Source organism: Amblyomma maculatum, chromosome 10 (genome assembly GCF_055883805.1).
Source record: "Amblyomma maculatum isolate TAMU_Amacu chromosome 10, ASM5588380v1, whole genome shotgun sequence".
Lineage (NCBI taxonomy): Eukaryota > Metazoa > Arthropoda > Arachnida > Ixodida > Ixodidae > Amblyomma > Amblyomma maculatum.
The window spans coordinates 28,719,885-28,791,973 of record NC_139353.1 but is presented as its reverse complement, the minus strand read 5'-3'; the positions used below and the strand labels follow the sequence as shown (position 1 = coordinate 28,791,973).

Sequence of the window (72,089 nt, the reverse complement as noted above, 5' to 3'; positions counted from 1 at the left end):
TGCTTTTATTTCTCTTCTCCTACTCCTTAAAAAACATGCCTTCTATTCGCGTTCTTGAGCATACCGACGACATAACCATGTGGTTCTGCCATGCGGAACAGTTTTTACAATAGTCTGCGCTCCAGCACGCGCTGGATAATGTAACACCTCTAATCCGCCTTTTAGTCTGACCCTATCGCGTAATAAATCCTGTTTCATTCGCATCACCTCTGCGCTGAATGCGGGCAGCCCTACTTGAGCTTGCCACACGAGTACCGAGTTTGACCGATCGTGGCGAAATTGGGCAACCTGTGCGGGGCTCCTTTAGGCACGTGTTGGAAATCCCGAAAGGGGCCCGTGTGGGCTACCGTCATGGGCCCAGTGCGAGCCCCCACATTATAGACCCCTTAGTGCTACTTGGGTCAGTTTATCGGGATCATCTTCCATTGTGCGAGAGAACAGGTAATACTCCTTCTAACTGTCTCCTACTTAACCCTCCCTTTTTCGCTGGGCCTGATGGCGAATGTCTGGAATAAAAAAAATGAAATAAAAATGAAACAGTCATGCAATGGAAAGGCGGTGTAAAAGGCGCCATCGCCTCTCCTCTTAAAGCGATGGTTTAACTTCTTTCTGTTTTTTATTTGTTTTGTAGTGTCACACCAACGCTCGGTGATTGTCGACGATGACAAAGACGACGAGCGTACGTCGAAAGGCGCGTGCTAAAGAAAGAAGACGGCAGACAAAAGACGAAGACGCAAGAGACTGACGCGCTAGGTAAACGGTCGACCTGAACACCGACCTGAGCTTCAACGCACCCTTACATTTGGTGGAGGCTGCTCTTCGTTCCCTCCTCTCAAGCTGGAGCTTCGCAGCCGCACACTCGCTCGGCCATCCGCTATGCCTGAGGCAACAAGCCAGACCGCCACTCCACACTCGACTGATCCCACCGGTTCCCCTACCATCCTGTGCTCCGGTGGGCTTCGCCAGCGTGACCCCAGCTTTTTCAGTGGCGCCGACGACCAAGATGTAGACGACTGGCTATCCTCCTACGAACGTGTAAGCGCCTACAACAAGTGGGACGACACCACGAAGTTAGCCAACGTCCTCTTTTACCTGACCGATGTAGCAAATTTATGGTTCCGCAACCACGAACCCGACCTACCCACCTGGTCGGCCTTCAAAACGAGCTTTTCCGAGGTGTTCGGCCGCCCCGCTGTGCGCAAACTGCGCGCCGAACAACGCCTCGAAGCCCGCGCCCAGAATCCCGATGAATCGTTCACCAGCTACATAGAGGACATTGTGGATCTTTGTAGACGTGTTGATCCTTGCATGTCCGAAGCTGACAAGATCACCAAAATCGTGAAGGGAATCTCCGACGATGCATTTCACATGTTGACGGCCAGAAACCCCCAAACCGTCGTCGAGGTAGTTCAGCTCTGTCAGAGTTACGACGTCCTCAAAAGGCAACGAGCTTCTACCCGGCGTTCTCTCGTGAACGATCGGTTATTCGTACCTCCGACAGCATGCAGTCTCACTTCTGAACCACCTTCCCTCCTTCCTGAGATCAAGGCCTTTATACGGGAGGAAGTGGCTCGTCAACTATCGCTCCTCCCTGCTTCTGCCGCAACCACCCCATCGATAGATTCTGCACTTCGACGCACCATCCAGGAGCAAGTTGCAGAAGTTTTACCGCCAAGTTCTCAAATTGCGCCTGTGACAGCCCCGTTAACGTACGCCGCTGTCGCCGCCAGACCACCACCCTGCCCTGTCGCGTATGCTGCGCCGTTACCACCGCCACCACCTCCGCCCCGCCCTTATCTGCCTCCTCGACGTCCGGTCAACAATCCATGGCGGACCTCCGACAACCGCCCAATCTGTTATTCATGTGGCGTTCCTGGCCACGTCGCCCGGCTTTGTCGCCAGCGCACGCAGTCATACCGCAATGGCCCCCGCCTGTACAGTTACAACTACAGTTCAAACTTTGAACCTTCCCCTCCCCCTGTTCCTGCTGGCACTTCTACGGACTCATCTTATCCTGACCGCTCCTCCCACTCCTCCCGTCGATCGCCGTCTCCCCGCCGTCGTTCCCTCTCGCCGCTGCGCCGTCGCTCTCCTGCTGGCCCGGAGGAAAACTAACAGCCGCAGTTCCGGAGGCAAGAACTGCGTTTTCCTCTACTTGTGAAAGTCCTCCGTCTTCCCCGACCAACGTTATCGAAGTGTTTGTTGATGGCGTCGCAGTTCTCGCTCTTGTGGACACTGGCGCCGCTGTGTCTGTTATAAGTGCCAACCTTTGCCGCCGACTTCGTAAAGTTACGACGACTGTTTCGAAATTTTTTCTCCGAACTGCCAGCTCACATCGCATTCAACCGCTTGCGGCGTGCACAGCTCGAATTGTCATTCAGGGTGTTTTGTACGTCGCCGAATTTTTTGTGCTGCCTCACTGCTCCCACGAACTGATTCTGGGTTGCGACTTTCTCACTAGTCATCATGCCATTATTGATTGTGCCCGAGCCAGCATCGAATTGTCTCCGCTTTCACCGGCCGCCTCGTCTGATACACCGCTCTACATCGATAAGATAACTGTGGCCGAAGATACTGACATCCCCGCCTGCTCTACCGTCCTCGTGCCCGTTTCCTGCGCCGGCTTTTCTGATTCGACAGTTCTGTTCACTCCGACTCACGCAGCTAATCGTCGCCATTGCTTAGTCCTGCCTTTCGCCCTTCTGACTTTCTGTGGTGGCTACAGCGCCATATACGTCTCTAACCCGTCGCCTTGTCCGTCAACGCTTCTTCGGGGAGAACGTCTTGGTCATGTCGAGTCCTTTGATGACGCTATGACATCTGCCGTCTCAGAAGACCCAACCCTACTGCAACTCGATACTATTGACTTGCCCGCTTCTGTACCGAACGACGACTCCACTGCAGCTTTTTCTGGCTGTCTGGATGCCAGCCTTTCAGCAGATCAACGCGACCAGCTCGTCAGCTTGCTGCAGCGCTTCCGTTCCTCATTCGACCTTCCTCGGACATCTTTGGGGCGCACATCCGTAGTCACTCACTGCATCGACACCGGTACGCACGCCCCGTACGCCAGCGCCCTTATCGGGTATCGGCTGCTGAACGTCAAGTCATCACCGAGCACGTTAATGACATGCTTCAGCGTGGCGTCATCCAGCCTTCGCACAGCCCTTGGGCTTCTCCAGTTGTTCTCGTGAGGAAAAAGGATGGCTCTATACGGTTCTGTGTTGATTACAGGCGTTTGAACAAGATAACGCGAAAAGACGTATACCCCCTTCCACGTATTGATGACGCTCTGGATTGCCTTCAAGGTGCCGAATTCTTTTCATCTCTGGATCTTCGCTCGGGCTACTGGCAGGTACCCATGGCAGCTGACGATCGACCAAAAACCGCCTTTGTGACACCTGATGGTCTCTATGAATTTAACGTCATGCCGTTTGGATTGTGCAACGCGCCGGCCACCTTCGAGCGCATGATGGACACAATCCTGTGCGGACTCAAGTGGCATGACTGTCTTTGTTACCTAGACGATGTTGTCGTGTTTTCAAGAGATTTTACGTCACATTTGGACCGTCTCGAGCGTGTGCTAAAGTGTTTGACTGATGCCGGCCTGCAACTAAATTTGAAAAAGTGCTGCTTCGGGGCTCGCCAGCTTCCTATATTGGGACACGTTGTTTCGAAAGACGGTGTTCTTCCAGATCCTGCGAAACTCCGTGCAGTAGCTGAGTTTCCACGCCCAACTTCCCTAAAGGAGCTGCGTAGTTTTATCGGGCTGTGCTCGTATTTTCGTCGCTTCGTCCACAATTTCGCTTCGATCATCTCGCCGCTGACTGATCTCCTTGCCGGTGACGCCATTCTTTCGTCTTGGACATCCGACTGTGATGAGGCCTTTTCGACACTTCGGCGCCTTCTAGTGTCGCCTCCGATTCTCCGCCATTTTGACCCTACGGCGCCTACCGAAATTCACACTGATGCCAGCGGTGCAGGTCTCGGCGCTGTCCTTGCACAACGAAAGCCCGGCAACCCAGAGTACGTTGTTGCTTATGCCAGCCGTACCTTAACAAAGGCCGAAAAGAATTATTCTGTAACCGAAAAGGAGTGCTTGGCCATCATTTGGGCCATTGGGAAGTTCCGCCCATATCTCTACGGTCGTCCCTTTTCTGTTGTTACGGACCATCACGCACTCTGCTGGTTGTCCACCCTTAAAGACCCATCTGGCCGTCTTGCTCGTTGGGCCCTCCGCTTACAAGAGTACGACATTCAGGTTACCTACCGGTCAGGCCGTAAGCATTCTGATGCCGACGCCCTGTCTAGGTCACCTCTTCAATGTAGCTCTGACTCGACAGCTATCACCATAAGTGACTCATTTTCGCTAGAAATTGCCGACATGCCCAATGAACAAAGGCAAGACCCTTGGATCGCTTCTCTTCTCACGTTTTTATCTACACCTTCTCTGCGCCCAGCTTCACGAACGCTTCACCGCCAAGCTCGTCACTTTTCCATCCGCGACGGCATGCTTTACCGCCGAAACTACCTTTCCGACGGACGCAAGTGGCTCCTTGTCATTCCTCGGCATCTCCGTTCGGAAATATGCGCCGCTTTTCACGCCGATCCTCAGTGTGCCCACGCCGGAGTGTTGAAAACTTACACTCGTCTTCGCCTCCGCTATTACTGGCAGGGTATGTACCGCTTCGTGCGTCATTACGTTCGCGCATGCCAGGAATGCCAACGCCGCAAAAACCCTCCACACCACTCCACCGTTCCGATGCAGCCCTTGCCCTGCCCCAGCCGACCATTCGATCGTGTTGGTATTGATCTTTACGGGCCACTACCAGTCACTCCAGCTGGTAACCGTTGGGTCATCGTGGCTGTTGACCACCTTACCCGCTACGCAGAAACATCTTCCTTACCTTCTGCGTCGGCGCCAGACGTTGCGTCTTTCGTCCTGCACCATCTCGTCCTGCGCCATGGTTCACCTAAAGAATTGCTCAGTGACCGTGGCCGTGTTTTTCTTTCTGAGACCATTGAAGCCCTTCTTCAGCAGTGCCGCATTGTCCACCGTTCTACCTCGGCCTACCATCCGCAGACAAATGGCATGACAGAACGTTTTAACCGCACCTTAAGTGACATGCTGGCCATGTATGTCGCGTCCGACCACTCAAACTGGGACCGGCTTCTCCCATTCGTCACGTACGCTTATAATACTGCCATACAAAGCACGACCGGCTTCTCCCCCTTTTTTCTTCTATACGGCCGTGAACCCACCTCAACTATGGACACGATACTTCCTTATCGCCCTGACACCTCCGAAGCGACCACCGTCTCTCAAGCAGCAGCATATGCAGAAGAATGTCGCCAGTTGGCCCGCTCATTTACAACCCAGAACCAAGGTCACCAGCAGTTCCTTCGCGCACCGTCTTGTCCAGCTCCTTCATACACCGCAGACTCCCTCGTGTGGCTTTGGGTTCCTGCCACCCCTTCCGGCCTCTCTACCAAACTTGCTTCCAAATACCATGGCCCATATCGGATTATTTGCCAGACCTCTCCGGTGAACTACGTTATAGAACCGCTTGTACCGACACCGGATATGCGTCGCCGCGGGCGTGAAACAGTGCACGTTGACCGCCTCAAGCCCTGTTACGACCCGCCTGTTGTGTCCACACCATGAGTCGGCAGGATGCCTCTTTTTTCTCCCGGGGATAATTGTAGTGTCACACCAACGCTCGGTGATTGTCGACGATGACAAAGACGACGAGCGTACGTCGAAAGGCGCGTGCTAAAGAAAGAAGACGGCAGACAAAAGACGAAGACGCAAGAAACTGACGCGCTAGGTAAACGGTCGACCTGAACACCGACCTGAGCTTCAACGCACCCTTACAGTTTTTTTTTTCTTTTTTGGAAGCAGATGTTAGTTGGCGCTATACAAAGCTTCCAAAATCAAATTTATGCATGTTTGACTGAACTGATACATTGTTGAAATAAGTTATTTTTCATTGTATTTGCTACTTGTAATTTATGGTTCTGCGGTAGAGAACAGACAATAAGCCTATGATATGAAGCAATACTCTACTCAACGCATTTCTTGTTCTGGTACGTCAACACTGCCCCTTGCTTCTGAAGCATTTGAAAGAGAAGAGAGTGCGCATTCGCTTTGGTGCATGTTAATGAGTCTCTTCTGCAACAGTCAGCTGTCAGAGCAGTCAGGGAAATAGTATAAAGAGAGACGCTACTCGAAACCAAATTGAGGCTTCCTGTGAAAGAGAACAGGTATCATGTCACGGAAGATAGTTCTCGGGTGGTTGTTCGTTTCGCTGTTTGCAATAACAAATTCTGCGGACGCAAGAGGAAAGAAGACACCTGACCTCAAAGCGGTAATGTTTGTTTTCACTGCTGGGACGCCGGGAAAGAAAGGCTGTGATTTTCTAAACACAATTTTACTGCGCAACTTTATTGAATTTGGATGGTCTCCGTTTTTTAATCGAGCTGTGCGAAATTCAAAGGCTTCAAAATGTACTACAACTATTTTGAAAAGTTTTCTGACTGATTGCTTCTTTGAATGACAATCCTTGTGCTATAACGTTTTATTTATTTATTTTTTGTTTTTTTTTTAACCGAGAGTGTAAGATAGCGTGTGAGGCTTGTACAATTGAACATCAAATGTGAGTCTTGCAATTGAAGCCATACATACAAGACTTCTTTTTGCTACGCATTTGTGTCTCATTGTTAATGCCTTCAGGCTTCGCTCGTACTTGTAAACTGCCTTAAAAGTGCACGACCATTTCAAGTGCTTCGCGCAGCGCCTTTATTCTTTATACTCAGACTGGATTATATCTGTTGCGGCAGAAGATATTTCATCCGCCCTTTTCTTGTCAACCCAGGGAATGTATCTCTAACTCATTTTCTTCTAGCGCATATCCCTGCGGTAGCACCACTAAAATACTCGGCGATACGGTTTGGACATTTGCTCGAAGATTTATAAGCATCTAAATAGTTGCCCTCGACATAATGAATCTGTCCGTTGTTTGTGCGAATCTTTTTTCGATTGAACTTACTTGGCTGCAGCTCCTTCTCGGTCCTCTCTCATTAACTTCCTTGATTCAGTACGCTCCAATATATATATATATATATATATATATATATATATATATATATATATATATATATATATATATATATATATATATATATATATATATATATATATATATATATATATATATATATATATATAAATATATATATATATATATATGAAGCAAAGAAGCCAACAGTCGGCGAGGCCAAGGAAAGCGTTGGGGTAATTACCATCCCCAACGCTTTCCTTGGCCTCGCCGACTGTTGGCTTCTTTGCTTCATGTATTATAACGAGCACCCTCATTTCCCCTTGATTGATCTGCTTGTAGCTTACGGGGGTCTCGGTTCTGGCAGTCTTGAAGCCATAGGTAGCGTAAGAGGGTTCTAGCACAGCTTTCGCCTTCGCTCTTTATCACGTTCTACGTGACGCAGGCGGTAACAAAGGACGTCCCACGTCCGCCGCTATGGCTGAGGGTGGCGCTGGTGAACACTCTCAAGGTTCGTATACAGACAACATAAATACCCAAGAAAGTAGCAGGGGGGACAGCGGCCGATGTAGCTCAGTTGGAAGAGCACCGGACGCGTTATTCGGAGGTCGTGGGTTCGGATCCCACCATCGGCACGTTGTTTTTTCTTCTACTTTGTGTCTAATTATCTTTCCCCTTAACAGATTACATTACTAATTTCTGTGATTATCCAAGTAAACATAAAAAAAGAAGACATAATTACCATCCCCAACGCTTTCCTTGGCCTCGCCGACTGTTGGCTTCTTTGCTTCATGCATTATAACGAGCACCCTCATTTCCCCTTGATATATATATATATATATATATATATATATATATATATATATATATATATATATATATATATATATATATATATATATATATATATATATATATATATATATATATATATATATCTGGTAAATACTATGGCCTTCAAGACTATTTGGGAAGAAGATACACAAAAGCAGCAATTTACTTAAATTTTATTCACAAAGAAGCCGTAGTGCTGAGGGAAGTCCAGATGTTTCTTCAACAACAAGGAGCTCAGCGTCGATTTGTACAACATGGAATATAGAGTTAAGCATATACCTTAAGAACGAACATTGAACCTTGAGCAGAAAACTCCAGTATTCAGGTGATTGTTGAAAATATTGTTACGTGAAGACTAGTTATATTTACAGTATATTTCCAACACTGTTATAACTGGCATAGCAGCGAGCAGCACCACGGAACTAGTCCCACTTCGTCGTCTTCTGCTTTCTGCGAGGCAAGGGCACGAAACACTTTGCCCTCGTCTTCTTGTAACATGAACCCCGGCGGTGTAAGCGTCTTCCCTGGGTTAAACTGGCAAAGAAGACCTGAGTTCGGATGGATTCAGGCAGGAAACATGTATATTGTCAGTAGTGGAGCGAGAGGAGGAGGACGCGGGCACAAGAGGGGCAAGTTCATACGTTACATCGATGACTTGGCGCACTACACGACAAGGGCCACTGTCAGTGGACAAATTTTCTCCTAAAGGCCAATGCGGCGTGCAGGCGACCATAGAAGCACCAAGCACCCATAGTCACAGGATATGTGACGATGTCGCTTATCGTAAGCCGACTTCTGGGAAATTTGAGAGGCGAGAAGCCGACTACGGGCTACTTGTCGCGCTTCAGTAGCTTGAGCAATGGCGTCACGTGCGTAGGTGCTTATTGGGATGGCCAGCAGGTGGTACCAGCATGTCCAAACGTAAAGCGCGATTCCTGCCAAAGAGCAGAAAAAAATGGTGAATAACCCGTCGCATCGTGCTTCGAAGAATTGTAGGCAAATGTACATTTGGCAGCACGAAGTCCCAGTCGTGGTGTTCCGGTGATACATACATAGATAACATGTCCGTTAATATGCGGTTGAAGCGCTCGGTAAGGAAATTGGTTTGGAGATGGTACGCGGTAGTGAGCTTATACTTCGTACAACATGAACGCAGTATGTCTTTGATAACTCGGAACAAAAAATAACGACCTCGGTCGGCGATTAAATGGCGAGAAGGACCGTGATGCAGAATGACGCTGTGTAAACGGAAGTGAGCGACATCCGTAGCGCTGCTCGTGCGTAAAGCTTGTGTGGTGGCGTAGCGTGTCACATAATCGGCTGCCACTGCGATCCATTTGTGAGCTTACTGTGACGTCGGGAACGGGCGAAGAAGGTCGAGCCCAACACGATAGAACGGTTCCACGGGATCGTACATAAGTTGGAGAAGGCCAGCCAGGGAAATGCAGTGAAGGCGTTTGACATTCCTAGAACACTCAGGGCTGAGCTGCAGAGTGCGAACTTTAGGTGGGCTTTTGTATCATAACATCCTCGTTGTGAGTCTGGGGACACTTGCGAAACTGATTTCTTATTCGCTTTAATTTACCTCTTCTTTATTCCCCTTTCTTTATGTAGAATAGAGAGTAGGGTGTTGCCCAGCTTACCTCCCTACCATTTTGTCCTATTACCTCTTCCTTTAGAAGCATGTATGTACAGCACCAAGAACAAGGACGTGTAACTCTGAGAGTTTTACATAGTTTGGGTAAGATTTTTTAAAGTTATGTGCATTTTCAGATATCGGATGCATTGTCTACCCCTCCTATACAGCGAGGCCAAGACTTTGGTTATAAAAATAAAGACCTGAGAATTACCGAAAATTTTTTTGCTTTATAACCAGACTTTTCAGGGACGACTACAATTTTGCCTTTACCTCACACCTTTACAACTGCACCGGTACAATGTCTGAGTATATCTAACACAGCATGTGCGTTTTCAAGATTATTTTGTTTTGAAAAGTGCCCTTTAAATGTCTGCGCTACTTCCCTGTGCATCGCACAAAAATAAATACATGAAGATCCATCCCGTCTACTTGAGGAAAAAGTGCCAATTTATTGTTCAGCTTTATGTGCGTCTTTAAAAGTAATGATTTATTGCTGAAAAAAAAAACGTTGTACATGTAGCGGTGACACCTCTTTATTGTTGGCTGGCTGACGCGGTACGTTAGAGGTTTTCGAGGTTCCGACAAATGATAAAGCCTCTTCTTTCTTTTTTCACTCTATTTCAGTTTCTGACCAAAAACAATAAAATATGGGTGTATGAAGCCAGTGATACCTCCAATCTGCAATGTATCGTGGACGTTCAGAATTCGCTCTCGGAGGAAGAGGTCATATTTAAAAGACATTACCGGAGATTGTCTGCGTAAGCTTTTGCAGTTTATGGAGAGGATATGATATTTTATATTAACTGAATACCTTATCCACAGCTACTATTATTATGACTTAAAAGGAAAGCTTGTCACGTCGACCGTTGATCAAACTGAGCCAAACAAGAAGACATATAACAAGATGGAGGTATCCTTGGTTCAAAGTGAGTATTCTCAATTCAAGCTCAAGTGCCGTTTTCGTAAATTAGACAATGCTCGAAGACGCATCTGCGTATAAAAATAAATACACGGAAGGGTAGTTGCTGCAGATGACCTTACTACAACCTGAGACAAATCTATACATAAAATTTAGGCGAGAATTTTCTCTCAGGAAAGCAGCATAGCAAAACAATGCAATGAAAGCTTAGGCCATAGTAGTGTGTGACGTTTTTGAAGCTTTTAATCAGTCATTTTACCCGAAAACAGGTGCATTCTTTGGTAAAACTTTGAAACAAATAACTTTAGTCAATCTTTTCTGAGATAAGACACCCACAATAAAAGGAGAATACGTTTGTTGCAGTATAGTGCGCACGTTGACAGCCGGTTACTGCAAAGGCTCCTCAGTTCAGGAGTGCTCTGGCTATGACCTCACGCCCGGCCCGGTCCAGCACGTTTATCCGCTCATCTTACCAAATTACCAGGACAGCGCTTTACCAGGAGGTGCAGGGAGGAGAAAGCATGAAAAGCACGAGAGAGAAATGGACTCTCATGATATGTTTTTCTATTCTGTGAGGTAACCCAACACCAAATACAGAGGAGAAGTCCAATCTCTTAAGGAATGAAAATAAACACTAGACAAGGCACTTTCTCCGCTTCTCAAGAGGGCACTTGAATATATATTTTTAAATTATCGTCACCATCGTGCTTCTCATGACACTGATCTATCATTTTTCATGCTAATGACGTATTTGAAGAAAATATCTTGAACTATCCAAATATTCCGCTTGACTTCCGAGTACCAAGTTGCTGCTAGTAACGGCATCAGTTTCATTGGTATAGGTGACAGGAGAAATAGCCCTGATGCTTAGCATTAATTTGTGGGGTTATAGCTCCTTGCTTTCTCTAATATTTTCGAAGTATTTTAACTCAATTTACGACTGATGGCGAACGTTATGTGCCAATTCCGACTGAAGAATCATTTTGAGCCAGTCTGATGGCTGTCGAAGACACACTTCGCTTTTTAGTAAATCATCGGCTGCCCATCTGCGAGCAGACAATTGACTGACAACAAACGAACTGCTGGTAACAGCACCTTACTTCCTTCTCTACTCCCCTCCTAGAGAATACTTCGCTACCGCTGTCTAACTTCTACTACCTTTCACTATTCAATGTGTTTCTCGTTCGCTCCGCCATGCCAGCTGCATCGCCGACGACGCAGCAAAACTCACAAATGCTCACTTTCGCTCAATTCTAAAAATCTGCAGTGCGCTCAAGCTCCGGAATTTAAATATAATTGAAAACATGTAAATCAATAAAGAAGCACATGGAATGATAGATATTATATCGTTTATAATCCTCTCGCACAAGCGTCTGATCTAGCTTAGTCGTACCAAACATACAGGGAATAATGAACGACACTGCGGGTTTTTTGTTTCACTCATGCAACTGCCCGACAAAGAAAATCGAAAAATACAGACTGATACCGCGCCGCACCATCACCACTGAGATGGCAGCGCCCACTAAAGCGTCACTAGCCAACCCGGCTGGGTCGTTTATTTTTCACCCGCTTGCTTCGTTCGCAGCACGACAGGAAATAGTGGAGAGGCAGAGGAGCCACATTATACGGCTGGGGCGAGCTAGAAGCGCGCGTTGTTCGTTGTGAGCTCACAAACTAATTCTAGAACTCTGCTGTTTGACGTCACTTACGTGAGACATTGTAACGGGCGACAACTCAGGCGAACGTTGGGCACCGTGGATCTCAGCGAAGCATGAAAGCCCAAATTCCTAAAAAAAAAAAAAGGAATAGAAACATGCCAGTTAGCTTTTGCGGGCTTGTAATCCGCATGCATGCTCAGTGACATTTTTTTCTACATATTGTTTTCATCTGATCACCAAATTCTTAGCCCCCATTACGGGACAATTTGTGTATGAGGCATGAACGGTAATGGTTTTCATCGGCTTTTCCCCTTGCCAGTCTCATCTCGCGCGCATGCGCTTTGCTATTCGCCTCGCCATTATTCCATTGTGTTTCCTCTACCTTCGCATTATTCTATTACGATACCGTCTCAGGCTAGAAATTCATGAAAGTCTACCTCGCCTAAAAATAAAGCTTCTCTTAACTTAGCCATAAATACGTACAGTACGTGCCTGCGTTGCCTTGACGAAGCATATCTTACTCGAGGTATAAGGTTTTCAATGGGCTTGATTTCTCTCATCACATGTCAAAGCAGAAACCCGAATTCCCAGCTCCTACAATGAGTGCCATATGCGTGTTCTAATCATGTAAAATACCCGAAACGACCAACCAGTGCCCGTAATGTAACCTTCCAACAAACACCTGGCTTAATACATGCCCGTGATTTTCCGCTCACAGTTAAAGCCAGTAACGCCAAAGCCAGATTTTTCGGACAACTGGCCTCTATGCTACAGCTTTAAAAAACAGCGCGGCTGCTTCCCAAGATAGATAACGCTAGTGCAAAATGCACCTTTCTAGTTCAAAGACGACTAGAAAACCATTCCGCAAAGCGATCGACGCCTTGTATAGAGTGCGTATATATATACCGATAGTGTTGGTTGTTTCTTTAGGCAGTGGTTGTTTGATTGATTGACTTATATAGTTGTGCTAGTGACTAGTAATGAGTGAATATGGCAGCATGGTGTACTCGAATGCTCTCATGATTTGTCCGCTGAATTTGAACACGTGTAATAGATCCTCTGGCTGGTACTGTAGTGCGGAAACGTCGTCTAGCAATATACCAGATGCATTTGATAGAGTGAAAGCTTCGTCTCCGGTTGTGTAATCTCGTGATGTTAGTGCCCGACTACCAAAGAGACTTCTTAAGATCGATACCTAGAAGGATGTAAAGAACGCTTGGTATGACGCACCTAGGCGGTTGAAGCAAAGGCGGCACACCGAGCGGCGAGCATTAGAAGTGGGCTAGTTAATGCACACAATAACACGTCTGCATTTATAATTAGGTCATAAATTAAGCGCCCACCAGCTAAAGATGCTACGACTGTTTCATTAGCAAAATATGGCTAACATCATCTGGCGCAACAAAAAAAAAAATATATATATATAAATATTCTTCAATTGCAGCCACGTTATCAGTGTTCTCAGGTCTCTCAGCACACTTTATGATATTGCTTCCATTCTTCACTGTCACTTGTGGCTATTTTGTTGTTGACACAGATCCAACCCGCACTTTTGATGTAAATGTTTATAGAGTTTCACGAGCTGTCTGCTGTCTACGGATACTCAGGATCCTCACATCGCGGAACCTGGTATTAAGTTGATTCAAGCCGTGAAGTACTCGACAGGTCACTCACTCTCTTTATTTCTTATAACCTAGCATGGTTTCCAAAGTTGATCATTGACACCATGTTGTGTTAACAACTGAATTAGCGCTTCTGTCGAAACGAAATGTCTTTCACTCTGACTCTAAGGCCATTTCTTGAATTTTGTGCCACATTGTGCATTTGTGCGCAAAAGTGGAAATACCGCGCGATCCGCTTTGATTGCTATTTTTCTGTGTAAAACGAGTGCCTGAGGAAGTACACGCGCAACTAAGCGAGTATATTACGTAGGCTATCCCAGCAGACCTTGAAAAAAGCCGCTGTGCCGTCAGAAAACGCTGCCATGCAACTTTGTCTATGCACCTGGTCTCTTCGGTTTTGCGCAGCTAGTACTTTTGCGCATATGCAGGGCTTGGAAAGCGCATTATATGACGACTGCTATCACCTCATTAAATAAGTGTGAGTAAGCGCCCAAACTGACTCATTGTAGAAACGTACCTTAGTTGCCCGATTATGAATCACTGAACGCCCTCAAACGGCTATTTTCTTAAGGGTTGTTTAGTAACAATGCTTTTTTGTTTTGTTTCTTTTCAGCCCCGCCTCGTGACTTCAGCGAAGAGACGTTGTTGTACTTAAGTGATGACAACATATGCGGAGTATTTCTTGTAGTGGATCGTACTGAGGGTAAGTAAACACTGATCTTCCTTCTATCCGAGTACGTCTATAGAGGTAAAGTAGGAAAGAGCACTGAACAAGTGTTGAGGGATAGCCTCAGTTTTCAAGCCGAGCCAACATTTAGACAAGTGGACTTGTCTTTGCGGTCCAGACGAAGACGATTTCACTTGTCGAAACGTTGGCTCGGCTTGCTAACTGAGGCTAACCCTCAACCCTTGCTCAGTGGTCTTTCGTACTGTGTACCCATCCTCAGTTCCTCGTTTTAGTGTATATGTAAAAAAAGACGAAACAGGAGCTTTTTGTGGGGCACAAAAGTACGCTGAGCCAAAACTGATTTGGCATATTCTTGCGGCCACATTTAGTGGGCATGATACAGATTTTTATTATTACTGCATTATTCTTTGGATCTTGTCACATTGGAGCAGATTTAAGCACCAAGACCTCTTCAATATACTCATATCAACTTTTGGGTTGACAAGGGGTGCTGAAATGTGCCGTAAAAAACTTTCGAAGGTAGGCGTAGCAAATTCATCGCGCAAAGGAGGAGACACTTGGGCGGAAAATGTTATTTGAAAGTAAATGAAAAATTAATTTTTTTTTTAATGTTTAGAAAAGAGGTTGACTCATTTTCATAACGTTGACTGTTTTGCTATTTAATTCAACACCCCTCTATTTTCGTATTTAGGTGTATCTTTTAACCCACAGCAGTAACGAGTACTATCAGTGATTTTTTTTATTAATTGACTTTGCTAAAGCTATATAATTGGATGTGTTGATTCATTTTCAAAACCAGACTGCATAATTGGGTATTTCTTCCTGGTCAAAGTGTAACACCACTGACGTCTCGCCGAAAGACCCACTAGAGCATTTCCAGGTTGTAATAGAAGACATTTGAGTGCATGCTTAATCTCGGCATTTCGCTATTCGTGCGCCTTCTTTTAATGGTTACTGTCGGCGGCTCCTGCTTCCCGTGCATGCACTGTGCCGCTAACCTAATAATTCATCCCCAAATTTGTGCCTTTGTTGTCTCAAAGTCACTCGCATAGAGTCGTATGCGGTACATTATACTCACAAAACTACTCAACTTCCCAGCTTTATTCACATCATTTTAACAAGCCTTCATAGCCTAGGAGTAGGGTGTGCACATCTGGATCCAAGAGTTCCGAGTTTGATTCCCACTTCTCATAGACAACCAAGCTGGCAGCTCCTGCGAATTCGGCACTGTCGTGAGGCCTAAGGACGTAATGCAACCCGTTGATTTAAGCGTACAAACTTTTATAGTGCGCTTGAACTAAGCTACCAAGTCTTCTATTTCCCCCGTCCTTTGCGTGAAGCTTTATTTTTGAATCCTATCTTTGAAGAAAAAGTGAAATTTAACGTAACAAACTTTGGCGCATATTTGCGTGTCGTCAATGTAAAAAAAAAATAGTGAAATTGGTCTCCTCTTTTAAAGCTTATAGCAGTATCTCTGGCCGATAGCAGCAGGTTAATTTCGGAGACTAGTGGCAGTTTAAGGCATCATGGCATAGCCCTGCACACCAGTACACATTTTTTTAGCACAGCAAAACAAGTTACACTGGCCGCAATTTTATTCTATTTTTCTGATTAATCAGATGATGCTTGCACAGAAATAGCTAAAAGTAATTAGAAAGGCACACTTTATCCCGTCCCTCTGTGTTCACCACTGGGAGAAGACAGAAGGATAACAGCATTTTCATGCTTCACACTCAAACCGAAGATGAGAATTTGGCAGAGAAGGTTTCCACCTGTGGCGCTAGTTGCGATTACATACATATTATTCTAATACAAAAACGGCCATGAATGCAGCACTCCATGTTAACCTGGGTCGTCCCTTCTGTTGACTTCCTCCGTTTATCGAACCACTTGACTCATAGTGTCTTCTTTTATGCGGTAAAGAATAATTTTAGTCCTAGAGGGATAATTGGCACTACGGCTCTTAAACTAACTTTCGTTTCCTCAGCTTTACCCACTATTTCTTAGTATGACACTTCAAAGAACCGGGATTTTTCTGCAACGAAAACTACTATAATATCTCGTATACCTTACCAGCTGCAGTTGGTTTATGGAGAATAGACACAGAAGTAACTTCCACTTCCAATCAGATCATGCGCAGAATGGGTCGGTGGCTCGATAATCGCAAAAGAATAGATTATGGAGTCCAGCATTGGTATTCAAAAAGGGGTGCATGATCGGTAGAAAATGTGGTGGCACTTTCAAACAAATGGGTCATGGCTTTTCTGACGACGTCATACAACTGCAAAACTGACCTGCAGCCTGCTAAGAGCCCACCGGCCATGCAACATTTTTGCCACGTGTTAACTGTTCTTTCTCCATGTCTACCAATCATATTGACTTGGATCCTGTACAAGGCAATACACCTCTTCTATGTGCAGTCGAAATCTTGTAAGGCATTGGTTGTGCATGACACTTGAGCATAACGGTTCAATATAGACGCCAAACAACATTGGTGAAGTAGGAGGGCACCCTTGACGTGCACAGAGTTAGAACCGAATTGTTCTCTCAACCTTTCTGTTCACGATAAGGCGGGTTGTGCATCCACTATAAGCCATTTTCTCTCTGTTCTGAATTATATTTCCCACATTGACGTGCTCTAGCAGGTACCGAAGAATATTGTGAGGAACGCAGTCAAATGCTTTCTCGAAGCCCACTTACATCATTGCAACACGTGCCTGCGTAGTATCACGTGCTTCTAGAACGCCGCGGCCCTACTGTATGCTTGTAACAATATTGCGTCCTTTAATAGCGCAGGTCTGATGACTGCCCGCAATATCTCTCATAACACTTTGAAGCCTTCATATTAAGCCTTCCATCAACTTATTTAGTCACCATCCGTTAGACGTCGCCCGCTATCGGAAATAAGGATAAGAATTCAGCTTATAAGTAGGACATGGCTTTATAGGCTTATTATTAAATAGCCCGCAGTAATACCAGTGAAAAGCATCCTCAATAGCGATAGCATTAGTCAGTGTGAATGATCATATTACATTGCGATTTTCCTTATTCAAGGCATAGACCACTCTTATCAGTGTCTCGTCAGCTGCTTTTTGCGCTCTACATCATATCAGTGCACCTAAGTATTTTCCCTCATCTAGAACTTCGAACATTTGTTTCACAAATCAGATGCCATCTTTGCACTTTCAAGGCTCTGCAGTCTCCACTCCATGAGCGTTTCTAGGTTCACCTTAAGGATGCTTTCTTGTATGCCATTTTCGTGCAGTATAGCAATGGATCACTTTAGGGCCCGCATCGTAGGGTGCTGTTTAAAGCGCTCCCATCGGACACCCATTTGCAATCGTTCTATTATACTGAACGCTTGATCCTCACCTAGAAGTTTTCTGGTCAGTTTCCGTAAGAACCATCTGAAAACAATTCTACTTTCTTTTTTGGAGCATAATGTAAAGAATACATGATGATTATTACTAAACGAAACTTATGTCGCGTTGAAATCCTTTGCAGCCGTATGGCTGCGCTTGGGTGGATGCAATGAGTAATTACTCCCTTATTACAAATCTACTCCACCTTGGCGGATTCCCCTAAATATTTGACCAACACCATTCCCACTTCGAGTTATAGATCAATTCGCGCTCGCCCTACCATCTGATCTGCTGACCGTCCTGGTTAGCTCAGTCGGTAGAGCGACTGCCCCGGAAAGGCGGTGGTGCCGGGTTCGATTCCCGGATCAGGACTAATTTTTCTTTAACTACGAACTTTCTGAGAAAGCTGTATAGCTTTCCTTTGTAGCCGTATGGCTGCGCTTGGGTGGATGCAATGAGTAATTACTCCCTTATTACAAATCTACTCCACCTTGGGGGATTCCCCTAAATATTTGACCAACAAATTGCTGAATATTCTGATAAAATGTATTTTCTATCTAAACAATCATGACTTGAGTCTTGGAAGTGAGTGTATACATTTTGACTTCTCTTAACGGAATTCACAATGTCTTCTAGGTCAAATTCACTATCAGTTTTGTCACTACAGTAGTACTAGCATCAATGAATGCTGTATTGCTCGATTTCTCGAGAGCCGCACAAATACAGTTAAAGTATCTTTGTACGATGGCAGAGCGTTCGCCGGTACAGTAGTTCTTTAGTCTTTCAGTGAAGTCGCGCCGTTCTTCAGTATCCACTGATGCGTAGACGCATATCACACGCCATTGTGTAGAGGGCAATGAGAAGTCACAGAATATTGCCAACCCTAAATAGCTGCCGTGCCACTTAGCAATCATACATACATATTTACGAACAAACAACACATCCCGCTGAGGTAATATTGCAGGGCTTACATTTGCGTCATACCACGTCATGAAACGCTGCAACATGCTCACGTTCCGGTCACGTCCCATGCACCACTATACCATCAAGGTCCCGATTCATGAAGAGTCGGCACATGAACATCCGCTTTTTCCCAGAGGCAAACCCTCTCACATTAATCGTTCATGCCCGCAAAAATCTCTCAAGCGATGCCGTTGCTCAGCGAAAACCCACCGAAGGCATAGTACCCCACGTAAGCAACATATTTTTATTCTCCTTGTCGAGCATACCTGTCATCTCTATGGCTAAGTAGGGTGCGCGACGACAGCTTAACTCCCGTGGGGAGCATGGCCAGCCGCAGACGCGCGTCAAATAAGGCCCCTGAAAGTCTGAATAGTTTTAGCGTCGAGCACCGCCGCATGCCATCGTCCGGCAGATTTGGAGACCAAGCGGTGCAACGACAGCGCGCTATCGAGGCTGAGGGAAGCTGCTGACCTCGAACCCGGCACCAAAGAAGCCGCCCTTGTTCCCTGTATCATCGGCGGGGTTTTTGCAAATAAACACTACAGTATAACTAGACCGAAAGGTTTTCGCCTTATCGCTCTTAAGGAGTCTTAGGTGCCTCCTAAATATTTTGCGCTAAGTTGATAATCCTACACATGCTATTTTTCTCCCCTCCTTGGTACTGATTTTGTGAGAGACACCTACGTGTGAAGAAAAGAGGAAGAAGCAGACGCACAGCTGTTTTGGTCTACACCCGTTATATCGACAGCTTTGTGGACATATGTTTCGAAGTCGATTTTGTTTATTTTCTTTCGAGGTGCTATTAGTCGAAGTGCTGCAGATTACATTTTCAGCTGCTCTTTCTTGCCTTCTTCTTTATTATGTTTTTCGGGAGACCAAATGATTTTTCTCATGTAGCCAGTGTAGAAATGAAGCCATTTTGTTTCGTGTAGACAATGAATCATCCAGTGGTGCTTATAGCTTCTGTTGTGAATAAGAGTGCAATCGTCTGTGCAAGCTCTTAAGTAGTTTCCCCAGCACTTGGTATAGCTCACAAACTACATGTTCTGCGCACTCGTACCTAGGTGACAAAATGCAATACCTAAAGCCTATATGCTATAAATGATAATATTAGCGGCTTTCAAGCTATGGTTGTGGCAGATAAGATGAAGAAACTGCGCTGGAGAATGCCACCCCAGGCGTCGCTGAAGAGACATGTTGGCTTTTTCACAGAATATAGCTTCGTCGCCATGGAAAATAACTGCAGAAAGTGTTGGAATAGTCACTACAACCATCTTGACGTGTAATGATGCTCTTTCAGTGAATAGTAGCAAGAGCCAAACTTCACAGTCAAGAACCCCCGGAGAGACCAGCACACAAACCAATACAAACGATCAGGCTACACTGTCGTTGTAGTTCAACACACCATCCAAAACATCCTCGCCTCTCAATTGCGCCCAGTAGCGCTACAAACAAGCATAATCTCGGTGCGCTGTGACCCGGCTAGCGGGAACTGTGCAGTTAAGATGAGCGATGTGGATAACTGGACGGGTGGTGCAGTAAAATCTCGCTTTCAGCACAGTAGCGTGATTTTTTGGACGCTTTGCTTAGTTGCCGCAAGACCCACAAGGCGAGTTGAGAGCCAAAAGGTCTGAGAAAGCCAGGAGAATTATGAGCATCTCAATGGCGATAATTGTAACGGCGTTTTGAGGCAATTTCAGAAGCACTGAGTCGACTTCGGGAAATATTGCGGGTGGCATTGACACGAAAGTTGACAGGTTCTTCATGATGCAGAAAACAGCGGAAGGGCAACCAAGGGTCATTGCACAAAAAGCAGATAAACAGAAACCGACCACTCTAATTTCGGCTGAACGAGTTTTACTCAAGTCACATGAAAGGAGAATTTATGCTAAAGTATCAATTGTGGTCGGAGACGTACATGGACAGCATGTCCTTCAGTCTAAGCTTAAAGCATGCATTAGGGCTATTTGTTTGGGAATATAGGCCATCGTGAATTGGTGAAGGTAGAGCTTTACCGGAGAAGTTAGGGAACCACTTCAGGAATAAAGTAATGGTCTCGATCCTTAAGCAGTTGTAACCAAAAGGACGTCGCGGAGAACAAAATTGGCTAAGCGGGGGCACAGCTGATTATGCCAATCTTCTACGATACCATCCATTCGTTAACGAAAGTTGATGTAGGAAAAGATGCAAGCAGGTAAAAATCAACGCGGACAAATTAGCCGGCATTTCGATTGGTTGCACATACTGCGGCCGCTTAAGTGTGGCCACCAGCATGAAGAGAAGTCACAGATAATAACAAGCAAGCCAATTATTACAGCAGCCTTCGTCGCCATCATTTTGGCTGAAATGACTCCGTGTTATGAGCTGGAAATCTAGCGTCCGCCTTATAGCCTTCTTTCTAGAAGTCCTCCTCCCACTTGTCGCCATCATACTGAGCCTAGCTGCACGGCTACAAAGGGACAATACGCAAAGTTGTCAAAACGGTTTCTGTAAGTCTTTTTGCTTAGAACCTTCGCTAAGAAAGCGCTAGTTCATAGAATGACATGCCGTGTTCTGTCGATCTGTGCTGTTTTGGTCTTGCAAAACGGGCCGTTATGTCACTTTACGTAAGGCCCATACTGGTGTATGTTTTTCGGGTGTTACAGGGTCACCTACTGCAGACTATTTGGCTATATTTAAAAAAAAAGCTTTTTCATTTTCAGATACCCCAAAAAGCTGGTACGATATACGACTTAGCGACACCCGCATTGCCAGTGGACCAGACCAGAAATGCTTGAATTTCTATGATGAGAAACGTCAAGGAACAACATCGAGGAAAATATATTATGCGGACTGTAAGAAAAATCCAGAGAGCAGCAGCTAATATCTTATAGTTAAACAAAAATGTTTTTTTTTTTTCATGCGGTAGTATGATGAGATATTCTTCCGGATATGTTACTCAGCAATATTCTCCTCTTATCTAGTTCTACGGTTAACTCTGCCCACCCTTATACCCAGTCACCAATAAATGTCATTTGTTTGTTTTTAAATAGATGTATTACTTCTTTCATTGCTCATGTGTCAGGAAATGCTGCTTCGAAACAAAATATTCGTTCTTCACACTTCCAAGAGTGCGCCGCCTAAAGAGGCTCCGATTTTCAACTGCCCTCACAGAAAGCATCCCGTATTCGGAAAAGAGGCCAAACTTACTACTTTCGCTTTCTTTCTGATCACCAAACTGCAAAGTATATCACCGTTTTGTCCTGAATAGGCTTCACAGCCTAGTTTTAGGAACTATCTGTCAGAGTGCGTAGACAACGAAGGCCATTTCTCGACGCATAGAAAGTTCGAATTCGATTTTCATACCTGAAAAGAACGTGAGCATATTCGGTGTCTTCGGCTGCGAGGTAGAGCTGAAGAAAAACCGTCAAGAAAAAAAGACGCGCAGAATTCCATTTCTTCATTTTAACAATCAAATTAGAAACCTCCTAGCAGGTGTAGTGTGCTAAGTTATGGTTGAGAACTTTGCTATTTCAAGATTGCTGGCTACTACGGAATTATCATATAGAGCAGACAAGGGTACAGTTAGCTTCATTTTTGTTTTCCTGCTAAGTTTTGTAAAACCCGCTTCCTCGGATCATCATCCTCGCTTTTCGAAACTAAAGTACCAGCTAAGTTTGACCAACAGTAAAGCTGATTATTAACATTAACGCCAATACATGCATATGCGCAAAAATTACAGCGCAAAATGTTCTATGACATCACCTAAATATGGGACCAGTATTTACGTGTATAAGCTTTAAAGGGACTATGAAACGCCTAAAGTGATGTAAACACAGGCGGTCGAGAGGTAGATACTCCATTACTAGTTACTTCATTGTAAGGCTTTGTGAGCTTGTGGAGGTGGCCGGGAATGAGCGACCGCGTCCGCATTTATTGCAGAATTTGAAAAGCGGTGGCCTTGGGTGCGGACGAGGCGACGTCCAGGGCATGCTGTAGCGCTAGAGCCGGCGCTACCTCCTCTTCTTTGGAAGGTGGGTGGTGCTATAGCACGCGCATCGCTACAGCCCTCCCTCCCCCTAGACCGTAAAAGAGAAAAAAAGGCGAGGAATAAGAAGAGAGTATAAGAAGTAAGAGGGAGTAGAGTACGTATAAGTCACCACAGGGGAGTTCAGGCGTTGAGGCCAGATGTGCAAGAAGAGCCGTCAAGTGGAGGGCACCAGCTCAGACGGAGAAGACGACCGTGAACATGGAAGTGATAGGCATTAAGTGTAACTGGAGAATCGCAGGCGGGCTGTTCCTGGCGCTCTCAAGAGGGTAGTTGGTGGGGCCGGTAGTGAGATTGAATGTCGCAGCCAGCTATGAAATTACAGGACGATATGCGAGGTGCGCTGTCCTATATATATAATTGCAAGTTTCGTGTACGGCTGCAGTGGGCAGAGAAGCGGATGCGATGCCTGGAACGCTGGCCACTGTCTGTAATGTACTGGAGGTTCATAGATAAAATAGTTGAAGCCGGAGTGGGCAAACGTTGGTTGTCTGCTGCGTTGCGTTCGCTTATGGTGGCTGGGGCACTGGACGCACGTTGGGGACGTGAGAGTCAGCGTCAGAGGGATGCGACTGTGCTAAGGCCGTAGACTGTGATAGCTTTGCCGTCGGTTCGTCATTTTTGGCGATGGTCTGGCTCGAGGCGCTGGTTAGGGGGGCACGTTTACGGCGCTGAGCAGGGTGGTGCAAAAAGCGTCCACCACTGCCTTTGATGACTTGGCCCACGGTAGTAAGTCAGGCACCTCACTAAGCTCGTCAGGGTATGAGAGCGGGCCTTGACCATGAAGCCATCGCACAGTGTTGCTGGCGTGTCCCAGCTAGGATTATGTGCTGTCGGAAGCGATGAGACAGCCTCTGGCGGGGTTGTTGTTTAAGTAGCCGAGATTGAGACGCTTGACAGGGGTAGCAGGGAACTGGCAAAAGATTGATAGCTGCGGCGTGCTGTGCACCGAGGAACCCAGAGACGAGTGTAAAGTTAACGCGGGCGTCGGTACTGGCGGCGGCGCGTCATAAACCACAGCTGGCAGTGTGATGCGTCGTAGTAAGCCAGAACGGCAGTGCGCAGCTCATCGTACGACCAGCATCCTGAACCAAGGCAGGTTAGCCAGCAGAAGAGGTAGGACGGCAGGATGTCGCTGAGGACTGCGTGGTGAAGGAACAGAGCAAGGTACGGAACACAGTGACACAAGAAAGCGCAAACACAAGGCGCCTTGTGTTTGTGCTTCCTCATGCCACTGTGTCCCATACCTTGCGCTGTTCTTTCACCATGCAAAACCAACTAGCCCGCCAATTCGTTCGCTGAGGACTGCGTGTTTGAACACGGGGATGTTTATGCCGTTCAAGTACATCGCAGCCTCCAGATGGAGGAACCACTCATCAAAGCTGGAACCGACTCACAGACGCTTCAGGCTGGAATGCCGGAACGGGTGGTCGAAAGCCGGGTTTTGCCAACCTTCCATCATGGGAAGCGCTGGGGTAGAAGGCGCGGCTCACCGGGTCACCCCTTGTGTAGATAGCCGGGAAGGTGTGACCACGTGCGCCTTTATGGCAGAGTTGAAGGAGCGGTGGTCAAGCGTCCAGCCGGGGCGAAGTTGAGAGCGATCTGTAGCGCTCGAGGCGGCAGTGCCTCCACTTTGGCGCGTAGCCGGTGCTGGCACGCGCGTTGCCACAAGCTAGCTTCATTAACACTACAATGTACTCGAATATAAGTGCCACTCCCTTTCGCCCCCCTCCCTCAATTCAATATGCGAGACACCAGAGTAAAAGCTAAGAAATAAACTCGGGGGCTCTACCCCACCTATGAAACCGTCATCAGGTTACGTTCGGTTTGTAGACTTCCGGTTGTCGCGCCCATTCACGAGCGTAGCCTCTCTCCCTCCCACACAGCCGACACATTCATCGGCCTCTGCATTCCCCTTCTCTTCTGCGATTGCATAGCTTTCGGCCTTGTCTCGTGTCTCCCTCGGCCACCGGCATCTTCATATCCTTGACCTTTCGGAATTGTGTGAAACATCAGTTCAAACGGGTTGTTCACGAGAGCATGCAAGCAGGTGGGCAGACTTTTCTCGGCACTGCCGGCCACCGCGGAAAAGCACTTCTTTTAACATCATTGAGCGTAAATTAGCGTGCACTCCTAACGACCGTGGCATTCGAAAAAATCATTTATTCTCTTTCGCTGCTCGTCAGTTTCCTATATCAGTAGTTTGGTACCGTATTATATGGTGTAGAGTAAATGACTCTGCTAAGACCGAACGCATGCATTAATATCCTGGCCTTGGCAGGTGTATGGCGTATTTACCTAGATTGAATGACGGAGCGGAGGTGATGGAACTTCGTGAAGACAAAAATGTTCTATACAAAGCGCGGCGAGATTCGCAGTAGCAGCTTGATGAAAACAACAATCTTAATAGTGACACGTGCATTAGAGGTAGAGGAAAAAGGAGCGCAATCAGTCGAAGTAGGCAACGTTGAAGTGTGGGCCGTTCCTGGTGCCCTCGTTCGCATCGTTTATAGAAGGATCTATAAATGTTGCTCGTTCGCTGGTTCAGCTGTCGCGGTGCCCTCGCTCAGCAGCCACAGTAGTCTTTGCGTGTGACAACTGTTACACATCTGTTGGAGTCGTGCTGAACATCCGCTTCCCGACCTGCCTGCTCCTACGAGATAAGAACACAGAGCTCACACCGGTTCATCAGCGCCCTAGCCGCCGCCTCCACGGCCAGTCACCTGAATTCGGTCCTCTTGCCACCCCGACCAGGACGACGCATCCTCCTCCGACGATACCACCGGAAACGGCCACAGATAGTAGGTCCCCGGCGCCCATTCTCTACCACACGCCGTGAACACCGCCATCTTTTTATGGCGATGTATACGAAGATGCGGAGGACTGGCTGGACACATTTCAGCGGGTCACCGGCTACAACGTCTGGAGCGACGACTGTAAGCTTTATAACGTGTGTTTTCCGCTTGAAGGCTCCGCTAGGACATGGTTCGAGAACCACGAGAACAATCTGTCCACCTGGGAGACATTTCGCCAAAATCTCCTATCTACATTCCCCAATGCAGGCCGCCGGGAGAAAGCGGAAGCTGCGCTTCACTCCCGCAACCAGCGGACTAACGAAAGCGTCCGTATGTATGTGGAGGACATGACGCGCCTCTTCAAGCGAGCTGACCTGTTTGTTATATTGTAGCAGTTGTTACAATAGTATGTCGCGAGAATATGTTGCCCTTCGGCGCGAGGCGCCATCGGCTGCAGCGATAGCAGAGCCCTTGGTGGGCATGCCTATTCAATTCCGCTATTGAGAAACATCCCAATCTCAATATGGAACAGAGGGAGGTCATTCTGTATACCGAGGACTCAGACCAGTGACGTAGACTGGTTCGCAGGACCCACGCTACGGAGCAAACGCCTGGCCTGCCTGACTAGGCGGAGCACCGAAGGCTCCTAGAATTTCTCTGAATTAATAAATGTTTCAATGAATCTCTGTTGTCTGGGCACGATAATGAAAACGACGAAGTTTACTGCACAGCACGTGATGATGACGACGATGTTTTCTGCACACTGCTAAATGAAACACACTGCGCGCAAGTATATGGCATCAGCAGAACCCCTGAGGTACGGCGGTTTCAATAACGCGACACTCACAAATTAATGCAGTAGAGCTACCGATATAAAATAAACAGTACTTGTGAAGTTATCTGACTAGTGTCTTATGCGATCATGAAGACTTCTCTGAGTATTATTTCTTTTCCACATGTATCACTCATTGCGAACAAGAAATATTGCTAAGCCAGCCTAGCAGAAGCTATTAGCAGTTGTGTCGCTACAAGAGAGCTTCAACTATGATGGGGCCAATTGAGCTTCATATCTTGATAACAATGGTAAAAAGAGGGTAGTTTGTCGATAATTTTCGTAGCGAGAGTTACACTACCCTAACCAGCTGAGCATTTTGCCGCGTGTAAAACAGGCCACTAGTCCACATACGCGGAAATCGGAGAGGAGCAACAGGTGCGCTGTGCATAACGTCAGAGCTCGCGGCCGCGTGCCAACTCCACTGCCGACGCAGCAGATACGCCCAATATGCATGTAACCTCGCTCGCACCTATTGGCTAACAAGGTGCGAATCTCTCAAAGGTTGCCTAGACACCAAGGCTACGTGGAACCTTCTCCGATGCCTAATTGATTATCTGCCATGAAAGAGTGAACAGCATAAAAATTTGCATCGAGCCTTACACAGCTTTCGATAACGAACTCGTGGATGAACTAACGTGCGCTATATCTCCACTACGAGAGACCCAGAACCTCAAATCCAGAATATTAGGGGGAACCGAACGAAGACCTAGATGAAGACTTCACTTTACAAAACATCATGGCAGCACTAGCAGATATGCGCCGAGGTACAGCCCCGGGACAAGACAAAATTACAGCCGGGCATCTAACAAACTTTGGCACGGAGGCACAGCAGCAACGTAAACGAATGCTAACGCACCGGCACCTTTCCACAAGCATGAAAAACAGGCAATGTACACTTTATCCTCAAACCCGGTAAGAAAATAAGCATTGAAAACCTGCGTCCCATATCCCTCGCGCAGGCAAACTGATGAAAAAGGCAGGCCACGCTCGCCTCTCTAAATATCTAATGAACAACAAGCTACTGCCACACACAATGTTTGGGTTCAGACCACACCTGTCCACCCATGATGTGCTTCTGCAACTCAAACGCCAAGTCATAAATCCAGCACGCTAAAACAGAGACCGAGCGCTTCTAACCCTCGACATCAAAGGAGAGTTTGACAACTTCAAGCACTTCGCGATCTTTAACAACCTCCAGAGCACGAATTGTGGCCAGCGAGCCTACTCTTACATCTACGATTTCCTTAAATACAGAACCATCAACATCAACATTGGCATAAAATAAACCACGCAAGCGAAAATGGACACGGGTGGCACTCCGCAAGGAGCAGTATTATACCCACTTCTGTTCAACATTGCACTCCGAAATCTCCCAACCCTTCTAAACCAGATACAAGGCATACGACACGCACTGTACGCTAACGGTATAACAACCTGGACAACCACGAGAAGTATGGGAATGATAGAAGAACTACAAACAGCGGCAATAACAGTTCAGAATTATGCACGAGTGTGTTGTTGTTGTGGCTGTAGGAAGAAGGAAAAGAAAGTGCGCAGGCCTACTACTGGCTCAGTAGATGAGCCACCTCCGCTGTCTCGTGCGGATAGAAGAGAAAATAGAGCAGAAAGAATTAGAGGGGTAGAAAGACGCGCGCCGCAACAACAGCCGTCGTCCACCACCGAAGCGTCGGCGGGTGCATTGACGGCCTACAACAAATAAAAATTCGGTAGCTGGCTTGCCCCCGCCGCAATCGGCATTGACCTACCGTCCTAGCCCCGTAGGGCATGGAATTTCCACTGCACGAGCGTGTGGGCTAGACTGCTCTCCCGAAAAATGCGAACTCCTAGTTGCCCACACGGCGGCTGCGTTTCGATGGAAGCGAAACGAAGAGGCGTCCGTGTGCTGTGCGATGTCAGCGCACGTTAAAGATCCCCAGGTGGTCGAAATTACTTCGTAGCCCTCCACTACGGCTCCTCTTTCTCTCTTTCCGCTTTAACTCCAACCTTCCTCCCTTCCCTTACGGCGCGGTTCAGGTGTCCACAGACTCAAGTGTGACAGATACTGCGCCTTTCCCTTCCTGTGAACCAATTATTATTATTATTAGTTGCCCACAGAAACAAGCGTGACAGATACGGCGCCTTTCCCTTCCTATAAATCAATTATTATTATTATTATTATTATTATTATTATTATTATTATTATTATTATTATTATTATTATTATTATTATTAATATTATTATTAATATTATTATTATTATTATTATTATTATTATTATTATTATTATTATTATTATTATTATTATTATTATTATTATTATTATTATTATTATTATTATTATTATTATTATTATTATTATTATTATTATTATTATTATATTTTATTTTTTTATTATTATTAGTCTTCCTCCAGCGAAAAAATCAGACAATCATCGACATCCACGTTGACAACTTACCCACTAGAAAGTTCAGACCCCCAAGATACTGGGTCTGTGCATAAAAAACAAAGCTAACAACCTCCTCGCCATCCGGAAATTCCGCCTCTTGTAAGAATAAGTAGCCAGGATAATCGCCAAGATAACGACGTGGAAATCAGAGATGCGAAAGGAAGATACTCTCCGACTGCTGCAGGTTTTCGTCGTGAGCCGGATCGTCTATGCAGCACCCTACCTCCGGCTCAAGAAGCTTAACACCAAGAACCTCAACGTCATAATCCAAACAGCCCACAAGACGGCCCTGCGCCTTCCTCTTACGACATCGACGGACCGGTTTTAACGACTTGGCGTCCACAACACGTTGGTCGAGCTAGCTGTTAGAGGCACACCTCACGGCGCAGGTGGTACGGCTCTCCACGGGTCGGATGAGCTGACAATTTCTTGAACAGTTAAAATATCAAATGCACCCGGCAGTAAGACTCTAAAAGCGACATACCAGCCTTATAAAGAGGACAATTCAAGGCAACTTCATTTCCTCGATTTTCCCCGTCAAGACGACAGGCGTGAGTGGAAGCTATACAAAAGCACTACGGCGGGCGCGAGGGCATGTTCTATGTTGATGCTGCGGGTCCTGAAAAGGGAATTGGGGCCGTCGTGGTAGTTTACAAAAATCAAGCAGTCGACGGAATAATATTACCCATGTCAAGACACACTGGCTGCGGAATATGTGGCGATTGCCCTAGCTGCAACACACATTACCTCAAAATACATTCTTACAGATTCACAGACAGCATATCGCAATTACCGTAGGGGCAGGACTGCACCGCTAGCAGCTAAACTACTGCAAGATAGTTACAACCGTGGCTACCAGTCCTCACATAAACACTTAATATGGGTACCAGGTCACCAGTGCACCCCAACGAACGAGAGCGCAAACGCATCAGCCCGAGCATTTCTCCCCCGGACACCCAGTACGGATCTCGTGAAACCTCCTAACGCATTGCTAACTTACACTGAAGTAATTCAGCACGTAAGATCATCTCGCCGGGTCTACCCTCCAATGGCTAAGACACTGAACAAAGGGGAGGAGCTACACCTCTGCAAGCTACAGACCAACTCTTTCAACAATCCACGGAGGCTACACGCAATAGATTCAGAGTTATTTGATTCACAATATAAGTTCTGTGGGGAGAAGGCGGGCCTGTGCCATATGACGTGGGTCTGCGAACTAAATCAGACTATCACTATTAACAACCAGCCAACGCAGGAGGGGTGGGAGGCAGCTCTGACAAGCTCGGACGCAAGGAGTCAAAAAGAACTCGTCGAAAGAGCGCGGACAGCAGCCTGCGCCAATGGGGTTGCGGACTGAGCATCCAACTCTTTGTAGGGTGCGTCGACCTCTGTCAAGCCTTTTTCTGGCTTTTTGTCGGCGCACCTAACGTCTTCACGGTGTTGAATAAATTGAATTGAATTGAACCGCAGCTACAACTTCCTAAGCATTTTCATTAAAATATTTCACCGCCACCACCGAACAAAGAGAACGTCTTGCCAAGCGGAGGCGCCAAAATGCAGAGCAGCCTAGAAGCCCAAAGAGAAGTACGCCTTGCGAAGCGGAGACGCCAAGCTGCAGATCGCATTGATAATAATAATGATAATATAATAATAATAATAGTAATAATATTATTAATAATAATAAATTGGTTAACAGGAAATCAAAGGCGCAGTATCTGTCACATTTGCTCTGTGGACACCTGAACCGCGCTGCAATGGAAGGAAAGAAGGGGAGAGAAAGTAAAAAGAGGAGCCGTAGGGGAGGGCTATCGAGTAATTTGATGACGGAAAACAGCGCTAGCAGAGGAAGGACAAGAAAAATGAGGACACACAACTGTGCTAACTAACAATTCACAAAATTTGGCAGTTAGCGCAGTTGTGTGTCCTTTTCCTTGTCCTTTATCTGCTAGCGCGCGCTGTTTTCCCTTATGGTCTTCTTGTTTTCCCTGTGTATGTTCTCCCTTATGCTATACGGGTGTATCTGTCGAATCGAGCGAGGACAATTTAGTTTAAGAACATCTGGCCAATTTACCATAAATGAGTTATGGAGTCATTGAAGCAAGAGCTTTAGGTGCTGCAGTTTCACTCGACTAGCTAGAGTATAAAGGCCTGCATTTCGAACGTTCAACGGGGGAAACTGTATATTTATAACGGTTGTTATAACTTAAAACTGTTATAAGCTTAGAAGAATGGCCTTTATGACCAGATGTCAACCCACTAGGCGCTTAGGAGCTTTTTGACGTCATCGCCAAAAGCACTCACCGCTACCTTCGGTCAGAGAGAGTAGATGTATCAGGGCTAGCGCTGCGTTGACGGCTCTGCGATAGCTTCCAGAACTGAAACAGTCGTTTGCGGGCTCGTTATCTTATCTGGAAACCAGCAAGAAGGGCACAACGCGGTTTAATCACCACTCCTGCTCTCTCTTATCGCAGGAGGCATCAATAAATTGCAAACTATGCCACAATGTTAACCGAAGGCTCTTGAAACGTTGGACCTAATAGAGGACAAACTCCTAAGCCACTTAGCCAATAGTGCGGATTGTAGCTTTAGAAAACCACCCCATGCATCTTGCCTTGCAAAAACTCGTTCAACAGAAACTAATGCGTTTTTTTTTTCTGTACTATTCGCTACGAAAGCAAAATCTTTCTTGCGGACAGATATTCCGGCAGCGAACTGTGTACTTTTGTCGCCAAACATATGTTTAAATGAATCGGTGGCTGAATTTTGGCCGATGGCTTTCTTCATTGGCGTTATTTTTAACGTGTCTTTCTTTGAAAGTTGGGCGGATTTACGAGGCTCATTAAATTAATAGATTTTCATAGCGTGTCTTGTGTATATGAAATACCATTCTTAACGTGACGACCAGCATGTTCGTTGTGTGCGAAAACAGACCTGACAGAGCAGTAGTTTTATCGCCAAATGATCGCAATCGCCGCGGTCGTTATAAAGACAGAAGGCACCAATTTCTAGAACGCCCATTATGATATCGACAGTCATAGCGGGCTGACAGAGCTGCAATTTCATTGACAGCGCAACAATTTCGATTATTGAAACGCGGTACATATTGAAGGCTAATGAACACAATGCTTTCAAAAGGAACAGATATCGAACCACATTGCATGCTGCGCTGTTTCCATATAAGGGTTGATTTTTGCTTAAGACAGAGCAGCCCATAACGGCAACGTTGCTTGTAAGTACGTTTTCTCTCGGAAGTACTATCGGGGATAAGAGTGGCTGGTACATGCGTCTGTCGATCCCGGATTGCAAGCCCGATTTGAAACAAAAACTCCATAATTTCTCTAGCGTACCCAGATAAATTCAATTGCAACTTTCACCTCCACAAGCGTGCTGCTGGCCGATAAGAAAGGTATGCGCTTTCTTTGTCCTTACGTCTTCCAGCAGCACTGATAATACGCAGTTGCCGCATCGGCGAGAGTGGTCAACATGTGCGGCAACTGAGGACTTAAAGACACGCCTTTAAATAGCTCTCGATAACGTTGTCAAGCTGGCCCCACTGACGTGTTTCGTTCGGATCGGTTCTCTGAACGCACCGGTCTTCATTACAACACGGGTACGAGGGCAATCTGTGCACGCCAGCTCGTCGCTGCAGACTGCTTCGGTGGGGTAAGTAGCATTGCCTTGTTATTGGCACGGGACAGTTGCGGAGTCGTATACTTTTCGTTTACCTCTTCAAGTCTGTGCGGCTAGATATGGGTTACTCTCTCGCTTGCTTGCTAACCGTTGTAAATTTACGCCGTTTTCCGAAACAGTGCTTCTTTCGCGGGAAATCATTCTGAAACGAATATACATTCTATTTCAAGAGCCCTTTTTGCGAACTGAAACATGGTACATATGTCATAAATAGCATATGCAAACCAACAGCGTTCTCGCTACATATGCTGTAGGCTAGTACATTCAAATCGTACGCATGTTTTTGCTTTCTTCTTTCTTTGTCGACGTTCTCGGTTGCTTCCTTATAAAGTTTAAGCCAAACTCTCAGAACTTTCTGTGAGATATGAAATGATTGATTGTTTCCTGCACACGTGTATCATCAAATCTCGTATGATGTACCGATTAGAAGTAGCGAAAACGGTTCAGATTAGTGAGATAATTGCTTATTATTTTTCTTTATTTTATTGCACACTGATTCCTCACCTGACATTGTCCACGGTTCTCTGCTGTCGTCGACCGTACTTTTTCTTTCCCATTCGCAGCGATCCCATAAACCTCTGTACTACAGACTCTTGCGCGCAGTATACTCATTCTCATTATTAAGAGGTCTTAGCACATGATGCTGTAAAGTAAAATGCGAAATATCAAAGAGCTGGTCATGCATACTCCTGCTGAATAATGGACCAGATGTACGCTGATTGCAAAATTAAAATATCCTATGGACAATTTTTTCGGACTAGACCTCTTCGACTATGCTTAAATCTCATGATACGCATTTATGTGATCCCGCCAATACCGCCTTGGGGAATTGCAGGAAGTTACTAAGCCTTCCGGGATTCCTTAGTCACCCATCATTGATTTGAAATATAGGGAGATGCTCTTACTTCGCCTCAAGATTAGACGCGAAGCGCTTTTAACGCCCCTTTTTGTATTCACGGTATAATGTTATACGTTTTGTGCAAGTTGCTTTTCGGAGATAAGCAGGAGCACTACCTCTCTCTGCGTCTTTATCCCCGTCGTTTCATCACCGATACTTCTATATTTTGTTTGCATTGGACTGAGGGCAAAAAAAGGCCCAATATCTCGCTTCTCAGTTGACATTCACATTTGTTGGAGGTGCATGTGTCGTCGGTTCAAATTCCTATCGCTAACTAGCCTGTAACTTGACTGGCAGATGAATACTAAATACGAAGAGAACTGCGCAAAGTCAGTTGCGTCCTACTATTGATATTGAATCACATGCCTAATTTGTGCGACACTGTTTTTTCTCAATTTGGGTTACTGCTACGAGGCAGCGAAGGTGGCTCAGCTACAGAGCGAGTAGCAAGCCTGTCCATTTTTTTTTTCTTCTTCCTACAGCCACAACTACAGCGGCAGCTTTTCGGTGGAACAAGCGCTGTACTCTTTGCGTAATACTGAAAGAAACAGTTCACAAATGCTTTTGGATTGCAGACATTATCCCGTATTTGCTTCCTACAAGAAGCCTGGTTTAGGCGGGTTGTTTCACTCTGACACAAACAATAACATCGCCAACAAACACAATAGAAAAGAGCAAGAGAAGAACGCATGACTTGCACGTGACTGTGGTCTTATCTCTTCTCTTAACGCAAATCATTTTTCTTTTTGAAATAATTTTCTTTTACGACACCTTGCTCCTAGTGAAGCTTTCAAGAGGCGTCTTGTTGCTGTAGGTGCTTCAGCTGCTTTGCTTATTTCATAACCGATGTTAGGTTACTTCATTGGTGGCTTAAAATAAGTTATTGCCTTTCCTTTGACAGAAAGTTAGCCCATACGTGGTTGCGCGCAGACACACCTAACTTGATGCAAGCTTATCAAAAAAGGTGCTCAGAATAAGCAAAAGACATGGTATTTGCCGACAGGTTCCGAACACCACTCTGTTTGTTTCGTGTTACCATTTAATTTGTTAACTGTTAATATTTACCAGAGTGCAGTATATCATACTCAATTAGACGAAGGGATTTATCTTTCTAGAGCTCTAAATATTGGAATCACCCTCTTGTACGAGTGTGCCTTGTGTAAGAATTTTGTGTAAATGCAAATTGCCACCCTAGCCTTTCATACTTTATTGTATCATTATTGTATTCGCCAAAGGATTAGGCTAACTATGCTGCGCATAGATTCCAAGCCTAGCCTAGTTGAATACGAGCTTCGTCCAGAATATATAAAGAACGCGCCGCTATTTCCGATTTATGGGCAGGCTGACCAAAAGGATCGAAATACTGTTATTCAGTTTCTGTTTTAAGCCTTTTTTGGTCCAATCACGCTAAATCATCGGCATTCAAGGGGAAAATAATAAATTACAACCTTACGTGCCTAAATTGCGAATTCAAAAGCTTATCTTTCTGAATTATGGCTTTCTTTTCTTTTCCAAACAGGAAATCGGGGATAGAGCATTACCATGGCGGCTGAAATTTTTCGGATTATTGAAGGACTGCATCTGGGGAAGCACTTCCCTGACGAGGCTGTTCTTTCCACCATATCGTACAAACCCAAACCAAATGATATATTTCTCGTTGGATACCCGAAATCCGGATCTACATGGACTCATCGCATCATCTATAACATCCTGATGGATGCTGAAGACCCAAAGGATCCCCTTGACTACTTCATCCGACTTCCATGCCTCGAGATGCAAGGAGCTGAGGCGGCTATTTACGCTCCTCACCCCTCAGCCTTCAAAACGCACTTACCCTTCCACAAGAATCCTTACTCGCCAGAGGCGAAGTATATCTACATAGCAAGAAACCCGTATGATACCTCCGTTTCTTTCTACTACCATACCAAACACATGCCAGCATACAAATTCGGGACTGGCACCTTCGATGAGTTCTTCGAGCTGTTTCTGCAGGGTCGAGTTGATTACGGTGATTACTTTGAAAACGTGACGTCCTGGTACAAACACCGCAACAAACCTAATGTACTCTTCTTGACTTACGAAGAACTGAAGAAAGATACACGTGGTCACGTGCTCAAGATTGCGGCTTTTCTGGGTCCCGAGAAAACGAAGAAGCTTGAGGAAAACCCTGAACTCATCGAACGTATCCTGGAAAAAACAAATTTAGAGAATATGAAGAAGACAATGAACGTTAGTCAGCAGAAACACATGTTATTCGATGAGTCACTGCTTGAAGGTGTTAGGCCGGAACTGCACAAAGGGCTTCGAACTTTACTTGACTTCATTAAAGAACCCATGACAGGCGACTTCGTACGGAAAGGGCAAGTTGGCGACTGGAGGAATCACTTCTCACCGGAACAGATTCTACGTATGAAGGAGAAAATAGCGAAGGCCACAGAAGGAAGTGACCTTATGAGTATCTGGAAAGACGTGGACCTTCCTTGAGTGGGCAATATATTAGGTTTATTTGCCGAATTTAAAATCTGCATTAATGGAATTTAATGTTCTCGTTTCCAAGTGCCTTATCACACGAGGGTTCGAAGATGAGGAACACATGTTAATATTATGGAACACCAATCTGCAGCGTAAGGGTTTCTAAAACGTAGTGCAGAAATGCGTTCTTTCTACATAAGAGCATTCGGAGACCATCTAGAGCGATTTCAATGCCAGAAATTAAACCATTAAAAAATTTGTGTGCCACAGGCAGGGATATTAGCGAATTTGAAAGATCTTTTCCACATAAGGACTACACTAGCTTTCGCAAGAAGATTAATATGAGCCCCATGTGCAGACGCAAGTAAAAAAAAAAATGAAGAAATAAAGACATGTGTAAGCTAGTGAAAGCCGGCACGTAACGCTGAGACTTCAATGGTGAGAGCTCAAAAAACGTTACTGGCTTTATTGACCCCAGAGAGGAAGCACTGGAGAGTAGAGAGCCAAATAAGCTACCAGCATGCAAAAGAAGAAAATCCTGCAAAACACAGAAGTCTTTTAAATGTTTAAAGGAGGTTTTGTTATTTACAGTTTATTTTTGTGTCGTTTTTCTTTTTTTACTAATTTTTGCCCTTTTCCGTACCTTTCTACCTCTTTCGTGTGCAATTGTAGTAGTAACAAACGATTGAGTTAAAAAATTCACGGCTATATAACATTTTTATTTACCCTGTGTGACTTTAACGGTGAGTACCGCACAGATAGAGTGACAGCTGTGACGCTATTGACTGTTTGGTTTCAGCCTCAGCCAGCCAGACCGAAAATTCATTGTGCGGAAAGGATGAGCCCAGACCTTCTTTTCAAGCGACGAGGGGTAGAATAACACGATCTGTCGGGCTAGTTGGTAACGATCCATATGTATCAGCAGCGCGAACACAATCAGAGGATTCTTCTTATTCTTCTTTTCCTCTGATTGTGTTCGCGCTGCTGATACATATGGAGGGGTAGAAGTGCCGAAATTCTGTGCGATGAATGTCAGGGTTGTTCTGACAGGACAGCAATTACTACCAAATTCTAGTGCTTTGCTGCTGCGATGCCATTGCTATAATCGTAAACACATGCACCAAGCCCGCATGCTACTGGGACTGTAGGATCTCCCGAGCTGGTTCTCGTCGACAACTTGAGCCTTAGGCGCTACCTCAATGGCGGACATTTCAGCTCTGACCTTGTTGGATGAAGACAGAGTAAACCTATTAAAAAGCCTAAAACACCATTAGTGAAACTCGGAAAAAAATGTGACCTTCTCAAGTTTCACTCTCCTACACAAAAAGCAAGCATTTCCTACGCGACATGAGGAACTGTCGGTTGAGGGCGCTAGTCAGGAGTGCGCGGCCGTAGAGGATTGAGCACACACACTCTGTCGATAACATTGACAAGCCAGCCACATTTACGTTTTTTTCTTAGGTCAGTTCGATATAGAGGCGGAATAGGTTAAGCCCACTTGAGAGAGCAGTTCTCAGCAAGGAGCCCCAGTAGCACCAGGACATTCATCAAGGTTAGTGACTACATATCTTTGGCACGTGCGAATGGTTAGTAGGAATAATATTCGTCAGTTTTCCATGTCTGTCTAGCGGTCGAGCATTTCTGATGATTTCTACTCAGTTTAAATTTGCTTTGCAACAGAACCTTTCCTTGCCTCTTTTCTATAAAATATTTAGCCCGACACACAAAATAACATTTTTGTATTGTAATGATCGTGGCCTCAAAGAATATCCCTTGTTTTTTAATATACCCTCAAGCACCTCCTTTTCAGCTCGTAGCCCCGCGAGATCCCGTGTAGTAATATTACTGATACCTAAGAAAGAACAAACAGGTTCACTCATAGCTGAGAACCGCCTTTAATCCCAATTCATAACTGACTTCAGGGGAAGCAAGGCACCACTCGTACCCTCTAGACAAGTGTCATTAGCACTGCATGTAGACGTTTGAGGTTACCCTTCACACAGGGCAAATGAATTCAAAGGTTCACGGCAAACAGCCTTTACTAGAGTCTGACTTGGCTGAAAAACTTAAGAGTGTCCCGGAGGTCGTCAGCTGGAATGCAACTGGTGGCATGTAAGCTTTTTTCTTCTAATATGTACCGAATTATCTTTTACGTATAAAGTAACTTTTGTAGTTTATTTTCTCTCACCGACAAAAGCCGCAGTAAAGAAAAACAAATCAAGTGGCTATCTCTAATCCTTTCAGGATCGAGGCTTGAATTGAGAAGGCGGATTTATAAGAAACATCCCATAAACTCTCTCAGCCACACCAGTTTTATTTGCACACTGTAACGTTAATGAAATTCCACTTTTCAAAAGCAATAATGCGCCGTTCGGGCTTCAGTATGATTTGTATACCCCTCGTTCTGTAGCAAATATTTTTTGAAATGTCATGAAAAGCCTCACCAAACTGCATTATGCCTCTGTAACCCGGCAATATTTTCTCCTTAGCTACAGTGACATGGAATTGATGGAAGCGGACGTTTGCCACATTCTTAGTCGATTAGTTCGGAGGTAGGCTGCTTCACTTGGAAGTTCGGCTACTATAATTACAGCTGACTTGAAATGCTAACGTTCCACATGATCCAACGGTGACATTCCGTCCAGCTCCTAAAGCACTAGATGACGTTGGCAAAGCTTGAATTGGCATTGTAGTCCGACAGAACGTGACGGCTTGCCGTGCGGCCGTTAAAAACCTGTTAACGACAGCTTTTGTTATGGGCACAGAATATTTAATACGTTCTGTAGTGACTAATAAAAACGCGTATCCGCTTCGACGCCCAGTTGCTATCCTGTTCGTATCCCCAAGTGATATCGATGCAATTATAGAACTAATCTCCCCAACGAGCCAGTGTGTACGCACCACTTACTGTGTATCGGTCAAAAACAAGGGCCTGATGAAATGCCATTGTCTGAGAATATCAATCTTTTCGTGGCAACACATACGAGTTATCTGGAAACCGCGACTGCAACCTCAATGGAACGTCCACCTTTTTACACAGAAAACACGCCATGCGCTGATCGCAACATACCGCTGGTAGTAGTAGCTGAAGCACTGCGGCTAGTTGTAAGAACGCTTTGTGTATTGATATAAAAGGGGTTAATTTTTCCACTTAGAATGGGTGAGCAATATGTCCGTTTACAGAGTGTTTTTCTTTTTTTGCTGACCAGGAGCATTGCCATGCATATATATTTAATGAGAATGAGAATAAAACAAGCACACTGACAATAAAACATATGACCCTGTCCGTCTTATTCTTCATTCGTTTAGAAACGTTTTTCTTAAAGTTGCTTAGCGCATAAGCGCCTCTCCTCGTCGAGTTTTACTGCTAGAGAGCAAACCGTCAGATCCTGTTCAGCATGAGCTGTAACGTTAGGGACACTCAAAGTTATAAAATAAAAAGCCCCTCCCTGCGCCACTATAGAACGACAGGCTTGAACTAAGACAGACACAAATTATTATAGCTAATGGTGGACAAATGAATTTTGATGCACCATGGATGATAGTATAAATGATTAAAACAGAAGCTGCAAAAGCAAAGCCACACTACAGGGCATCGGGCCCGGGGAAGATAATGAAATATTTGGGTGGAATGGGATTCGGGAAGGGGAGCCTGTTTTTCAGGTAATCAAGTATTGACAGACGTGAGGAAAGGGTTCAATCTCTAAACTGATTGATATATATTCTAACTCATATTCAGACCAGTATAGATGACGACCAACCACTCTTAGCGAGGCGCGCCCCGTCGAGGTCCAAACGCACTTCCATAGTACGGAGCGTTTGTTGAAATCTCTGAAACACTAATAAGGCTCCGTAACAGGAGCACCATCTGCTCAGAAGTCTCCTTTCTCAAGCACAGCTCTTCCCTTTCCAACATTGCTCGCGCGCAAAACACGTTTCCTTTCACCAGGGTTTTCTCTCAAACTTCGAGGTATACTAGCACTGGCGTTCACCGTTCTCAAAGGTTTTACTCGGCAAACCTCTGCTACTGCAATTGATCTCACGGACTGCCATCTATATCCTTCTACTACCTTCTCTCCACCTACTAAAGTTTGGCGGAAATCAACAGGCACAATCGCTAGTGAAATTCCATTCAACTAACAAAGCCGTTGTGAAGTGTTAGTATTGGCATATCTCCATTGAGAATACCGCCTCACAATGACAGTGGTTGCACTGTCGCACGTATATAACCTTCTCACAAATACACTTCACTTAGTACCAGAGTTAACGAATCGAAGGAAGTTTCACCTACAATATTTTATGAAGGAACCTGTGACGTCACAAACGGTAGTCCTTACAAGCTAATGCAAACGGATGCAGTAATAAATTTTGCATCCCAAAAGGAAAATCTAAACTTAAAATTCTAGGGTTCCTCCTTAGACATCAGATAATCTTCCTCTTATTCAGTTATAGAGAACCTGGTAACTTCTTTCGAGTATAGAACAATGTCGTCTTTCGTTTTGAATGCGTGCTACAAACGCAAGTGGTCATTGTTAGTTGGACGTTCTGAACAGTCTAACTGTAGATTCAACAACATAGAAGGTGCTCTAGCCGCTGTGAGAGCTACAAATCATTTGTGTCGTAAAGTTTACCGCTCTCGTGATGCGTTTTACTCGTCCAAGATGGCTGAAACACGCTGTTATATCCAGAACCGCAGTTTTAACAAGCACGACCTCTGTCTGGTGATAACATCAAACTCATAAATGTTTTCGATATCTGGAATATGTGTATACAAGGGCCCTGCTTGAGCTAGCCATATCCTTGTCTTCCAAATGTCGCTTAATATTTATATAAGTTTTGAGCGTAATTGGCTCAAGGTTATTACTGAGGTGTATTACTTTAAGCGTTCTCCAAAACCTGAGGCGCCTGAGACAACTCACGTGCTCCTTTGTTTTCCGACAGTGTGCCATTTAAGGGTACTACCATGGCGGCTGACGTTTTCCGGACTATTGAAGGACTCCACCTGGGCAAGCACTTCCCTGACGACGCCATTCTTTCCACCATATGGTACAAGCCAAAAGCAGGAGACGTATTTCTTGTAGGTTACCCGAAATCCGGGTCGACCTGGACTCACCGCATCATCTATAACATCCTGATGAATGCTGAAGACCCCAAGGATCCCCTTGACTACTTCATCCGACTGCCATGCCTAGCAATGCAAGGAGCCGATGCCGCTCGTTACGCTCCGCACCCTTCAGCTTTCAAAACGCACTTACCCTTCCACAAGAATCCTTACTCGCCAGAGGCAAAGTATATCTACATAGCAAGAAACCCGTATGACACCTGCGTCTCTTTCTACTACCATACCAAACACATGCCAGCATACAAATTTGGAAGTGGCACCTTTGATGAGTTCTTCGAGCTGTTTCTGCAGGGTCGAGTTGATTACGGGGATTACTTTGAGCACGTGACGTCCTGGTACAAACACCGCAACGAACCTAATGTACTCTTCTTGACTTACGAAGAAATGAAGAAAGATACGCGTGGTCACGTGCACAAAATTGCGGCATTTCTTGGTCATGAAAAGAAGAAGCAGCTTGAGGAAAACCATGAACTCGTCGAACGTGTCCTCGAGAACACAAATTTAGTAAACATGAAGAAGGCACTCAATTATAGTATGCGCCGAAACAGTTTACTTGAACGGTTGGTACTAACGAATGTAAGGCCGGAGCTGCAGAAAGGGCTTCAAACCTTGATTGACTTCATTAAAGTGCCGATGAGCGGTGACTTTGTGCGGAAAGGGGAAATTGGTGATTGGAGAAATCACTTCTCGCCAGAACAGATACGACGAATGAAAGAGAAGATAGATACAGCAAAAGGAGGAAGCGATCTCATGACTCTTTGGAAGGACTTTGACCTTCCGTGAGTACGTATGGTGGGACCTCTTGCAACCAAGAACTTTTTCTGAGTGTGTGTTTAGTTATTCATAATTTGACGGTGATCGTCATCACGAACAAAAAGTATATTCGTTGAAGACAACTTCAGGATAATCTATGTAAATCTCTCACCTCAAATGCAACGTTAAATGGACACCTGGCATCACCTACAACGCTTTAGTGAAAAAACAATATCTCGGCGCCTTTGGGAACCTTGATTTGGACTGTGGTGTGAAGATTTGAATCGATAATTTTGTACGTATTCAATCAACAGTAATAAAAGTGTGCTCAGTTCCATTCTCAGTATACCCACGACATTACAAGAAGCCAAAATTGTTTTACGTGATGTGCAAAGTGTTATATAACTGAAGGAAAAACGTAGCCTAGCACACATGGACTATTCGTGGCTTAGGCTCCTAAACTATTATTTTTCATACATAATTCCCATTTTACATACTGCTCACCCGGTAATTTTAAACGTAATTAAAGTTGTTCTTAGCTATACTGTTACGAGAAGACAGGGGGACGAAGTGTTTCCCTCCCTTGCCTTGCGGAAGGGCAAGATTGAGATTGAGATTAGATTGAATCTTCACATAACAAAACTTACAAGATACAAGATATGAAGAGCGTTTGAATAAAAAAAAAAGATTCCTTTTTTTTTTTACCTACTGCGGTGCATATGGTCGTAATAAACAGCTTCATATGTAGAGAGACAGGACCTGACTGCTGCCCGCTACTCGTTGTCAGCTGCGACCTGGACTCCAGAAGCCATACCTGCTACCGTCATGACTTCGACCATCTACGTATAACACGCTCGCAAGCTCAATCATATGAACGACAATTTAATGTAGATATCAACGGTATAATAACACAGATTGCGCTATGTTGTCGGTTCTGCCACCGTCGTCCCGCCGGTCACTATCAGTTCGACGCTGCTTTTTCTTTGTGCAGGCTCGTACAATTATGACCACTTTTATGCTTCTGTGGGTCTTCCAGTCTGTAATGAGTGTTCTAACGGCGCGCGCTGATGGCAGGGCAGAACTAACTCCACGTACGCTGCCAGACCAAGGATACGTTCGTACGAGGCGTCGGAGAGCATACAGCGCAGTGAAAATCCAAGTCCAAAGTTAACGTTGTGAGCTGGTTCTTACTCACCATACCTCCGACAGATAGTACAACAATCTTAATTCTCATGAAATGTAACTTTCATCACCCGTTGCATCCTATATAAGCATCGTATACGTTAAAAATATGACTTCGTATCCACAGCTTTACCAGAAGTAATTGCTTGATCGCACCGTTTGGAATTTAATAAGCCTTAATCAGTGACACACATTTCGTAGACTTGTGGTGTTAGTAAAGCATACAATTCTACATCGAAATGAGGAAAGAGAGGAGACTTTATTAAAGCAGGAAAATAAAAATTGGGAAGTTAACACCCTCTGAACGGGCCTATTCTTTCAACATACCAGCTCCTGCTGAAATGTCTTGTTCACGGCGGTTAACCAAAGGTGGTGTCCAGGAGAAGACAGGAACAGCCAGTTATCCCACTAGACTTTAGATTAGTGTCATATTGCTGGCGCATTTTCACATCAAGTAGTACAATGCGAGAGGGTGGAAAAAAAGCTGCATGTTGGAGTAAGGATAAGTGTAATGTTGGTTTAGAGGTTAGGGGAACTTGCACGTTTAAAATGCCGATGATTAACAGGTGCCTCCAGAGGGAGATCTCGGCGAAATGAGGGGTGACGAGTCCTCCCTGCACTCAATATAAGAAATGCACATTTAAAACGTGCCCCGCCCTCAGAGACAAACCCTTGGTGTCGATGTTTATGACGGTCAATTGTTTTCTCCAAAGGCTCATTGGGGATTCAGTCACCACGGCCTGCCCTCGGAAGCTGACTCCAGGAATAATTATGGACACGATCGCCGTAACACTGTTGTAGTTTTTTTGATTTGTGGCTACAAGTTGGCAAAGGTTTCTGCGCACACACCTTTTCCAGTAGATCTTCAGCTAGGTTCTCGGTCTGTTTCACCTGTTTGTTTGGCAAATTGTCGCGTGTTTCATATTTTTTGCGCTACCAGAAAGACTTGTTTTTGCGCACAGTCATATAAGTGCGTCTAAGGAATGTTTTGCTAAAATTTGTTGTTTCCTGCAGTAATGTTTTGTCTAGAGCCTTGAAAGGGTATTTGTCAGAAGTTTTAATCTTATTCCACATGCTTAAGGTACGCTTCTCTTCGGAATATTTAAGCAGTTCGAAACGAAATAAACTGTACAATGGCTTAGTTGATATCTTGATGCCGGATGCATTGTACAAGATGACTTCCAGGCATTGCTCAGGACAACATTTTATTAACAAGGTAAAGAAATGCCAGAAAACCCTTTCTAAAGCCATTATTTTCCTTTAAACTCTACTCAAACACTATCTCACTAAAAACGTAGATTCATAAGAAGCGTATCTTCGTTCTGAACCTGAAAATATGGACCATGCTTTCACATAATTTTGGGACGCTATTTTTCACTTGGACGCCCTTAGAGAATCTTAAAAAATATTTACCAGTCACCCCTCATGGCGTTCGCTATCTAACGGTCAAACAAACCATGGTGGGGTACTGTAGGGCAAGAATGCAGGTCACTCACGCTGATGAATTTGTTTGCTCTACACGTACAAATTTCATTGACAGTGTCAGGTGTGTGGGGGACGTCTACTGAGGTCAGCCCGAGCCGCCCGAATGGCTGTACTCTTAGCCAAATTAGCTGTATTGAAGAAGTATCTAGTTCAATGCGAAAATGGATTTTTGGTACGTGTCTCTATTCTAAATTGTGCCGCGCTTATATCAAGGCAGTGAATAGAAAAAAAAACGACGTAGCGGTTAGCGCCCTCTGGTGGAACACGGAAAGATAGTGCCTAGAGTCTTGGCATAGAAACAATTTGTTTTCCTATTACGGCAGCTCCAAGTGAAATGACCTGTATATAGCAATGATAAGGCAAGAAAGGTATTTTCTTTATTATTTTATAACTATTTAACAAGGTGAGTTTGAAATTTGACAGTGTGGGCACCAAGTGGGCACCAACTTTTGATACGTGAGAGAACAAGCCTACGTCATGTATAGGGGGTAAAGGGAACGAAGATTTATTTCATACGTTCTTTGCAACACAAAAATGGTGTCAGAAGCCCAGGATTGGCGAGAACGACAATTATTAGCCAAATTTGCACCTCATAACCTTAACAATATAATTGCACATTTAAAGCGAATAAAGCGGTTAACAGGAGCAATTTCAAACAAGCAGTAAAAACAAAATGCCGCACAGTCAGCGATAATCAGGTTACCTTATGCCCCAAATAAATGTCCATTTCTGAGCGATTATAATGTTCCTAAGCTATAGCCAGAAGTGAACTTCCAGGCATTGTTGCTTAAAGTTTAAAAATATTGATCTCCAATATTATTGCAATGAGCAGAACTCTCAACTGTACTGTTGTTTTCCTAGCCACTGTTTAAATCTAGGGCGTGGCTTTAAATTTATTTTCTCCCTTTATCAATGGAAGCTCACGTCCACGACCTCGACAGATTCACATCAGTATCACTGATAACTTACGCTATAAAAAAATGCGGTGTGCTGCAGCAAGTAGGGCAAAAGGCAGAAAAGAACAAAAAGCTTACAATCTTGTCCCCAACGCTTGAAGGATTATATCAACAAGCCTGCCCTGGTCAAAAACAGGTGCGGCCCTTGCACGAGAAGCATGTGGTTTTCCTGTTTTGTCATCTTTACTCAGATTCCAGGCCTAAAATTACTCAAGGCAGCCCACACATGGCATCGATTCGCCTGATAGGAATCGCTTCTTTTATAGCAATAAGCCTGCATATGAGTCTGAACAGCTTTCCGGCCTCAAAAACAACAGCTGCGCTTCTACTTATCAAAATGATGCCCCCTAGCTCCGTGGGTTTCAGTTTTCCTCAATTGAGGGCTATACGTTCAAGTTTCTTACTCCAGGACGGGACTGACCACAACAAGGGATTTGAGCAGTGCAACAGAAGAAGTGGCTGAAAGAGCACGCAGCCCAGCTACAGTAGGAACTCTGATACCTGAACCAAAGGTCAGTGCATACACAATAACTTCGACGTTTCAGGTAACGTGAAAGCTGAGCGTTCCTTAAACTGCGCTAGGAAGTGGAATGCACATGGTCTTCTCAATATAATGCCGATTTCAAATTTCAGATGCGAGTACCTGGAATTAAGAATCTTGGATGAATATTGCACAAGCTATAAACAGATATACTGAGAGCGCTGCAGTATTTTTAGAGGGATGCATTCTCACAGCATACACAAAAATATCCCTGTTTTTCTCATCATGACCTACTAGAGCTTTAGCATGTGTTGATTGATTTGCTCCTAAAGCTGAAGCATTTTTCTTTTAGGCGAAAAAGGTCATTCCAGTTGGTAGAAAGGACTAAACGATGTTGAGCAAATGCCAACAGGTCTAAATTGTTTCGTGTAATTCAAGTTTTTGTGTTCACCCGAGGTTTGCCCTCACAGAATCGATGCAATATTTATGTATGAGCTAGACCAAAACAGACTGTATGGTTACAGACAAAATATTGGATAAACTAACTACAATTAACAGCTCATCTAACTAGGTGATGAATTAGCAGTCACTGCTGTGCTCTCACATATATGTGTGTGGCACATTTAGCTCTTGTCTTACAGAATTTTAATTCATGCATCTAATCAAAGATCCACAGATGCAGTCACTTCATGATTGAAGGACTCAGCACACGAAAACGAAGAAGAGCAAGAAAGACTTATTGCTGTGCTTGGCTTTTGTGCGCCGAGTCCTGCAAGCATGTAACGAAACCAATTAGCTCAATAAAGAGTATTGGTCTCTTCATGTTTTTGTAGGCAGCCAGATGGCGTTTAAAATTTATCACTGAAAAAAGCGACGTCAAGCTAAGGTAAAAGTTATTTGACGACTGGATGTCGGCTTGAAATATCTAGATTCAGAGATGTGGATCTCAGACTTGGTTAGCTGATTGTTCCTGCTCTGACAAAATTTAAAACGCCGCCGATGTACACAGTATTGCTGCTGAGACTACGTTAAAATGTACGGTTGAATTACATGCTCGACCTACCTCACTATTTCAAGCACTGAAATGCGGAGTAGTGATTCTATCAACGTTTACCCTGAGAGATCAAGATCACAACTATTCAAAAGCCTGTTTTCACCATCGATGTTTTTAGCTGCAATAGCAATTTACAAACCTTCCAACACTAGGCTCGATTTCAAGTGGACGTTTTTCCACGTCACACTATAGTATACCACCCTGTTGCCAACGAAATTTAGTTTATTTGGTGATTTTACTCTTTATTCGCCTTCCACTTTAAGCTACATTATGTATTGTGGCACTTAAGAGATTAAATGCTCCCGAAGTAAACCAACCGAAGTCGCTCTTCGATGCTACATTAAGCGTTTTAATACACACCAAAAAGTAGCCTGACAATTCAGCGTACTTTATTTTTTAACGTCTGGTAAAGTTAAGAACTATCAATAACAGCTCTGCCCAAGTTTTGGATATTCAATTTTTAGAGCAGCCTGTGCGTCCCAGCTTATCGTGCGCTGTTGTAGCTTTAATTTGTCACACTCGTCTACTTATTAACCCATCCAACGTTTCGCGCACTTTTGGGAACTATTAATTCTGAACAAGTGTCCGTCTCTTCCTCTCTCCTGTCCCGTCTGCCAGTGCTGTTTCGTCCTTCTATCCAAATATAATTTCGTAAATATTCATTAATTCCTCCATTGCAAAAAAAACGCTTTTAGAACCAGAGCCACGGGAAGAGAAGCCAATCTTCAAAAACTGTTAAGGTTATAGCCAACGTGTCTCGGTGAAAGGATACAACCAGGCAATCATTTATTGGCCAAATTTACCCTTGCTGTTCAAGCACACAGCGCTTTAAGAAGTAGCTCAAATATTTATGATGCTAATAGTTAAGGATTCGAATGTGGGAAATCTCTAGATAAAGACTGTCAATGAAATCTGATGCGGCATTAAAAAGTGGTTGCATAATCACCGCATAATTTTGAGCTCCATAAGAAATCGCCGATGTGTAGGAAGCTGGTGAATATACTTCATTAAGTTTGAAATATCAAATTTATCCCTCGTTCGCCCCCACTCTGTCATGCTTTCCCGTGCTACCAAAATGAAACTATGCAGGAGTTACATTCCGTTTTGTTGGTTACGCCTTTATAAGCAAATGTTTCTCCTTTATGAATATATTACCCTGTTGACGTCATCATCATTCATGCTCTGCCTAGCGCTCTTGACTGTGTTGAAGCCGGAAATTCTCTGTAGTTTTACAGGCCTAGCGCGTTACATTTTGTGATGTTTGCAAACATTATTTGATTATTTTCCTTCCTATTCCATCCATTAGATACACCTGAGATTATCTAATTGAACTTCTTTCGGATCCGTTGAATATTATTGCGCAGCGGAACATAAATATATTCTTGACAGAAATTTACCTTATTGAAATTGCGCACAGAACACTTTACCCAGAATGTTTCACCCTCTTTTTAAACTCGCTCTCGCAAGCCAATTATATCCTATGCAGATGGTGCATTCACCTCATTTTATTATCTGTAGGAATTTGCAAAATATATATTTGCCTCTACAGTGAACTACTCTTGCTAACAACCATCCTTAGTTTCCCTGTCAGGGCTTCTCATGCGGCCTGATTCACTGATTAATTCTTTTAACGAAATAAATTGAAGCCGGTAATAAGGTTATCTATAGTTAATTTATAAGCGGCATACTGTACAATACTTAGCTCTGCATATATTGAAGCTGGTTTAGTACACCCCGCAATGTCTCAGCGGTTACGATTCTCGATTTCTACATCCAACGATGCGAGTTCGACCACGGTAGCATTTTCATGGTGGCGAAATCCAGAGCAACAATGTACAGTGCGACATTAGCGCGCGCTGAAAATCAGGTTTGTAGACATTATGCTGCGCACTCTCGTAGTCGACAAGCTTTTAGGACGTTAAAACTCGTAATTATGGAAATGTTTGCGTAATGTATGAGAAAAATAAGTTATGCGCATTTTTCATAGTAGTGCTCATTACTAAAGGGTTACAAAAACGCATCAAAGTAAGGAATTGCTTGAGTACTATGCGCGTAGTGCACGAAAATTCTCAACCGAAAGATGCGACGAAACTTTCAATAAAGAAAGGCCAATTGCTTTTTCTCAGGGGTTCACTGAATAATTGCTTAATTGTACAGAAAAAAAAATTCATGTGCTGTTTTCATTTTGGTGCCTCAAACAGGCTAATCGTCTAGCCTGAAAAGACACGACACCTTCCTTACGACATTTCCTTTTTTCTATTTCATTTCAGTGAAACGGTACCGCCTAAGCCGCTCGCCCTTACTAAAGCCTGAAGTAGGTCAAAGCAGGAATGGCTAGCGACGCGTTCAGGGAGATTGATGGTCTGCATATCTGCAAGAACTTCCCCGAGGATGCCGTTCTCTCCACGTTAGCGTACAAACCGCAACCCGGAGATTTGTTCATTGTCACTTATCCTAAATGCGGCACCTCTTGGATGCAACAGATCGTCTACAACATTCTCATGGATGGAGACTTACCAGAGGATAAAACCGACGCAATCCTGCGCTTACCATTCTTAGAGATTCAAGGAGCGGATGCCGCTAAGTATGGGCTCAAGCCAGGGGCTTACAAGACGCATCTGCCCTTCCATAAGCATCCTTACTCGCCAGATGCTAAGTACATCTACGTGGCACGGAACCCTTACGACTGCTGCGTCTCATTCTACCACCACACGAGGAACTTCCCTATCTATCACTTCGAGAATGGCACGCTTGATGAGTTTGTTGACAAGTTTGTGTCAGGCAAGGTTGATTTCGGTGACTACTTCGACCACCTGTTGTCCTGGTATGAACACCGAAACGATGCAAATGTGCTGTTCCTTACCTTTGAGGAGATCAAGCATGACACCAAGGCTTGTGTGCTCCGTGTCGCAGAGTTCATGGGCAAGCCCTACGGAAAAAAGCTTCACGAAGACCATGCCCTTCTGGAGAAGATAGTGAAGGCGGTTTCCTTTGAAAACATGAAAGACAAGCTCAACGCCAAATATGATGCGCCAGGAAGCCAGGGTGACACTTCGAAACCGCAGAGTATTGACAATGAAAAGGCATGGGCGCAGATTATGAACCCCGCTCAACTTAAAGGGATCGAAGCGTTCAAAACCTTCTTTGCCAAACCGATGAAAGGCGACTTTGCACGCAAAGGAGTTGTGGGTGACTGGAAACAAACCTTCAACAGTGTGCAAATTGCGAAAATGAAGAGGTACATAGCTCTGAAAACCGCGACAAGCGATGTAATGAGCCTCTGGAAGGATATTCCTGTCGATTATGATACGCGTTGCTGAAAACAACTTTAAAACAGGCAGCACCAGAAGTGACAGGATATGGCTTTAGAATATATGCATAGCTGGCTGTTGCCGATTAATGTAGCTTGAATCGACAGCCATGACGGCTAAAAAGCGGTTTGCTTTTGCGTTGAGGCTAGCTGCATTATTTTTTTTTCCTCTTATTCTAGTTGATTCTCATGTCTCGTAATATAAGAACAGTTTGGCTTTAAAGGTGAAACTGGCACGCGAGCAATGCAAGTTTTGTTTCATGACTGCTGCCAATAAAATGAAGCGCTGAGCAGATTCAACGCTCGTCTCCAGCATATTATTCTAATAGCTTGGCGATCGAGTGCGGCATATGAAAAGAGAAAGCAAATGATAAAAATCTAAAATAAGTAGAATTTAACGTTTTTGTCCTGCAACGCAAAATGAAAAGATGAATACTTCCTCCTCACACTTTCATAAGCCAAGAACCCATTGTAAATCGAGGATTTGTGCCCCATCTCACGAATTTCTTGAAGGTGTGAACGAGCATGACAAGCGCGTAGCTCATATACCTTGCAAAGTCTCTTCTAGGGAGATATAAACATGTCACACAATACATTTGTCATCTAACTTTCAGCATGGCTTCGTACCATTTTAGAAACAGACACTGGCGGGAGGCTGAGTGAAGGTAGCCGGACATCTTGAAGCCAAAATACTTGAAGGCAACACTGGCCATACTGCGAGTGCCATCTCAGAATGTGACGTTAAGCTGTTCACACTTGCCGCAAACCATCGCGAATAATTCTATTGAATATATTTGATAATGTGTAGTCCCCTATCTTGACCAGTAGTTATGAACCCTTTCAGTGCAGTGCTTTCCCACTAAAATAGTAAGGTGTGCTGAAGACATGCGTGGTTTCCCTTTCATCCAGGGTTGAGTAGCACTACGTGACAAACCTGTTTTTGCTGGCTACACAGTTGCACGCAGTAAGCCATGATGCTGTAGCAGCTATATTGTTGCACACATACACAAGAGCACGATCCCGTAGCCTTGAGAGTTACAATGAGAACGTATCGGTTGGAAATTTCTTATATTCACTTAGCAAAATTAACGCACTATGAACGTATTTTTGCCTTCGGAAGTAACGTCTATGTTACTACAACCGTCTGAGGATCGTTTTCCTAATTGAAAAGTTATGCTTTAGTCTCGATTTCGCCAATACTTTCTAAGCTCTAACCTTAAGCGAAACAAGGAGGTAGAATCAAACAATTCCCTCGAAAGAAAACTCGGAGAGCATAAAGAGTGTGTATCTGACGGACAGGCGCTCTTTTTTCGTCCCGGCGCCGACTTTCTGCGATCACTTTCCCTGGGGCGCACAGTTTCCATACCATATACATAACGTGCTGGATGGGCGCCGGTGACCTGCGATGAAGATTCCTTCTCTGTTTAGCGAGCGGGTAAGCTCCTCGGACACGGTTTATCACTATTAAATCAATCCGACATTTTAATCAATCGAACTGTTCTTGGCCTCATGTCCACCTCCGCCTCCATCGACCTTTAAGGAAAAGCAAAATCTGGCCGCAGCAATAATGGCGTACAGTGTTCCATAATGTCGACTGTCGAGGATCTATGTCTTCTTTAATCATTGCAATACACACTTCTCTGTAGCGTGCGTAGAAAGCCATTATTATTTAAAACTGTTTCCGACAGGACCTGCTATCATGATAATGGGTGTCATTTGCTAGCTGGCCAAAATAGCCTGGAGCTCTATCAAAAAGAGCGCGAAAGTTTTCCGTAAGAAACACAGGAATAGGGACTTCATTCTATCTGAAAATGCTTCACGATTTTGTTCAACCCTTAGTACTTCTTTTAAAGCTAGCAAGAAATATATACGTGCACTTAGTTGTATTGCATTGCACAGCAGAAGGGAGTAGCCGTATGTCCTAGCTAAATGCAACAAATGTTTTAAAAAGGACTGTGTAGCAGATAATAAAAATAGCATCCGTGGAGAATCACGTGGTCTAAATTGCATTTTTTCAGCAAGTTATAATAAATCGCTAGGAATATTAACTAACTTTTTATTTATGTGCTTGAGGAACCTACTGTCACTGCAGCTCTTACGACATTGCACAACCTGCTGGCTAATCCTTGCCCGGTCATGTCACAAACCAGAAGAGTGTACCTAATTTTTAATCGCAAAACCTGCGCCAAAGCACGACTTTCTAGACAACAGCCTTTATTGCTATTTCGTTATTATAGCTCACATGATACACATTAACGTTATGTATCAAGTTAAGTGTTCATATATACGATAAATTTACGGGACCTGCCGTATATACATTCTGCGATGGGTACGCGGTATATTAATGGATGAATGCGGAAAAGATTTCAATACAATATTTTATTAGGTAGCCAGTGTAAACAGCTGTAACAGTATATGCTCTCCATCTTTCACTAAAAACATGCCCGCCGAATACTAATTGCGGCTTTTTCTTATTCCGAGCACGGAGGGGTCGCTTCGACAACCTTGTAACAGGGGCTTCTCGAGAGAAGACTACGAATTGCTCATGGAGCCCTAAATGTTTCATGACCGCTCACAGATAAAGCAGATTATTAAAGCTAGGCCCTGTGCTTGTCGTTGTGGGATAGTGGTGGAGAAAATGTCAGATATAAAAACTTGCGTGCTAATTTTATGACAGGTAAGTCACACGCTCTGTTTACTCCATCCGAACATTTACTGCTCTCATTGAATTTCGACATGATAGGAGAAGTATAACTCATGGTAGACACCACACCAAGGAATAACAGCAGAAAGCCTTTTGGATCTATATTTAGCAGATGGCATCATAACTGATTTTCTACTCCTGCCTATGAGCAATAAGATCACGATGTAGTCCTCAGCACACTACAAGAAAGAATTTTTTTATAAACTGCATTTTTGCAGGGATTTGCTTGTAAAGTTGTCCTCAAAAACAGATTAGACATTTATGATCCGAATCAATGTTATTACACAATGATAGCCTATAATCTGTGCGCACAATAACAAGCACTCCAATGTAAATGCTAGCTCGCCATTTGCTTGGACAGCATCTTACATAATGTCTCCCGTAGTTCCTGTATCTAGCATAAGCGGTCACTCGTGTGCTACTAGAAATAATAACATAGACACGGCAGCATGCAGCATGCTACTCGCTGAACTACTAGGATTGTTATTGTTACTTTTCTCATTACACACATGATCGTCAGCGTAAAGATTTAATTACCATCTTGCGTGCGACACCACACGGCATAGTTACAGATTTTACTTTGATCCGACAACCACAAGCGCGCTTTAGCTTGAGCTAGGCTGCCCGGCTCAAAAAACGGGCTGTCACTTCTCCGAGAAAGCCTGTGAATTTATTTCTCGGTTATTTGTTATATGTCCCATATTGCTGCAAAAAGTCAGAGCTTGTCATTGTTTCGCATCAAAAATGGCTTGCAATTAATTGCACGTCATCATACAGCCGTGTGGCCCAAAACCTATTACGTCATATTCACGAGACATATACGCCCACCTCCAACATTGGATACATCCCCTGCAGACTATGTCCTACGTGTCGTTCATATACAGATATATGAATTTACTGACTACAGGTGGACCTCCATGAACGGCAATGTTGCCGACATTCGTATCAAAACTCTTCCTGGTGACGTTATATGATTTCTAGTCATATGTAGTGTACCCTGTGAGCATAAAGTTTGGTAAGCTACTTCCCATTAAGGATTTGAACTGACGGCATCTGTACCTCGAATTGTATACTTTCAAAGGTTTTAGCAATGACGCCTCCAACTTGTCGCGTAAATGATGGCAGTCTACGTCGATTACGCAAGTATCCCCACCGAACACAATACAAGCAAAAAGATCTTTATTACCTCGTGAAAACCTGACTTGAAAGCATTTCACCGGCAGTATTACAATTTTTACACTATTGCACGTATGTTGTTTGAAGTGTTTCTGGTGAATTTATCTTTATAGCATAAATGATTTCTGATAGGCGATAACCTTTTTTTTTTAACCGCAGAAGTCATGTTTGTTGTTTTTTTTTTACTTTCGTTCAGTGCATGAAGGCATCTTTAACCGAGTGCTCAGTGGCTTTTGAAATTCCCGATCGAGATTCAGTGTTTGTGACGTCACGATACTACCTACAAAAATGAATGAAATATTCGTTCAGGGTCATCCACCCTCAGTTTGACAATGGCTTCTCTTCGCCGATGTGGGATGGTTTCACTATCCCGCAAAAACAAATGTTTTACTGAAATCACGGAGATTAAAATAGCTTATATCAAAATGTTTGCGTGAGATATTTTACTATTTTATTACCTTAGACCACATGCGTCGATAATGCGCTGATCTCGCATTTTGTTCGTGCATTCCGCCTCTCCTGAAATACCTTTGTTCGAAGCTGCTCCATTGCAGTCACGGGGCTGATACCGTAAAGACAATCGCTTCTCGTGCGAGACGTGCAATGAAAAAGCAAGTTTTATTCAGCAGATGTACATAGTAGTTCGCTTTGGTTTGTGGGGTTTAACATCCCAAAGCGACTAAGGCTATGAGAGACGCGTACATGGTAGTTATTGCAAGGAAAACGCTTCTGAGCACATCCACAATAAACGCAAGGCAAATGGACACGCACTTACTGACACAGCAATTGCCATGCACTACTTAACAGGAACTCTCACTGCGCAGTGCTCCGAAAAGCATAGAGTGTGCATATTTTATCATGGTTGAAACCTCAAAAATAGCTGCTTACTCTTAACAAGAATAGCAGATAACTTAATATAGTCATTACCGGTCGTGCTTTCTTAGTTTTATATCGGCGTGGCTGAGGTAAAACGGCATCCTAACATGCTTGCATGTTGGCCAAAAAGTGTGTATTTCATATGAGAGATTTATAAACTTGTAATATGTCCTATTTTCAATACGCGAAAGCGTAAAAGGCTTCCACTGTCGCATTTCTTTTTGCTTTAACTTTGGAAGTGAACTTGCTAATTAAGAAGCTCTGCCAGAAAGAATGCTTTTCACACAGCAAGTTAAGTATGTTAGAAGTGAGCTGGAGTGTACTGCTATACTTGTACCTAGTTCTTCTGCACCTATTAATCATAAAGCTGAATTTAACTTCACGTCTACGTTGTTAAGTTTTTGAGTCAACTGATATTACTGCGGGGGTTAACGCTTGATATCAGGAAGCCACAAAAGCAGTCCACTTCATAAATCAGTTGTTGCATTGACTGTACGGCACTTACGCCTCCCAACTACTCGGGTGCCCTCTAAACTAGCTCTGATATTCTCAAAATTACCAGGTATTTAGCGTGCTGCACTAAAATCTGTTACGCTTCTGCCAGGTCCAGTAGTCATCAAGTGAAAACTTGCAGCTCGATTTCTCGAACTGTACCTGTTCTGGAGTCTGATCACGGAACTCTCCGCCGTATAAAAGAAGCTGTTTCTTCAGTTCCGGATACTCTGATGGAACACTCGGATTATTGCGCAGTATTTTTTTTAATGTCCTTCTTTAACAAGACTGCAATCTGCTGCCTTCTACTCGAAGTATTTAAACTTTATCGTAAACGCCATAGCCTCCACTGAGGGCTGAAAAACCACGCCTCGACCATTCATCAAGACCCAGTATTCTTGTCCATCCAAGAGCCCCATGCATCTGTGGTAAATAGAGCACTACAGAATTCTAACACTGAACGCGGCTTCCAAAGAGCTCCTCGTGATAATGTATGGGGTACGAAACAGATCAAGAATTTATTAACACAAGAGCACACGTCGAGAAAGGTGAAGAAACCACGAAGGGCTGGCGCAACCCTACAGAAAAATCAAACGTTCTACGAAGCAATAACCTCAAAGAATATTATAAAAATCTTATAGAATCTCATACGATGCCATCATTCGCATAAAATAAATTCGATAATTTATCATAATGTGCGAGATTCCATGAGATTATATGCGACCTTCATGTGATCATTTTGGCTATTTGGTGTGTGAGAAATATGAGGTTCTTGCCTCACAGAACTTTTTTACACCAGCGAAGTTCAGTAAAATAGCGCCTAGGACTCAATGACAGAGGATTGAAAGAATAAAATTTGCCACAGTGGAGAAACCACAAGCACGTACAGCTCCCAGATGCGAACGTGTCTCATTTTATGTCCATAATATGGGGACCATGAAAAAAAAATATTACACCTTCACGGTAGAAACCTTGAAAGCATCACAGTTTATTATAAACCAGTTACTTGAAAGTTGAGCGCCATGAACGTGCAAATTCCAACCCTCAAAACTGAAAATTGGAAACTTCACTAAAGAAGTCATGCTTGTTTTCAGGATTCCGGGTAGAGGAGGATGGGAAACGCGTGTAGACATCACGGGTAGTTGCGCTTTGAAATGAAAGACTGAAGCGCTCCAGCCCTTACTGTGAGTGCACCCTGCCAGCCGTACAAATATAGAAGTCGCTTTTACACAGTTTCAGATGTTCAATACATATTTTGTATGCACAACATGAAAGAGAAACATACCCTGCGGGCAGGTTAACATTCGCTAACGCCATTCTACATCTTTAACATCGCTGTCGTGAAGATAGCTACTCTATGTTCGTTATTCCTCCCAGTAATGGTCTCTTCTAGTGTCCAGGGTCCGCTCGTAGATGAGAGCGGCTTCCAGGAAGGCACTCAGCAGACGCTGCGGATCAATGTAGCACAAAAGGTGTGTATTTGCTTGTCTCCAGTACAAAACAACACACACAAAATAATACTCTAGCTATTACACAGTACGCCGCAACGTACTGGTCGCACCGCGAACGGCACGCTTAAAGCTCGCAAGCCGTCAAAAACCGGGCCAGGCGCGCAAGACTGCCCTTAATTACGAGGAGCCTCGGGAAACCGCGGGAGCTTCAAACCACGTGACTGCTCACAGTCGCGGCTCTGCCCAACCTTGAGTTTGCCCCACGCCAGAGCGTAGCCCCCCGATACGCAGTGCACCCTCCTCCTGTTTTAGGAGCCGTGTCACTCGTGTACGCTTTACTTTGACGCCACAGACAGCCGAGATCATCGCCTCTCTACGCGGGGTGCATTGCCCGTCGTTATCAAGTTTAATATGGTGGAATCTTCAGGGCTTCCCTGAAGATCCCGTTTTTGGGATGCAGCAGATACATGGGAAACCGGGGAGCGATATATTCCCACAGCCCCGCTACTCTCTATCCGGAGAAACACGGCTGTTGTATATGGGCTGCGAGTGCGCGCATCGGGGTCCACTCCGCAGCTGCCATTGCCGAGGTGCCGACATCCTTACAGACCCCACCAAAAATCCGTTGAGAGCTCTTTGACTTCATTACGTGACTTGAAGTCATGTGATAAAAGCAACCGGGCTCATAAAACAACAAAAACCAAAAGATGACATAAGATGTAATGTGTGAAAAACAGTAAAACGCGCAAAAGTGATATGCCATGCTTAACCCTGCTAAAAACAAAACTTGACTGCGACAAAGGTACATAGCTAATATACATCAGATGTAAAAAGTTCACCTCATCGTATCCTTCTGTGTGGGAAGCTGCAGGTCAGGTGCTACTTCACGCACTGCACGCACACACATACGAATAACATTAGCGAGCATAACCTCGAAAGCCGCTGCGGCAAGTAGTCCGATCCTGCTCCCTTTTCAGGAACTCACAACGCCAGAGTGACCGCCAACAGAAATACCAAATTTTTTTTAGAAATACCTGCATTGCGACGTGACAACACCCCTGCCTCTCTGATCTTGTACCCATTGCAGCTTGCAGATGCTGTATTTTCTGTGTCGCCTGCACTTCCACTGTTATTTACTTTGAGGCTGGGAAAAAGCACACTCTCCCGCGCAAAGCTTAAGGTTGTCAGTCCAGAGCGGTTCTCACCATCAAAAAATCCGCTGTTGCACTCTTTACTCGGCTCTATAGGAAAAAGCTGGACCTTTCTGCCACCGGTATTCGTACATCCGACACCACTCTGTAATGGAGGCCATCGACTTATGCAGGGCGGCGTCATGTGTATGCTAGAACACGGCAGGAAAGTGTCCCATTTCTGCTGCTTTGCCTCAACCCAGAATGCTCGCTGTTCGGGTTAGCCGTCAAATTCAGCAATTTTGATCTAGCTTCCTGGAAAACGGTGGGCGCCTTGGTGAAGAGGTTTTCAGAGTTAGGCGTAATGGGTACACTGCTTTCCTTTATGACTGGCATGTCACGGCCCGCTTGTACTGCAGTTCCTGCTACTTCCCTATCACAAAAGGTTTTCGCATCACTCATTTCAGAGTGCGATTGCTCCGAGTAGTTACCTTCAACTTGCGCAAGCAGTAGGCGGAGACATTCTTGTCTGGAGGTGAATATACGCCGGTGCTGGCCTCGCAGTTCAGGTTAACGGGCACTACTTTGTATACCTCTGAGAAAAGAGTGCAAAAGCAAACGGTGCTATATTTCGAATCTGGGACGGTTCTTCTGCAGGGCTGTTTGGTTTTGCTGAAAAAGAAGTTGACATCAGTCAGGCAGGTCCCTTGCTCTGTCCCTCTGGCATTCCCCGACGAAGCTCGACCACACTTGGCATATCTTGATTATTAGGAATTTATTTACATATTGCGCGCATATGATACGTATCACTCGGACTGCGTCCTCTCCGCACGACACTCCGGTTCAGCCCCTCTGTCGTCTCTCTCGTCGTTGCGTCCACCGTGCTCCCTCCGAGAGTCCTCCTCGCCAGGTCCACGGCTGTCATCGCGTCCCAAGCTCCCAACACCTCGGAGGTTCGAACGCTTCCCAGAAGCCGGCGACCGTTGCAGGCTCCCGCTCCCAGCCGCGGACAGCGGCCAGCTCGGATGACACGGGCAGTGCGCCTTGCGGGAGCCCAAAAATTTCTCCTCCTTGCAGTCCTCCCGGCGCCGATTCTCCGGTCCCAACGCCGCGTCGCTGCTCTGCTTTCGGGAATGTGTTTAGTCCGCCAACGCTTCGCGAGGCGCACGGCATACACAAATACACAAAGGCCGATCGTTCGTTCTCCCGGTGCTTGGAGGAACACACAGCGTACATGACAACATCCCTTCGTCGTAACACCGATTCCGGCAATATTTGAATACCGTCTTTCCTCCTCGCTTCGCAAATAATTCTTTCCGGCGTACCACGCCGCGTCCTCTATCTCTGAAAGTCTCACGAGACTCTCGAGCTGCAGCGTTTTCTTACGCGCGATCACTAGCGCTACCGACACATTCTTGCCAGCCCATGTGCTGTTGTGAGGGGAAATGGCGCTGCCTCTCTGATTTTCTATCATTCCCGACTCTAGAATTCTGCCCACTCTGGCGATGAGAAATTCTCTTAATTAAAGCAGCAGATGTGGACCACTCACCTAAAAGATCTTATGCTGCTTCTGGTGATCGATTGCCTTCGGCGGCTTCTGCTCTCAACAAGGAGCTACCATCATTCCGACTGCACCACACGATGATTGACCATGTCGGTCCCGTTATCTTCTCTTCTCTTCCTGGTCGCCGCCGTCAACTTCTACGCAAAAGGCAAGGTGGCGTCCATGATCCTGTCTGGACTGCGCCAGCAAGGGCCTCTTCTAGTGTTGAGGGTCCGGAGCGTAGCCCCCCGACATGCAGCGCACCCTCCGTCTGTTTCACGAGCCGTGTCACTCGTGTACGCTTTACTTTCACGCGCCAGAGAGCCGAGACCATCCACTCTCTCTGCGGGGGCATTGCCCGTCGCTGTCAATGTTTAGTCTGGCGGGATCTTCCGAGAAGATTCCGTGCGTTGGAACCTGAGAGCGATGCATTACCACCAACCCGGTGCTCTGTCTCCGGAGCAACACGGCTGTTGTATATGGGCTGGAAGTGCGCATAAGGGTCCGCTCCGCGGGGGAGAAGGGGGAGCAAATCTGATAGTGCCGAGGTGCCGACATCGCTACACTTCCCTTCCAAGGTAATATGTTATTCAGTTATTAAGGCGGTCGCTATCAATGCGGCGACCAAAAGCTGCCGCCAATGCCCTTAGGCAAGCTTTGACGTCTGGGTTTATATCAGTTACGGTATACACATACAAGAGCAGTCAGCCGACTGCACATTTGGTAGAACCATGCCATTTGTAAAGTTGTGGTATTTGTCTCACCTGCCGAAGCTGTCTCTATATTTAATTCAAAAGGGGCAAAAGTTTGTACGGAGTCTTAAAACATTTGTCGGCACTGCCGACCAGCTAACCGGCAGCACAGGCTTCTGAAGCAGGAGATAAAAATGCGCAAACATTTTCCGACGACCATTTTGGAATAAAATTGAATTCAGTGCAGAAATATGCCTAAAAGGCCACTGGTTGAAACGCTGAGAAAGAACTAATTATCTAAAATGCCGTTATATAAACGCCGTGAAAAATGTAGTTGTGGAATCTTTGGACCATCTCGATGGGACATGACAATGTGGAAGCAAATCAGTTATACTTAATCTATACTAACAATCATATTTTCATACTTAGTCGCTCCCGAGTTATGGCTTTGAACAGAAAGATGACAAAAGTGTCAAATCACATCGGAGCACTTCTGGGTACTTAGCGACAATCTGCGGCGCCCCTTTACGAGCGTCTAAATACACGTCTTGACATTTCCCCGTGCAACGAACTTCTGGGGGAAAAAGAAACTGGAAGATGTAAATGAGTCGTCCGTTGTATGCGATTGAATTGATAATTGTGAAAGGGAAATCTACTGTATTGGTAACACATACTCCACCATATAAATTGACTGACCGTCAGAAATACCTATGAGCGATACTTAGTCACCCGAGAAAAAAATGCAAACATTCTAGTAATTCACCTACCCTTGGTTCATATGCTAAAAGTTCAGGAATAAATATTTGCTTTCCTATTTGCTAATTTATTCTACCATTTATTTATTATCATGTTGTTTCCACGTTTAAGCAGCATTCAAAAGACCGCTCCAGTAGAGACGTTTACAGTTTCAAGATTTAGACTCCCAGCCCGCGAAGACGATCACGTTTGCCTATTGCCAACTCCAAACAAAATACAAAAGTAGAAATTACCAGAATGCCTCCACTGCAGAAAAAGAGAGCAGAAAATTCGTATAGCTGAATAGGTTTATATTTCACCGTCTCCTCGTCTTTAACCACCGCACAATTTTCAGGGCAACCGCACATTCTCCGCACTGGCGATATTGGATACAGCGCAGTTTCTTCCATCCGGCGCAAAAGGTTCCCGTAGACTTGCGCGTGGGCGTAATCTTTCCGAGCAAGTGTTGTGCTCATCACAGTTCCCAAACTCTCGCGCGATTCGACGTACTCTCGTCTGAGTAATAGCCGATCGCAATTCGGATATCCCCACGTAAAACAAGCGAAACCCGGCCGTCTTGAACAGAGAAGACAGTCTTCTGATGTATTGAACAACAGGGTGATGCCTTGATTCCTGCTTTGTAATGCGCGTCTAAGTTTGGCGTAGAGGCTGACTCTAAAAAGGCGTGATGTCGAGTTTAAAACCTCGTACTCTGCGTATTTTTCAATCATACACGGTGAAAGCTCATCGCGATCTAGCGCACTTTCCAGCTCTTGCAAAGTGTCTATGTAGTTCGGTGGTAAAAACACGCAGAGATGAGATGTCAATTCTCCTCGAAGGTACGCTGAGAGGGGGAAAATGGCCATCATCCAGGAGAGTAGGAAGAGATTTCTAAGCAACCATTTTCGGCGACGTGTTCGTCCTCCGCGAGCTCGGTCCTGCGGTGTGAAGGTGGACAAAAAGGAGGCCAAGAGGAACAGCGCTGTACGCGTTTCGAGAGAGAGTTTCCCAGATTCAAAACGCTTCCCTACAACAAGGACAAGCCAATAGACAAAGAAGGAAATCACAATCAGTAGATAAGGCCCATGTGAATTTGTCAACACTCCAAAGTATGAAATATATGACTTATATGCGTTTCTCCCAGTGTAGTACGTTTCTTCATGGTAATCTAATATTGGTGGAACTTGGAAGTAGGCGAAGTAATGTGGTTTCGGCCTTATCTGCGCCATCAATACGTCTGCTTCACCGCGTTGTAATGCCTTTTCAGCTTCGCTGATACCTTCATATGTCTTGAACTTCAGCGTTGCATTCTGTGCCCTCAGAGCTGCAAATATTGGCTTGGAGTACGACTTAGTACACGACGAATGCCGATTGTCAAACTGGTCTTTATGAACAAAACAGCCAACTGTTATTTCTTTACCTGCTGGTGGGAGGGTGTGCCGTGTCCTTCCGCTTCCATTTCTCGAAGAGCACATTTTGAAGAACACCAACACTCCTCGCACATCTGAGTTGCCTGCTTCGGGTGTCGTGAAGCCGAAGAAATTCGGACGACTCCCACAAAATGACGAAGACCTATTTAGCGCTGACAAGTCATCGGCCTTAGGCACTCGTATCGTGCCATTAAAAGCAATGCATTCGGTGAAATAAGGAAAACAGTGCTTCGGTAAAACTTTTAGTATGCAAGATTCCTTTTCAGAGAGAGAGCCAAAGACTACAGCCACATCCGGCATGTTTAACTGCCCCTCTGTGGCGAGGTCATATCCGTCCCCTTTCTCGAAGTACGACCACCACGTCACTTTTCCAGGGCATGCTTGCAGAATAGAAGCTCTAAAGTCATGTATCCGGTCCCCCCACGAAAAGAAGGCCACGGCCTCTTTGTGCGAGATCATTCGCTCGAAATAGGCAGCCCTCCGTCTAATCACCTGAGGAGAGGACTCCGGAAAAGAACATTCCAAAACTTTGCACTCGCACACTTCATCCGCAAATCCACGCATGCTAAGAAGCATGACTCCAAGTTTCATGAAACATCTGAAAAGGTTAACCATTGTTGACGTATTTAAGCCAGTGTTCGTCGCCTGCTCCTTTTGTTAGGGTTAACGTGGACATAAAGAACAGAATGTGCTTCACCGTCCAAGCCCTCTCGATACAGTACAATTATTCGTAGTGAGCGTTGCTGGTTTCTGAAGCCTATTTCCTAACCCCAGAAAGAGGCGCGTTTCCTCCACCAAGTGCGCATGTAGACATGCTCAAATATTCTTAGTAAACCGCAAGCAACGCTTCAACACGCTCCGCCACAGGCCTAAACCTATCTTCTGGACGTCACAAAGTGTAATTATACGTACAGAAACGCCCAAAAAGCAGTCTTGTTTTGTCAGTGTTTGTACAGATTTCATTTCTGGACCAGAGAAGTGAAAAGGTTGGAACCATTACTAATCACTTTAACTTCGCTGCTTTTTAAAACGAAAGCTTCACTACGCTAGATACAGCAGTCGTCGTGCAAGCCTCAGTTTGACGTCTAAGGAACCTTAACAGATACTGCGCATTTTTTCTCGTATAAACCAATTTGCAACTGAAACGAAAGCTTTATTCCGCTTGGTAAAGCCAATCTCCACACGGCTCCCAATTTCACCTTCAGGTGACATTGACCTAATTAAGTGCTGACGTCCATGATTTCGAGGTGTCCATTAAAAGTACATGTTGTCTTCCTTTCCTCAAGGCAAGAAATATGAAAACACTACGTTAACCTAGTAAGGTATAAGTGTCCACCCAAAGGTATCAGGCGCCTTCGTTTGTCAAACCTAACTTAAGAACTATGAAAAGTCTGCGAATTAAAAAGGCGATACTGGAGAGGCTTTCGGTGCAACCATCACAGATTTCGCTCTATCACTATAGGTTCAAGCCATGCTTAAACCCCCACAAGTTTATAGAGCGTTTCTATAGTTCTTATCTGAAAAACCCGCTACTACGATGTCTATGTTGGACGATCGACGTTCATATAGCCATTCCACATTGACTAATTTAAAAACGCATATCAACTAAGAAACCGGAACTCTCAAAGAAAGGTGCGACAAAGGTGAAAAGCTTCGGGCGCAACAGGCCAGAGATCTGTCACAACAGAGTGTGACGTTCCGCCCTCGGATGGAAAACCTTTTGGATTCAAGTAGCGCTTCTTCTTGCTGCAGCTGGTTAAGCCGTCAAGCGTCGAAGGCACACGTTAGCAATACTCTCCCCGCTGAAAACTGCAGCGATCTGGAAAGACAAAAGGCACGTTCAGATGCAATATTTTTCTCCCGTTAATAAGATATATATTACTCTTGTAGCTTCTTCTTTCTTGAAGGGGGGGGGGGGGGGGGGGGGGGGTTCTAGGGGAGTAACATGAACTCATTAAGTCACGAAGCCTGCGGTTGGCATGCACTGATGAGCATGGGAAGTGCACTGTACATTTTGTACAAAACAAAAAACGCTTCACAGCTATAAGGTGTAGCGACGTTGTGCTGATACATTAGAGAAAACTCTGAATGTCATTCACATGATGCGCATAAAGTGCAGAAATTAGGGAAATACCTACACCTAATATTTCTATTCCACATCAAGGTTGCACATTTTAGATGCACCGAATGTGCTCGACAAACTGTTCAACAGAATACGGTGCAGTTCTTCTAAGTATAAAAAAAGCAAGCTTTCCTGGAAACTGGAAAACATTTGCATCACGAAATCTACAGCGCCAGAACAATAGACAGCTGCACATGACTGTAGCGCATATTCGAACTTATTGTAACCCTCCCAAAAATTCGTTGCTTCACAAAGGGAAATTTCAGTCCTAAGAAACGCAGCGAATGGGCCCTCAGCCTCAACCTAATTCTGCAATATCTGAAGCGATCGACTGCCGCGGCAAAAAGACCCTTGCATACAATGTAAAACAATTCTTGATATTCTGAATCTCAGTAGAATACTCAGTTACCACCGCAATATTGCATGAGCCACATTTAATACTCAGTGCCTATATCTAACTATATTATTCATTGGTCTTTCTTTTTCTTCCCCTGTAGTATATTCTGTGACCTCTGCGCACTCATTACCACGCTTAGATAGGTGAAGGCAATGATTATCCACAAAAACGTTTGTCTTTTCAAAAGATACGTATTTTTTACACGCATGCCGTCCTTTTTAATAACGCTTCAAAGCAAACGAGAGCGGCAATATAAAACAAGCAACTAAAAAGGCAAGAAACTTTCACTACGCATTTTAATTTGAGTGTATATCACAATAGCGGAAGTGACCGGCTACAGGATCACACGGGCTGATATATTAATTAATAAAATGTATACCTATGAAGGATAATTCCGTGCGGACTGTGCGACGGTATTCAAAATCAACCTGCGTATCGAGGTGAAAGCATTTTTAGGCTCATTAGTGTCCATCCGTGCACGCGTGCGTCCGCGAGAAGTGTCAGACTTCACGAGATTTCGCTGTATACCAAGGGATTCCGATTTACACATATACGACGCTGACTTCGCCGGGAATTCGATCAAGGCGTCCGTACTGCTCCTTTCCGTCCGTGCCGCTCAATAACTTACCCTCTTCACACCGAATGCAATGTGGCCGATCAAAGATTTGTAGTTGCCTTGAAACCTCATTTGCATGCTATATGCTACAAACTACTTTCAGCGGTACATGGTACATTGGTCTGTTTAAGTTGTGTACTCCCTGAGATGTGTAGCGAGTGAAATATTTGATTCTGGCCAGCCTGCACGACACGATTTGACTGAAGATGTCCGAACACAAAGAAGCGGAATGAAAAGAAAAAAATCATTTGCTGAGGTAACATGCACTCTTTGTTATGTAGACTTCCTACGTTTGAAACGTGAAACTGTGAGTGGAGAAATGCCCTACGACAATATCAAATCTGCACCTTTTTCTGTAAAATTAAATTGACTAGTACAGCCACGCGCACACGAAAAAGAAGTGGTCCCTGCAATTAAGCCTATGTAATGTACTAGATGGCAAGGTTTCTACCCTTTTTAATTAGGTAACATACAGGTGAGACGAAGGGAAATCACACATAAGATTGTTTTTCTTTTCTTTTACTACAGCACTCCGTTAACGTTGTCACGACCGCTCGATGATGCGCTTCAATCGAGCGGCCTTGCCGTTGTCTTTCCAACTCGTTTTGCCAGGTCAATAGAATGTGGCGCCGTTGCTAACAACACAGCTTACCCATACAAAAGTAGTCTACGTTCTTCAATGTAAAATATTATGGTCAACTATGTCTATATATGGAATTTTCTGGTCATCTAGTTCCATTGGAATATCCAAAAGTAGCTATAGAAATTTGCGTACCGGTTTGTCCATAGCTTCTGAACCAAACAAAATTATTTAGGTGGTTGTAGAAAACCTTAAGTTTTAGATTTTTAGTCATACAGTTATCCTTAGCCGTCTATAGAGGTGGGAATGGCTCTAAAAGCTGCAGACTGCGAGCCATAGAACATGTTTTAGTAAGCTAAAGAAAACTGTAGGCTCCTAAGTCTATAGACCGGTAGTAATACGTTACCGGTCTATAGAAATATGAATGCCTTTGAAGCAGTCTGCAAGCCATATAATCTGTTTAAGGTGGCTATAAAAAACTGTATATCCCTAGTTTACTCTCTCCACCATATGGGCGCCCTTCCCTTCCAAGTAACAGTGAAGAGCATGGCTTCCATGACTATAATCGTTGACGCCGGCTGCCTCGTCAACAACAGCGAGCGTCTCCTCTTTTCTCCTGTTGGGCTTCAGGTAACCACCTTGGCCTGCCTTGTCCTGCCATCCTACATTTGCAACTAACGCTCTTCGTCCGTCACTGCGGGCCAGATGGGCTCACGCAAGGGTGTTCTGACTGAAACGCAGTATGTACGGATAGAGATGACTGCCACGTCACCAGTACCCAACTACATTCGCGTCGCTGGTCATCGCGTAACCTTCAACTACCTAGGTACGCAGCGTGTTTGCCGGAGGTGTGGCTCCTCGCACCACTTTCGGGAGCAGTGCTCAATGCCTTGTTTTGGACGCTGTGGTGTCTCAGGTCACCAAGACGAAGGTTGTCTCCTGCCCTGCCAATGCTGTGGTGATGACCACCCGACGTAGACATGCCCGGTGGGCCGTTCCTACTCGCACGCCGCGGCAAGTGTGTTTCTCCCGCTTACACCTGGAAAATCTACAGCGCCGGCCCCCTGTACCAGGCCAGCTGAGTCGGCTAAAGGCACGAAGGAAGAAGTAGACTCCGTGAAGAGCACTACACCAGAAATATTGCAGCGTTCGACTGCTGGTACACCGGCGGAAGGAACGGCCAGCAGTGGTGATGGGGCGTTTGAGAAGCATACGTTTGGTCCAATCGACGCTGTCCATGGCTGACGCCGCTGTAGCCTAGCGGATCCGTGTGAGCCTTCTATACAGAGGCTGCTCCGGCCACATTGTCACCGGAATCGCCATGCATGTCTGAATTTCGCGGCGTCCAGGTCAAGCATGGAGTTCACGGAAAGAAGCTGCAGTCGGCATTTAAGGCACTGACCGCACCGAAAACCCTCGGTGCCCTCGGAACGCAGACTACTCGTGTCAGGAAGCTTACGGCGATGCCTGGCACTGCTGGCGTCTCTAAGATTCGCAGAGCTTTGGAGAATCAAAAGGGGCGCGTGAAGAAGTTGCCGGCATTACGAATGGACTTACAGGAGACATCTGTGATTGTGAGTGAGGAACGGAATACGAATAAGTTCAGCAGCTCTTCCAGCCTTTGCATCGAACACTCCCCGATGCTTTCCGAACTCAGCGAATGTGGAGTAAGCGGTGTATTTTGTCGTTGACATCAGGATTGGATATGACATGGGACGATCGCCTAGAAGAACATCCTCTAAAATCCCATCCTTCTTCAGGAGGGCAGGGAAGCCTCGCTTACTGCGAGTGCAAAGTGCCTTCGTGCTACCGGCTCAAGTCGCGCATCTGCCTTAATGGCTTCCTGAACTCAATACCCGATATGGCATTAGGACTGAAAATTCATTCTTTAAATTCCCAAGAGTTTCGGGGCAAGTGGAAAAAGACAGAATATCAGGTATCAGGAAATATCAGGTATTGAGTTCGGAACGCCATTAAGGCAGATGCGCGCCCTGAGGTGGCACCACGAAAGTGCTTTGCACTCACATTAGGTGGAGCTCCCTGGCCCTTCTGAAGAAGGACGGGGCTTCTTGGGAGGGTGTTCCTCCGGGCGACTTTGTGCCGCATCCGATCCTGAGGTCGGCGAGGAAACACACCGTTTATTCCCTTCTCGCTGGAGCTCGAAGTCCATATCACACTCACTGAGCGTTGAAAGCGACGGGGAGTGTCCGAAACCAAGGCTGAAAGAGCTGCTGAAATCGTCCACATCCTATTTTATGGCTCACAACCTCAGATGACTCCTTTAGGTCTTTTGCCGGCAGTTTTTTCACGCTCCCCGTTTGCTTCTCCAAGGCTCCGCGAATCTTAGACACGCCAGCAGTGGCCGGCGTCGCCGCCAGCTTCAAAGTACGACCAGCCTGCGTTCCGAGGGCACCGCGGGTTTTCGGTGGGGCCAAAGCCTTAGATGCCGACTGCACCTTCTTTCCGTGAACTCCATGCTTGGCCTGGACGCCGCGAACTTTAGACGTGCACTGAGGTTCCGGTGATGATGTGGCAGGAGCTGCCTCGATAGCTGAAGGCTTGCCTTGTCAGATGGAAGGAAGGATGCACTAGGTGCGATCCTCCTGCGAGGGTACAGACCTCAACCTGCGACCATCATCATCCTACGGCTACCCCAGGCAAGGCCTCCCGCACCATAAGGTTTGGGGGGTTTTTTTGCTTCGGGGAGCGGACTTTTCCCAGCCAAGGGGCTCATGCGATCCGGCCTGTTCCCACCGGGGCGGGGTCGCAGTGTTTACGCTCCACGTCCGCACCACCCCGGTGGGTCGAAGCCTGACGCGAGCAAGTCTTCTAATATCTCAGATCTAGTTTTTCGTTGTCTTCTTTGAAGATCACCATGGGGTGTCCCCATTCTTCAAAAACTTCTTTCTCCCTAAGTTGCGTCTCTCTCTCTCTCCAGGTGGAACCATAGTTCTTTTCTGATTTTGGCCTTCACTTCATGGAGGCTCGGAGTCTTGTTCGAGTAGACCGCTTTGCAGCAGGCCAACCACACCTGATAATTGACCTCTGCCAGTGTCAAGACAAACTGCTTGCGCCCTTCCTTTGGAAGCGGGTTGAAGTAGCGCGCGGTGAGGTATGGGATCCCGGGAGGCCCTAGAAGTGCTGCGAGAATTAGGCAGTCAAGAAAGATGTGCTCCGCTGTCTATCGGGCCATGCAGAAGGGACACAGGTCAATAATTCTCGATGTTGCAGGGACGAAGGCACGCCTTCTGATTGGTAAGATGTGTCTTGCGAACCTCCACATCAGGGTGGCTCGGCGTGCATCGAGGAAGTGGGCGGTTATGTACTGCCAACTGGGTCTTTCTGCACGTAGCATGTAGCTTGATAGGCGGGCAGGGAGCGGAGGGGTGATCATATTGATAATATCTTTCAGGTGCATGGTTCATGGGTCAACGTCAAACGAGTTTTCTTTCAGGTACTCTAAGTCCGTGACTGCGGTTCGGTAAAATAATAGGGGTGACCCTGCATGTGGGGTGTTATGGTGAAGGGCCTTCTCAGTGAACTTTCGCAGCCGTTTCGACAGATAGTATGAAGCCATCGTTTTTGTTAGCGGCATGTCGCATTCGACGGCTCTGAATGTCCATTTGATGTGCAGAGCCCTTGCAAGGATATCCAGATCGGGCAGCCCCAGGCCACCTTTGAATCTGGGCAGGCAGACAATGGCTCGCTTTACCTTATCGGGGGCTCCTTGCCACAAAAAGCGGTATATATGTTTCTGGAGCTCTTTTTTCTTGTCTGGGGGGATGTCAAGAATGCTGGCCACAAAGCTGAGGGTGGAAATCAGCATTGTCTTGATGATGGTGGCCTGCGCTGTCAGGGGACATTTTAGAGCACCAAGATTTTGGGTTTTGATGCTTAGTTGCTCTTCAGACCTATTCCAATTTCAAGGCGCTGGTCCAGCGGAATCGAAAAAATATCCCACGATGATTCGGGGACCCCCGCGGTGTCAGCCGCGTTCGCGCAAGCAATCTCAGGCTGGGATAGACCAGTCGTATGCTTGTCCAACGGTACGTTATCACTGCTGGCCGTTCCTTCCGCCAGTGTACCAGTAGTCTGATTCGGCAACGTTTTTGATGTCGTGCCCTCTACAGAGTCTATTTGTAGTGCCTCCTTGCCTTTAGCCAACTCAGCTGGCTTGGCAGATGGGGCGGGCACTGTAGGCTTCATGGGTGTAAGCGGAGGAAACGCACTTGCCGCTGCGTCCGAGTAGGAACGGCGCACCGGGCACGTCACCGTCGGGTGGTCATCACTGCAGTGTCAGCAGGGCAGGGCGCAGCCTTCACCTTGGTGACCGTGGGTACCACAGCGCCCACAAAAAGGCTCTGAACACTGCGCCCGAAAGTGCACCGAGGAGCCACATCGCCGGCAAACACGATGCATACCTTTGTAGTCAAAGGTTGCGCGATGCCCAGCGAAACGTAGGTAGTTGGGTACTGGTGACGACGCAGACATCTCCATCCGAACCTACCGCGTCCCAGTGAGAACATCCTTACGGGAGCCCATCTGACCAGCAGTGACGGACAGGAATTTGCCATGCTGGCTCAGTACCTGTATGAGCGTTTCGGTTGAGATGTAAGACGGTAGGAAAAGGCAGGCCACGGTGGTAACTTGAGGCCGAGCAGGGACGATTGGTATACGCTCGCTGCCAATGACGAGGCAGCCGGCGTCAATGATTAAAGACATGGATGCCATGCTCTTCACTGTAACTTGAAAAGACTGGGCGCCCATATGCTGGACGCAGTAAACTTCGGGCAAACCCACTATTGAGGCCGCCGCGTCGACGATGGTCTAGAGACTGGTGTGCCACAGCGGTAAAGGTGCCATGGTGACAAAACCACGGGACGCCCCTAACGTGAAACACGCAGAAACGCCGCCACTAATAAAGTCTCCACCACTACACTTTCATATACATCTTCATATATATCTTGTTCAGGCCATGCAGATGTGTGTTCTAAAACCTAACTGTAAAAAGAGAAAAATTTCATGTACATCTTGGATATTGTAGACCATCAAACATATGTACTTTTTCAGATAACTCTAGGCCACTATGGAACGTGTGGCAGGAAAACAACGCACCTGTCGTTGGGCAGAGCGTTCGGAGGGGTTGCTTTGTCTGTTTTCAGGGGCGCTTGATGCATACAATACACAGCGCGAACACCATGGACGGTGCTACACATCAGTTTCCTTTTTCGTACATTAAGCACTGCCCAGAAAAGTGCGTTTCCTCAGAGAAAATTAGTCACAATATAAAGATCCTGTCTCAATTAATGCGAAACTGTACAGATGCCTTCATAAAGCTTGGTGGTAGCAAGAAACGACTCCCAGAAAAAAATGGCATGACTGGAAACTATGCGATTAGCAATAATAAGTAGAACTTTGATAGGATCCAAACTACTGACAAAAAATGGGTGCCTGCCGACCAGTTTCTTTGATCGAGAAAAACGTGTTTGTATACAAAAGGCAAGCTCCAAGTACAATATAGGACAGGCAAGGAAGTATCAATAGCGACGAGAATGGCATCGTCATTGACACCAACGTATTGGAAAATTAAGCAATTCTAGAGGGCGCTTTGTACCACTAAAGTGCGATGAGGCGAAGTCATTATAGTTGTTGTTGTTTTGGCTGTAGGAAGAAGGAAAAGAAAGTGCACTGGCTTGCTACTGGCTCTGTAGCTGAGCCACCTCCGCTGCCTCGAGCAGACATAAGAGAAAACAGAGAAGAAAGAAAAGAAAGAGAGAAAGAAAGACGCGCGCCGCAACAACAGCCGTCATCCACCACCGAAGCGGTGGCGGGTGCAATGACGGCCTACAACAGATAAAATTTGGTGGCAGGCTAGCCCCCGCCGCAAGCAGCGGTGACC

The 72,089-nt window shown here is 45.3% G+C and overlaps 3 protein-coding genes across 3 annotated transcripts; all 3 read left to right on the top strand.

The window, feature by feature from the left end:
* The first annotated feature begins 34,956 nt into the window (after window positions 1–34,956).
* Window positions 34,957–36,562, top strand: LOC146175996 (sulfotransferase 1C2-like). The gene has a single exon (XM_084580897.1). The coding sequence runs from the start codon at window positions 34,974–34,976 to the stop codon at window positions 35,913–35,915; it is 942 nt and encodes a 313-aa protein (XP_084437023.1). The 5' UTR covers window positions 34,957–34,973; the 3' UTR covers window positions 35,916–36,562.
* Window positions 36,563–40,860: 4,298 nt separating this feature from the next.
* On the top strand, window positions 40,861–42,082 carry LOC146175995 (sulfotransferase 1C2-like). The gene has a single exon (XM_084580896.1). It carries the CDS (start codon window positions 40,867–40,869, stop codon window positions 41,806–41,808), a length of 942 nt encoding a protein of 313 aa, XP_084437022.1. The 5' UTR covers window positions 40,861–40,866; the 3' UTR covers window positions 41,809–42,082.
* A 7,184-nt stretch (window positions 42,083–49,266) lies between these two features.
* LOC146175994 (sulfotransferase 1C2-like) lies at window positions 49,267–50,534 on the top strand. The gene has a single exon (XM_084580895.1). It carries the CDS (start codon window positions 49,267–49,269, stop codon window positions 50,254–50,256), a length of 990 nt encoding a protein of 329 aa, XP_084437021.1. The 3' UTR covers window positions 50,257–50,534.
* The last annotated feature ends 21,555 nt before the right edge of the window (window positions 50,535–72,089 follow it).

Excerpts from the sequence above, each read along its gene's own strand:
- LOC146175996 (XM_084580897.1), top strand. The coding sequence starts at position 34,974 with ATGGCGGCTGAAATTTTTCGGATTATTGAAGGACTGCATCTGGGGAAG.
- LOC146175995 (XM_084580896.1), top strand. The coding sequence starts at position 40,867 with ATGGCGGCTGACGTTTTCCGGACTATTGAAGGACTCCACCTGGGCAAG.
- LOC146175994 (XM_084580895.1), top strand. The coding sequence starts at position 49,267 with ATGGCTAGCGACGCGTTCAGGGAGATTGATGGTCTGCATATCTGCAAG.